Below are 72089 nucleotides of genomic sequence, written 5' to 3'. Positions count from 1 at the left end.
AACTACCCGCAATGTCTGCTCAGGCTTCTCATGGTGGCATTGGAGAATGGCCACTGTGATTGTTTTGCAGTGATTTCTGACAGTGATAAAGGCACATACTTCTCTGTAGGCATTGAGAGGCTGCCTGTTTTGGGAAAGGTAAAAAAATGGAGAGCGGGAGAGTAAATGTAGTATTTTTTTCTGTCTGTCTTGCTCTGCCTTTTCCTCCATAGGACTCCAATTACACGTTAGCTGGCATTCCTAATTTTTTAGCCTTTTCACTGTTTCATTTAAATACTTTTATTACTATTTTTTCAAGGTCGTCGATCTTTCTTTTATATGTTTAACTTGCTGTTATTCTCCTCAAGTAAATTCTTCATTTAAGAATTTCTTCATTTTTCATCTCTAAAAATTTGATTGGTAGTTTTATCTTCCCTGTCAGCATGTTTATTCTTTCCTTTATCTGCATGGAGATATGGAGTATATTTATAACAGCTGTTTCTACATCTGTGTGTGCTGCCATCTAAGTCTTTTTTTTTTTTGCAGTTTTGGCTGGGGCTGGGTTCGAACCTGCCACCTCCGGCATATGGGGCTGGCGCCCTACTCCTTTGAGCCACAGGCGCCGCCCATCTATGTCTTTTTTTAGCTCTAATTATATTGTTTATTTTTCCTCCTAGTTATAGGTCATATTGCCTATTTTTTTGCGTTCTTCGTAATTTTTAATTGGCTGCTGAATAGTTTATGCTTGGTTGCTGGATTCTATTGTATCTCTTCATATATTGTTGGATGTTTTTCCTGAGGAGTAATTTAATCCTTCCAATGTTTGCTTTTAACTTTACTTAGTTAATAGAGATCTAGAGGTAGTTTGGTCCAACTACTGAGACAACAGCCTCTGAAATGGCCACTTAATACCACATGTACTATGAGGTCTTTCCATTTTAATGGGTGGGAACACAAATTATTCCCAGCCTCATATGATCTACAGGGATTGTTTTGCTTAGTCTTCCCAGATCATGCTTTTCCCAGCCCCAGGTAGTTTCCTTCTATACAGGCACACATCAGCTGTCATCCAGTGGGGACCCCACTGCAGGTCTCTGGAGCACTCTCTGTGAAGCTCCCTCCTCTCTGATATTTTGCCCTGGATGTTCTAGCTATTTGACTACCTTCCCAAACTCTTGTCTCTGACTCTTTAATTCATTCAAACTGCCAAACTCTGTTTGAACACCCTGTCCTTGAACTTCAGCCTGAAAACTCTCCATGCAATAAGCAGAAGCAACTGTAGGGCTCACTTCATTCATTTCCTCCTCTCAGAGATCAGCATCCCTGCACTGCCTGTAGTCCTATGAATGAAAACTCTTCTGCCTATAATTCTGCCTATTTTGTAGTTGTTTAAAACTAGAAGAAATCCTGGAACTCCACCATGGTCAGATGATGTGGTCGTCTCCACGTCCTTGTTCAGATGAGGCTTCCAAGGACTGTAAACCATGACATTTGAAGGGATGAGGAGAGAGAAAAATCAGATAATTACATAACAGCCCGGAAACAAATACAAACCTGTGATGCCTTCATTTCCTTGTTGAGGTCCTCCTGGTTTATGACCAGGTACAGGTTGCTGTGATAACAGAGCGGGCAGATTAACAAAGAGCCAGCATGATGTCGACTGTGCACGGGTATACAGTGCATTTGTAGGCTCAGAACTGTGAGCCAGGCTGGGGACAGCACATCATATGTGTTTCCCAGATATGTCAGGAAGTCCATGTGGCCTCTGGGAGTCTCCCAGATAACTGGGTATGTATCTCTAAGAGGATTTTCCTGTGATTCTGAAAAAGCCCCTGCTACTTGTATATTCATCATTTTTAGGGTGGCGAACAGGAGGGAATCTTGGAGAGTATGATGACAAAATGGTGAGACTTACATAAATGGCTTGAGTGTCAAGGCGGAGAATTCCAACTTCTATCCCACAGGTACTGGGAGCCACCAAAGGAGGACAAGCACTGAGAGAAATGAGAGCTCTTGTGACAAACGCGCCTTCAGAATCATTGATGCAGGCCTTCTAGGCACAGCTGCAGATAGCATCCAATTAACATGCCAGCCTATAAAATCAAATATTCAGCATTTCATTGATCTGAACGTTGAGTAAACTGTTTTGTACATACTTGAAAAATGGGCTGAGAACAAAGGAGAAAGAGTCCGAGGAAGGAAGCAAAGGAGAACAAAGGATAAAGAGATGACTTTTGAAATGTGCTGCTCTTAAAAGGAGTTAAGTTTGGCCCTCAATCAAAAATGAAGCAAAACCCTACGGATTCATGAATTCACATGCAGGATTGACATGAGCAGAAAATGAGCCAGGACGCACTTTCTGGGTGATAAGTACAACTGCCCCTGGAGCTATAACTCTAAGTGGGTTATCTGGGCAGCCAGGCTCAAAGGGGCTACACGAAATGTGATGAGATAGATGAACTTCATTTTCCAGAACCTCCCAAGTTAAACATAGGATAGATAAAATTGAAGGGAGTATTTTGGTAAATTACTTTAGGAGATTGAGACCCCAGAAAGCTGTACCTTAATGTCCTAGGATGTTTTAGAGGCCTCTTCTTAAGGAAGCAGTCTGGCCATCTGGGGAACTGCCTTGTCACAGTCTTCAGCAAAGGGCTCCTAACTCTGGGGGCTTCTGAAAATACAAGACTAGAGACCAGGGGAGCTACTAGCACATGATGGGCAGTAGCCAGGGATACCAGACACCTGCACTATGAGGGAAGATGGCTCTATAAAGAATTGTTGCACTCAAAGGCCAATGTCTTGGTCATTCTCCCAAATAGATGTAGACCATGTACTTAAACAAGGTTGGCTGAAGGGGATGATAAATGACCCAACCTAAGTAAGCTAAATTATTGCCTTACATGGGGCATCCACAGTCTTGTTCTTGCTCTAATTATTGCAGAAAGGATTACCAAGGGAGTTTTTCTAGGCTCCTTGCAGCCGGTATCATGAGAGTTCTGCTGTCGCTCAGAGCCAAAGGAGAAAAAATATTCCTTCAGCATGTGGATTTTGACCCAACTGTGGGGTAAAAAAAGGGATTGCAATGACAGAATAAATATAATACCCTGGTTTTTTACTCCACCTCCAGTCACTATTTTTCTCTTCTCACAGGGGGAGTCCTTGCCACCAAAGCCTCTAATATCAAACATGTGCCCCCATAAAGTCACCAGAAAACCACATCCCAGCACAGCCCAAACCACTGCTGCCTGCTCTTGCCCACGTCCACTGTGTCAGCTCTGGTCTGCCCACCGAGGTCTCCACTGTAAGCCCAAAGCCTCTGATATTGCTGGTGCTGCTTAGGGAATATTCTGGAGTCCTCAAGGCATCAAATCAGACAGGCCAATTTGGGACCAATCCTCACTGTATAGGTACCAAATTCACCTTTATTTGGGGGAAGTCTGCTCTTCCTGGCTATGTTCACACCACTCCCAGGGCTGAGAGAGGACCAAGTTCACAGAGCCAAGCAGGAGGACATGGTGAGGCTAAGGGCCCTGCTATGCCCAGCCTTCCCACCCACCAGCTAGCATCATCCTTGAGCACAAAGGTCCTTCTCTTGGGCATGGTTTGGCCCAGGAGACCCCTTGTTCTGTCACATAAATAGGCACCTGGCAGCCTGCTCTATAAATGGCCACACAAGCCCAGACTTGCCTGAAACTCCTGACAAACACAGGCTGCTATTGGTCAAAACCCTCCACCCCAGCCTGGGAGGGGATTAGATGGCATTTAACGCTGGATCTAAATTGCTCTCTCATTTGTTCTTAGATAGAAAATGAGACTTTTAGGAAGAGGCCATACCATTCAGGCTACAAAGGACATTTCTATGTGCACTGTAGTGGGGATATATTAGTTTCTCCCAGGCTGGAGGAGCTGTTAATGTGAAAGTTCCAGGAGCTTTATTTAGGGTGCCATGAGAACATCATAGGCTGGACCATGAGTCAGAGATTCAGAGTCCAGTTGAAGGAAAATGCTTCTGACTATAAGAGTCTTAAGATTCTCTTCAGGGGTGGGGAAACAACTATAATATACACTTAATTTATAATAAATTCTTTATATAATCGTGCTAATAATCTATACCTGTCTTTGGTGCATCAGTTAAATTTCAGACTAGTGAATCTCACCAGGCCAAAACCTCAACTATGTATTCTCACAGGGCCCCTGCAGCCCCAGCCCCAACTCTTTCTGAGGCCTCACTGACCAAGACAGCAGAGGATGCTGTGAGGCCGTGGAGCCACCATTCTCAGAAGGTTTACATCATATCTAAATTTGCTCCAGACTGAAGGTGAGTTGGGTAACCTCTGTCTGCTTCCATGTTGAACCAAAGCAGGACCTAACTCCTAAGTTGCTGTGAGAATAAGGGATTTTTCACATGGATTGCGCTTGTGATACTGTAAATGCCCAATACATTTCCAGTTTCTTTTCTCTGATATTTAGCCTGTGACTAAAGAAATAGAAGTGAGCTAGTCTCGATTGCTTATGTTATGTCTCTAGACCTTCCCATGCTGAGATAACTGCTTCTGGATTCTGTGCTGTGATTAGCCACTGCTCACATCTGCTTATAGTCAAATTTGAAAGTAGCAAGTCTGTCTTGATTTCCAAGGAAGGCTTTGTTTAGCCTGGATGTGAGCTTCCAAAAGCCCCTGTGTCTCAGGGTCTCTTATCTGCGTGTCCTGTCTCTGGATATATGCTCTTTCCACCAAGATCAGCAGTTTCTGTTCTGAGGACTGCTGTTGCCTTCCAGATTGGAACTTTTGGTTACAGTGAGATGGAGGATAAATTATCCTTCTTCTGATTGGGTCCAGAATCTATACACCAAAGTTCCTCTTTCTGCAAGAGCACTGAATATCTACCAAGAAAACTGAGCTCCCCGGTCGTACAGTTTAATCGTGTCAAGCCCAAGGCCATGTAGGTTACATTTGCCATTTCTTGAAAACGTACAGAACTTGGAAATAGGGACAGGGACCCTGGGATGAATGTTCCCTCATATTCTCCCCTCTGTGAGAACATGCACTCACTCTTCTCTCTCATAAGATGAGGGACCCACAGGATGCAACATCACTGCATTCCTGAGTCACCACCTGGAAGGGAGCTTGATGGAAAGTGACTAGTCTCCCAGAAGACTTTGTATGCATAAGAAATTTTATATACTAAGTATAAGTGTGAAGTATCCCAACTCTTCAAACTAACAAATAGTGATAGCACTGTTCAAAGCGTTTTGTATCTGTTAACTAATGTAATCCTCTCAAATACCCTGTACTAGGGACTATCAACGCCCCCATTTTACAGATGAAAAAACTGACACAACAGAGAATAAATAACTTGCCAAGTGCCAAACAAATGCAGCTGGTTGTAGGCGTCCCATAGGAGAGAAAGCCACAACATCACTAGAGACCAAAGTATGGGAGAAGCTGCCTCAAATCAAATCTGCCTTCAATCATGGGCTTTTAAAGGAGGGGCCCGTGCTATGGGGGCAGGTGCAAGGGGGTCAGGGAGCACTGCGGGAAGGTTGTGGGGATGGTGAGTCTTAGCATTAGGAAGTTAGCTCAGCGGCCTTCTAGTCTCAGCTCCTTCGTTCTGAGGAAAATCCACCATTTCTGGGAAACAACTCAAAGGGTCCAGATGTTAGTTAGGTAGAGGACTATAAAAATATGTAAGGGTCATTGAAATTTGTTTATAGAGCCAGTTACAATGCAGTTTAAAACCTGCAGACTGTATCATTCCCAAGGGTCATCAGAGGAGATCAACAAATACATATTCCTGGCCCTTCTTCAAAAAGAAAGTCACAGCCACTTGCCCATTTTCCTTTTCCATCTTACTTTATTCTGCTGGTATTAGAGAAACCCATATTCCATAAATAGGTGATAACAATCCTCTCACACCCCTTTGAATACCCATCAATGTGTTTTATGGCAAGCACAGTCCTGGGGGCTGCAGGCCTCTCTGTCAAGGGTAAAAACATTTTTCCAGGGAGAAGCACCAGCGAATATTCACCACCAAACACTCAGCAGTTTATCAAACATAGTTATCAGTATTACATCTTCTCTTTTCTCTTCTCTTCCCCCATATTAATAAACAAAGCCAGGGACAGAGAACACTACCAGCTATGTGTCGAGTAGCTAGACAGCCTGGGAGAGTGTGTGTGTGTGTGTGTGTGTGTGTGTGTGTGTGTGTGTGTGTGTGTGGAGAGGTGTGGTTTTCAACAAGATCATTTGAAAAATAGATGCAGATAAAAGATTCTATAGACAAATCCTATAGAATCAACCTTATCAAGCATGAAGGAACAAATATTTTTAACATTACTAGAATCTGAGCTATTTGCTCCAGGCAAATAGCAAAATACCTCTTAGGGAGAGAGCTGCTGTTTAGTTTGGGAAAAAAACATGCACGATGGAATTTTGATGATGCAAAGAACACTGATATATAAACTAGTCTGAATGAGAGAAGCTTTAACAAAGGGGCAGGAACATTTCCCTGTATAGTAAATGTGCTGGCTGTTACTAGTGCCCCTTCACTTGCTCTGTGCCCAGGGATGCTGACTTTGGGGAGGACACTACCAGCTCCCCTGGCCTGTGCCTTCCAGTTGGGCCTAGTCAGTGGGAGGCACCTGCAGAAGAAAAGAAGCAAGGAGAGAGGTGCATAGTTATCATATGCCACCCCACCCCAGGCCCCCATCCATTTCAGCCCCCTAGGGCCCTGTGCTGGCCCTTCCTCTAGCACCCAGCCTCTTCTCCAAGGCCACAGCCCTCACAAGTCTCTGAGCAACGGCCAGGCCCAGGAGTGGGACATCCTTCTGTCACTGCTAATCCCAGGGGCATCACCATCCCTGCTGCCTCCCTTTGTCCTGTAAAGAGCCTTTCAAGGGCTGTGCTCTGTCACACCCTTTCCTTCTCCACCTGTTCCCTTCCAGCTGCTGGCTGAGATCAAAGCAGGTGGAGGGTCTGATGCTGTGAGAAGATTAGGGGAAAGGTCAATGAGGTTAAAAAAGAACAAAACTCTGTCAGGTCAGGTCGTGTGGAAGAGTGCCTTGCCTAAAACAGCTGCTCCTGACAGAGAGGCTGAGGTTTCAAGCAGTTTCCTGCTTAGGCTTTCCCCCCTTCGTTTTGTTTGCCTGTCAGACTAATTTATTTATTATAATTCTCCCTCATCTCCAAATTCTCAAAACCTTTCAGAGAAGTTTGCCATACAAACGAACCATATGTTAATGGCACATTGTTAGAAGCAGGGGTCCAAGCAATTTTAACATTCTAGGCCAATGAGGCTTCAGAGAATGATGAAATGGGTCAGAGGTGACACCCTGCACTCCTCTGGAAATTCCTCTTGCCCAGGAAAGCCTCACAACTCTGAGACAGGCTATAACTTCCCTGCAGCCCATGGGGAGGGTGGCAAGTAGAGAATCCTCTAGCATTAAAGCAACAGATATTCCTCAAGTCACAGGGCTCAGTATGACTTGAAAAGGGCCATCACTATCATTCTGGCCTTTTCTTTTTTTTTTTTTTTAATTTTTTTATTAAATCATAACTGTATACAATGATATGATTATGGGGCATCATACACTCACTTCATAAACCATTTGACACATTTTTTTTTTTTTCATTCTTTTTTTTTTTTTGTAGAGACAGAGTCTCACTTTATGCCCCTTGGTAGAGTGCCATGGCCTCACACAGCTCACAGCAACCTCCAGCTCCTGGAGCTTAAGCGATTCTCTTGCCTCAGCCTCCCGAGTAGCTGGGACTACAGGTGCCCACCACAGCACCCGGCTATTTTTTTGTTGCAGTTTGGCCGGGGCTGGGTTTGAACCCGCCACCCTCAGCATATGGGGCCGGCGCCCTACTCACTGAGCCACAGGCGCCGCCCCATTTGACACATTTTTATCACAGTGGTTAACATAGCCTTTCCGGCGTTATCTCAGTTACTGTGCCAAAACATTTATATTCTACATTTAACAAGTTTCGCAAATACCCCTGTAATATGCACCACAGGTGTGATCCCACCGATTCCCCTCCCTCTACCCACCCCCCCCTTTCCCACTTCCCCCTGTTGTTAAGTTGTAGCTGGGTTATAGCTTTCATGTGAGAGTCCCAAATTAGTTTCATAGTAGGGCTGTGTACATTGGGTATTTTTTCTTCCATTCTTGGGATACTTTACTAAGAAGAATATGTTCCAGCTCCATCCATGTAAACATGAAAGAGGTAAAGTCTCCATCTTTCTTTAAGGCTGCATAGTATTCCATGGTATACATATACCACAATTTATTAATCCATTCGTGGATCGATGGGCACTTCGGCTTTTTCCATGACTTAGCTATTATGAATTGGGCTGCAATAAACATTCTGGTACAAATATCTTTGTTATGTTGTGATTTTTGGTCTTCTGGGTATATGCCAAGCAGAGGAATTACAGGATTGAATGGCAGATCTATTTTTAGATCTCTGAGTGTTCTCCATATATCTTTCCAAAAGGAATGTATTAATTTGCATTCCCACCAGCAGTGCAGAAGTGTTCCCTTTTCTCCGCATCCACGCCAACATCTCTGGTCTAGAGATTTTGTGATATAGGCTAGTCTCATTGGAGTTAGATGATATCTCAAAGTAGTTTTGATTTGCATTTCTCTGATGATTAAAGATGATGAGCATTTTTTCATATGTCTGAAGGCCGTGCGCCTGTCTTCTTCAGAGAAGTTTCTCTTCAAATCCCTTGCCCAGCCTGCGATGGGATCCCTTGTTTTTTTCTTGCTGATGCGTTTGAGTTCTCTGTGGATTCTGGTTATTAAACCTTTGTCAGAGTTATACCCTGCAAATATCTTCTCCCATTCTGAGGGCTGTCTGCTTGCTCTGCTTACTGTGTTCTTAGCTGTGCAGAAGCTTTTTAGTTTGATCAAGTCCCAGTAGTGTATTTTTGAAGCTGCTTCAATTGCCCGGGGGGTCCTCCTCATAAAATACTCACCCAGACCGATTTCTTCAAGGGTTTTCCCTGCACTCTCCTCTAGTATTTTTATAGTTTCATGCCTTAAGTTTAAATCTTTAATCCAGTGAGAGTCTATCTTAGTTAATGGTGAAAGGTGTGGGTCCAGTTTCAAGTCTTCTACAGGTTTCCAGCCAGTTCACCCGGCACCATTTGTTAAATAGGGAATCTTTTCTCCACTGAAAGTTTTTAATTGGCTTGTCAAAGATTAAATAACGGTAAGTAGCTGGATTCATCTCTTGGTTCTCTATTCTGTTCCAGACATCTACTTCTCTGTCTTTGTGCCAATACCATGCTGTTTTGATCACTATCGATTTATAGTATAGTCTGAGGTCTGGTAGCGTAATTCCTCCTGCTTTGTTTTTATTTCTGAGTAATGTCTTGGCTATTCGAGGTTTTTTATGATTCCATATAAAACAAAGTATTGTTTTTTCAAGCTCTTTAAAGTATGACAGTTGAGCTTTAATAGGGATTGCATTGAAATTATATATTGCTTTGGGTAGTATGGACATTTTAACAATGTTGATTCTTCCCAGCCATGAGCATGGTATGTTTTTCCATTTGTTAACATTTTCGGCTATTTCTTTTCTTAGAGTTTCATAGTTCTCTTCATAGAGATCTTTCACATCCTTTGTTAGATAAATTCCCAAATATTTCATCTTCTTTGGCACTACTGTGAATGGGATAGAGTCCTTAACTGTTTTTTTCAACTTGACTATTGTTGGTATATATAAAGGCTACTGATTTATGAATGCTGATTTTGTAACCTGAGACACTGCTGTATTCCTTGATCACTTCTAAGAGTTTTGTAGTAGAATCCCTAGTATTTTCCAGATATACAATCATATCATCTGCGAAGAGCGAAAGTTTGATCTCTTCTGACCCTATGTGGATACCCTTGATCACCTTTTCTTCCCTAATTGCGGTGGCTAAAACTTCCATTACGATGTTAAAAAGCAACGGAGACAATGGGCAGCCTTGTCTCGTTCCTGATCTGAGTGGAAATGATTCCAATTTAACTCCATTCAATATGATATTGGCTGTGGGTTTGCTGTAGATGGTCTCTATCAGTTTAAGAAATGTCCCTTCTATACCAATTTTCTTAAGTGTTCTGATCATGAAGGGATGCTGGATATTATCAAAAGCTTTCTGCATCGATTGAGAGAATCATATGGTCTTTGTTTTTTAATTTGTTTATGTGCTGGATTACATTTATAGATTTATGTATATTGAACCAGTCTTGAGACCCTGGGATAAAACCGACTTGGTCATGATGTATAATTTGTTTGATTTGTTGCTGGATTCTATTTGTTAGGCTCTTGTTGAATATTTTTGCATCTATATTCATTAGTGATATTGGTCTATAATTTTCTTTTCTTGTTGGGTCTTTTCCTGGTTTGGGGATCAGGGTGATGTTTGCTTCATAGAATGTGTTTGCTAGTCTTCCTTCTTTTTCTACCTTTTGGAACAGGTTGAGTAATATAGGTACTAATTCCTCTTTGGTAGAATTCTGATGTGAAACCATCTGGTCCCAGGCTTTTCTTTTTAGGGAGGTTTTGTATGGTTGATGCTATTTCCAAACTTGTTATGGGCCTGTTCAACATTTCCACTTGATTCTGGCTAAGTCTTGGAAGGTGACGTGCTTCCAAGTATTGGTCAATTTCCTTCAGATTTTCCCCTAGTAGGGGAAGTAGGTCGAGTTTTTAGAGGGTCTCTCCCATGCGATAAAATGGGAGGACTTTTGAACTCTGCTCACTTGTTTGTATGTAGTACTGTGAGTCATTCTCATGGGGGAGGGGACTCCCATCTGCTTGGTGATGGATTTTCTACCTTTTGTTTGTATCCTTGGGGTTGCAGCTCACCTCAGCAGTGTTGATGTGCATTCTTCAACCTTCTCTCTTGGCTCAGCTCTAATCCACCAGGTTACTTGCTAAACTTCTGTCCTTTAACTCTCCTTGTGGACGGGGGCCTCCGTGGAAAGCTGGCTCCATTCAGCCATCTTGCCTCTGCCCCCCTCCTTCTAGGTTCTTTAGCTGGTCTGTAAATTGAATTGACATGAGACATTTACAAGAGAAAAACCATTTTAATTACATATGGGAATTTCACACACATCTGAGACTCAAAGACTGCAGCTTACATAGCATCCTGAGCTATGGAAAGGAAAGGACTTTGTAGAGGGGGAAGGGGGATGGCGGTACATTATGGGAGCATGAGGGGAAGATATGTATGGTCACTAAAGTTTGCCTTATTATGTTAAAAGGAGTCTCTTGGGTGATAACAGTTCTCTCTTTTTGGTACAGGTACCTTACTACTGAAAATTTCCTTTATAGATATACATTTCCCTTGCAAAAGGGGAAATGTGTACTGTAGGGAAATGTATACTATATTTAGACAGTTGAGGGGAAGATAACCACCTGTGTTGGCTGGTTCTCAATTTCTTTTAGCTCAAAATAATCCACATGCCAGAATGGCACATTTGGGGTTGGTGTGCTTCAAGCACTAACCACAGCCACCAAACATTCTTACCCCTTCAGATCCTCATGCATTCTTCCCCTGGCTAGGACAGACTCCTTCTGTCTCCCTGCTTCACTAGGTAGAGGCCTGCATCTGTCTTCTGTCGCTGAGGTTCCAGCCCTCCAGGTCACCATTCCAACTCTCCACTTAATTTCATTTATTCAAAAACGGTCATTGAGTGCAAATTGCTCCTTCTGCACTTATCATGTGTAATGCCTACCACGCTTGCTTGAACCATTTTTCATCTCTGCCTCCTTCCAGGAGACCACAGGCACCTAACACATGCCTGGCCTCTGTCAAGTATTCAGTGAATGTGGATGACTCAAGGAATGAAGGAAGGAACTCTCCCCTCCCACCCCTGCCACCCATCCTTTGGACAAAAGAATATTCAACTTTCTTTAACACACGCTCAAGTTACTAATCCTGAATGGCATTTTGTCCGAAATCTGTAAGGCTAGTTTTAGGGCTGATATCCACATTATGATCTTACATTTGAACCCTATAAGAGATGGTTTATTATATCTTTTATATCCATCTTTTTTTTTTTTTTTTTGTAGAGATAGAGTCTCACTTTATGGCCCTCAGTAGAGTGCCGTGGCCTCACACAGCTCACAGCAACCTCCAACTCCTGGGCTTAAGCGATTCTCTTGCCTCAGCCTCCCGAGTAGCTGGGACTACAGGCGCCCGCCACAACGCCCGGCTATTTTTTGGTTGCAGTTTGGCCGGGGCAGGGTTCAAACCTGCCACCCTCGGTATATGGGGCCGGCGCCCTACCGACTGAGCCACAGGCGCCGCCCTATATCCATCTTTTTTAAAACAGCAATAAACTAAAGAGAGTCTAGAAATAATGATCAGCTGTGTGGTAAGAAGGCCTGGGATGGTCTTCAAGAGCATCAGCTTCTAGTCCCAACTTTGAGACAGACTAGCAGTGTGAACCTAGTAAAGACACCACCCATCCTTGCACTGCTGACTGTGCATGTCCACGTATCCATGGGCTCCATGTCTATGGGTTTCACATCTTCAGTTTCAACCAACCACAGATCAAAAATATTTGGGGGAAAAATAAAAAATATCAATACTACAATAAAAAATAATACGAATAAAAATATAGTATAACACTATTCACTTAGCATTTACATCATACTAGGTATTAGGAGTAAGTTAGAGATGATTTAAAGTATACGGAAGGATGTGTGTCAGTTATGTGCAAATACTACACCATTTTACATCAGAGACTGTCATGTCCTTGGATTTTGGTATCCACAGGAGTCCTGGGACCAATCTCTTGTAGATACCAAGGGATGACTCTACTTCATTTTCTCATTTGAGCTGAAAAGGATTAGACTAGATGATGTCATAGGGGAGAAAATGTAATTAATATCTTTTCCCCACCCATTGCAAAGCTTACAGCTTAGGCAACTAAAAACCAAAAAAGATTAACAATGAGAAAAAAATTCAAATTTATTTAGTGTAAATTTTATGTGACAAGGGAGCCAATGAAGACCCAAATATACAGGGCAACCTGCATATTTTATGTCTCAGTCTAGGGAAGAGTGGGCAGTTGTGGAGGAGTGTGATGGGACATAGGGTGCAACCTAATGGCAGTACAAGGCCTGCTTGCTCAGATTCCTCTCTGTGCCCTCTGTCTTCAGAAACAAGGGTTCTCCTTTTCTCTGGGTACAGGGAGGACACCTCTTGGATGAGAGTCTTAGAAGCTACCTCAAAGTACAGTCAGAGAAACCCCTTATAGCCTGATCCAGGGTAGAAGGGTAGAGGGCGACCTTCCTGCTTCTGCTGCGTCCTCAAAGGCCATGGTCCCATATTTTGGAGGTTCCATTATTCCTCACATCTGAAGTTAGGTAGTTGTGGGCAGAGACAAGGGAGAACATGCAAGGGGAAGGGAGGGTCGGGGTGGGGGAAGGCTCTGAGACGGAGCTGTGGGTGCTGAGGACTGCAGGGAGCTGCCCTCACACTAGCTTCCTGATACCAGTGCCTCCTCCTCTTCCCATTGGTGTTTTGCATGCCGCAATCCCTCTTCATTTCTCTGCATTATTCATGCATGTGTAATTCCCTGAGAACAGGGATGGTGTTTCCAGATTTGGGGAACTCTGCAATTTCCCAGTCCTCACACACAGAGTCCAGCACTCAGTACCTGCCCTCTGATAAGCAATGAGGTTAATCACCTGCAGCCCAAACATTGGCTGGAAATTACATGAAACTCATAAGAAACAAGGACTCCTTTCTGGTAGTGTATAAACCAGGACATTCTCTAGGCTAGAAGAGCAATTTTTTTTTTTTTGAGACAGAGTCTTACTTTGTTGCCCTCAGTAGAGTGCTGTGGTGTCATAGCTCACAGCAACCTCTAACTCTTGGGTTCAAGCGGTTCTTTTGCCTCAGCCACCCCAGTAGCTGTGACTACAGGCACCCATCACAAACATCTGGCTTTTTTTTTTTAGAGATGGGATCTCCCTCTAGCTTAGGCTGGTCTTGAACTCATGAGCTTAGGCTACCCACCCACTTCAGTAGAAGAGCAAGCTTTGAATCTCTCTCTCCCAGAAACTACATTTGTTAGGGTAAAAACCCCATCCTAACCCCCTTCAGAGGTAAAATGAATAGAATTGCCTGGGAGAGGAAATCTTAAGAGTAGCACTGCCTCACTGAAGTATTGCTAGTCTTCTTTGTCAGCCTGGGAGCAACACACTCCCTTATTTCAAACATGACAGTTCATGTTTTTACAAATACACAACATGGGATCTAAGTGAAGAAAAAACAAATCCCTAGTTACCGTGAATCAATAGGTGAGGACATTGTTATAAGCAATACAGTGTCCTGAAAATCAAAAGGAGCAGTCTTGCCTTGTTCCACTAGCAGTCTATTTACTGAATTAATCTTTTTTTTTTTTATTAAATCATAGCTGTGTACATGAATGCGATCATGGGGCACCATACACTGGTTTTATAGACCGTTTGACACATTTTCATCACACTGGTTAACATAGCCTTCCTGGCATTTTCTTAGTTATTGCTGAATTAATCTTGAGTTGCAGCATCCTCCTGAAAGGTGTCTAATACATGAAGAACAGACATTTCTTTCCCTTTAAATTTCTGAAAATGATCTTATCTTGCCTCTAGGCAATTTATTTGAATTGCAAAATATTATCTGATGGTGGTAAGTCAAAAAGATGATGTAATCTACTGCTAATAAGTTTTGCTTGAACATTAAATGTGCATGCAGTGTGCTTTTGAAAAACACATGCTTTTCCATAAATTATCTCTAGAAAGATGATTAAATTAAATGGCAACTGTGGATGATTCTCTTTCTCAGAGCAAATTTAGTTATCCTCAACAGAAATGCTACCTTAATACCTGATAATATTAATCAAATTGATAGGACATTTTATAGCTAAATGGTTTCTGTCTTTTCACTATTAACTTTATTTGTTATTTTTATAATGATTAATAAGAATAAGCATTTAGATACTCATCAAGGTATATGACAAAATAAAAAAAAATCTTCCAATGAAGTAATAAACAAAAAGCTCACTTTCAACCTCACTGATTGTATGCACATGGAGGGAGAGCTCTAGGCTAGCTCTCTACCCCAGGTTAGCCCAAACCCCTGGCCCAAGGGAATAGCCCTGTTCTTTCCTTTCTCTTGCACCTCCGGGAAACTTAGTCACAGACACAGTAAACTGAGAGGCTCCTGGACTCTTCATCTGGTAGCCAGCAAATATTAAGTCCTGACTGTTCCAGGCAAGATATTAGGCCCTGGAAACCTGACAGCTTGCCCTTGCTCAGCTTCAGGTGTAATGGGAGACAGAAATGAGGGAATTCAGTGTGCTAAACTGCTCCAGCAAACCTGAAGGTGATAAGAACTGGGAGGAGCAGTGCCTCGCCCAGACTTGGAGGGCCTACAGAGGCTTCCAGAGGAAGTGCCGTCTAAGCCAAGAATTTAAGGATGAGCTGAGTTTAGTGAGGCAAGAAGGACAGAGAAAGGGTGTTCCTGGAAGAACAAGCACCTTGAGCAAAGGCACGGAGATACAGTTCATTTCAGCCCTGGAAAGTCAGCACAGGAGCCCTGGCCACCGCCAAATGTCACACTGTGTGTGTTTGTGGATTCAGACCCCTTTCTTGGCATCAGTTGAATAATCTCTATTGAAACTCTTTTAAAGAACCATCTGAGAAGTAGTGACAGACATATTTCTGAAGAAAATGGATCAAACTGAGTTGAGCTCAATGCTCAGGTTAAATAAGTACATTTTTATATAAACGGAGCTGGTGGCTTCCAAAACTATGTGTTTCTATCCTGAAGTGGAAGCTGCATCTATCACGCAAGGCAGGACGGGAGCAGAGATGAGGGAAGGACCAGTGACTAGAGCCAGGAGACGCAGACCAGGCAGGCAGCACAAACTCACACTCCCTGCTGAACAGGGACAGGCGGAGCGAGGGCATGCAACCTTCCTGACCTTGTTATTACAAACCCTTCCAGGCCATCACTTCCAGTTACATGAAACAGACTGGTAGGTTAATACAAGTGGAAGGATTGCTGAGCAGTTAATAAGATCACAGTAAAAGAATTTCATAGCCACAATCAATAATTAACATAAAGTCTGATTTAATAATGGAGAAAAATATCATTATGTCCATAGCTTTCAAAATGATGTATTGCTTTTTCTATTCAAGAAGCATTTATTGAGTACCTACTGTTTGCTGCACGTGATTCTGAACATTGGGATATAAAGACAAATAAGACACCACCCCAGAACAAGGCCAACAGGTGTAAGCAGAAGTCACTACACTACGGTGAGAAGCAATGAGCACGGCAGAAGCTACTACAAACAGCTTGGGGGAAACAAATGTCTTTAAGCCATGTTTTCTGTTTTCTTTCTTTCTGTTGACCTATTTGCAATTTGTTCCTTTCCATTCATCATTTGCCTAAAAATTATCCCTTATTGTCAGAGAATTATACCATTTTATGGCCAAACAGGCCCTTAAAGATTATACAGACTTTATGCTTTTGAACTATTTGGATCCTAAGGTTTCTTGGCAGTGCCTTATTGGGCATCTGTTGGTAAATGCCTGATGGTTCCGAGCTGGTTTATTCACTCATCTGACAAAGGTATGGAGGACCTACTTATCCCAGCCACAGTCAGAGGCATTAAAGACAGGTCAGCAAGCCTAAAAATGCAGGTGCAAATGCTCACAGAGGCCCTGCCCATTTGGCATTCAGAGTTCGTGGGGGAAGGGCATTCGTAAAATCACATCACACATGTGAGTTCACAACTGTGACTCCAGCCTGAAGGAGAGCTTCACTGCACATGAGCGTGTCCAATAAATATGGGATCTGACCCATCAGAAGATTCTGGAAAGGCTTCCCTGGGGACTGGGGGCTGACCGGAGGCCCAAAAGACAGATGTGTGTTAAATGAGAGGGGAAACCATTCCAGGGAAGGGATAGTGCATGCAAATCTCAAGGTGGAAGAGATGTGGGTGTCCTCAGAGAAAGGGAGAAGGCAGTGGATGAAGCTCAGAGAGATAGATGGATGTGCAGCACCCTGGGACCCATGCTCTGGGCTTGGGTCTTCATGCTCAGAGCAGTAGCAGCCGAAGACAACGGTCTAAACTGGAGGTAGGAATGCAGGGCTGGTGAGAGGATTACAGTTGGCCTTGAGATGTTCTCCCTGGCTGCAGAGTGGAGAATGTGCTGGGGGTGCTGTGCGAATGTCAGGCCCCAGGTGGGAGGGTGGGAAGCTATGGGAAGGGGCTCAGGCAAGATCCAAAGCAACCTGGACTCAGGAGCTGGTGGCAGAGGAGCAGCTGTAACAGGCACGAATTGCCGCGTGACTCCCAATGTGCCGGAAACGCTCCATTTCTTTTTTCAAAATTAGACCAGATTTGTCTCCAAGTGACCACTCACCGTTGGGAGCAAGTGACAACTTGGAGCCAGATTTTATTTGATTGTCATGGCTCCCCAGCCCTCCCCCATCCCTTAGGTCACTCCAGTGCTCACCCAGTCGGGAATAATTGTGGAGAGATGTCAGAGAATTTTTTCTCTGCTTTCAGGCTATTTTCATCCAGAGAAGACTAACTCTGAACTGTGTCAACTGCCTGATTCCAAAACGAATTTGGATCTGCATAACCCAAAATACCAGCCATCTGTTCTCGTCTAAAAGTCAAAATCGTAACATCAGGCACAAACACCTGGAAACATTCATTTGAACTCTTTTTTGACTACAAAAATTAGATTTTTGAGGTTCAGTCTTTTCAGTTTCTATAAAAGTTGACAATTGCCACTAAAAGAGGGCATTCTCTTATCTGTTTAAAATGACCCCAAGCAACCCACCACAAGTAATTGAAATCTCTCTTCCACAGGAGGGGCAGCTGGTGACCAGTTCACTGAGGGCTAAGCTTTTTGTTTTGCCCTTTATAGATTTCAAAGCAGAAATCTCTGCTAGGGGTATCAACTTCCCCCACTCCTGGGATTCAAGGGCTGACAATGCTAGCCAAAGGCCTGGCTGTCCACCCCACCAGGGGAGAGAGAAGCCTGCCCACGGCTCAGGCACTTCCTCCTGTGGTTGAGGCGCCCACAGCCCAAATGGGGACCCTCAGGTGCCTGCCAGTCGCGGCCTTCTGACGTTTACACCACCTGACCCCACTTCCGTGAGTTAGCTGATGGGACCAAGTGTGTGTCCACGGCCTGTGCACGTTGTGTCTTGAACAGGACACTTGGCCCAAAGGGTAACAGGTATCAAAAATCCAGGTTACTTGTTCCCTGTCAAAATGTGTGCACTGGCTGGGGGTATGACAGCCTGGGAAAGAGTTTCGTTGTGAATCCGTCCACCTGGAGATGGGTGAATCATCTTCTCTAAAGGGGACTCTTTTTTCCAATTTGCATACCCCTGGAGACCTAACCCAGAGGACTGAATAGTTGCTTTGAGGCTCTGCTCAAAACAGACCCTCTCTACAGGATGAGAATGAACCAAATGGGCAGAGGGTCACAGAGTTATACCATAAGATGCGGGGACACCGAGGTCGCATGGGGACAGGGCACAGAGAAGGCTACAGTGAGAGAGTGTGGTAACAGCAGAGTGGCCTGTGTCACTGCAGAGATGGAGCCTGGCTGGAGTGATGGGGCCCCACTGCTGCAGGCAAGGGGTGGGGAACCTGGACAGCCCCGAGCTCTGGGAGCCACCAGGCCTGATTTCCTTTCTGTTCTCTTGTATCTTAATAATAAGAGCTGTTACCTGGGCCAGTCTTAGGATTTACTTGGTCCTGACAACCTAAGAGCACAGCAGGCAGCACCACTCTTGGGAGATAAGCAGGAATGTGCTGGGAACGCCCACCAAACACCCCAGGACCGCTCCATGACTAGGCGACTAGGCGTGAACTGGGCTTTGTCACCCTTCTGTCTGAGTCCCTGGGCTTTGTCACCCTCCTGTCTGAGTCCCTGGCTTCCAGAGCACAGCTTCTCCACTGTGGGGGGTCTCTGCTCCACTGCATTCCCAAGCCCCTCCTCCGGATCACCACCCCTCAGTCTAACAGGCAGAGGAGACATGACTACCCAGTCATCAAGCGCCTCTTCAGTGAGATCGCCCTCCTAACAAAAACCTCCTTTGCTGCTCTTATTGCTACTGTGTGTCTGTCAATTTGATCTTTTCCCATCTCCTCCACGAGCTTTAAAGGACAGGGGACTCTTCATCAAGCACCATCGTTGTCCTTGTGTCCAGAGTGCTTAGCATTTACTTAGCGAGTCAAACTAAACATGCTGTAATATAGATCAAAAGGAGTATTAGTATCTCTCTCCACAAAATAACCACCTTGGTAGGCACTTTTCCCTAAACACTTTGGAACAAAGCTTTTAGAATTGTTTTCAGAAAATTAATTTAAAGGGTTCATATAGAAAAGAAGATGATGCTTTATGCAACCAACAGTAAATGAAGAACAGAACGACACTAACGTACCCAAATTCAGTGAAAATTCATCCATTTAAGAAATGCCTTTCAGCGGCTGACTCTTCCGCTTTTCATTACCAACTCTGCTACTGTTCTGGCCTCTGTATGTCTGCATTTGTAAAGGCAGAGAGCCGATCCCCTGTCCCAAGAGCTGAAGTTTTCAGTCACTCTTCAGATGGTCACGCACGTTTGTCACGATATAAGAAAACTGTATTTCCAAATATGCTCACATATTTTCTTTCTGATGAAAAAAAATCACTGACAAAAGCAATACCTAAAATCCACAAGGATGCCTATACTTAGTGTGTACCTGATTGGAGTGGCAAAGGGAATCCATCAGGACCTCGAGTCACACGTGTAACTGTCTAACGAAGGCTTCTGCCCTGGTTTTATGGAAGTGCAACTTCCACAGTGGCTTTGGATCACATTCAGTCGAAGACCATCCAGACTGCCCCTCAGCTCAGCTCTGCCCAGGCTTTGTTCTCATGCTCTCTCCACTCAGGACACAGCTCCAGGAATCCCAACACGCAAGATGATCAACAGCTTTCCACAGAGAATTAACTAAATGGGTTCCAAGTCAGAATAAAACACGTTGACATTGAAATGGAGGCGCTGAAGTGCTCTGGGGCAATCTGAGACTCGTTTCCTAGCTCAGGTTTTGCTGGGTATCGGGGAAGCTGGATCTGACCAGAGGAAGGAAAGGGAAAAGCGGGAAAACAGAATTCCAGAAGGAAAGAATCAAGAAAATAAAGGAGAGACAATACATAAAAATACAATTTTCCAGGATGGATAAAAAATGAACATCCACAAATCTAGATAGCACAATGTCTTCCAGTGGGAAAGAGTATCAGATGGACAGCCGACTGCCCAACAACAGCCAGGGACTAGTCAGCGACCTCTCTCCCTCCAGTCCAGGCCCAGCCATAACTCAGCCGACCAGGAGCTAGGAAAATGAAGAGGAGGCCTGGCTTGATTTTAACTTTACCTCTTCCACCTTCACCCCCTTCCCATGTCTTCTGCCTCCTCCACTTTCAAGATGGGAAGGGGAACAGGAAATGGAGGGGAAGGGGCTGTTTTTGTTCCCCCTTTCTGTCATGCCTCCTGTACCAGTAGACCTCCTAGGCCTTGCTTTCCTTTTGGGGGCACTTTCTTGAGCTGCACCCTCAGGCTTCCCCCATTGTGCATTCCCTTAGCTCCTGACTTAGCGAGACACTCATGGCCCCTTTTGGCTAAAGTCCCATGTCCTGGCAGGAGCTCTCTTGGGCAGAGTCCTTCAGGAAGATGAGGGCCTGATTTCTCTCCATGGGAAACCTAACTGTGAGGGCAGCCTGGCCCACTGATGCCTTCTCATCCGTCTGCCATCACTGGACCCTGCTGCACCCCCTTTAAGAAAGATAGATCCCAGTCTCTATCCTCATGTGCACCCCCAAACTCTCAGGGACACATACCACGCTTCGTAGAATTGTTCCCACAGTCCAGCAAAGTGAGGAACTTACTGCAACCGCCATCACTGTGGAGCAACCTCCCTCGGCCTGGCCCATGGTGGGAGGGAAGAAACATGCTCTCTGCTGTCCCAAGCACTGCACTCTGTGCCCTTGAGTTCCTTTCAAAGACTTCTCAGCAAAACTCTAGCCTCCTCACCAAGCCTGTGGCAATAGTTGTTACCAGACCGACTATGCTCTATTTTAATAGTTGCTGCATGGAGGAGTCCAGAAACTTCCTTCAGAATAAAGAGTTCCTGTCACTCATTTTCCTCAGCTTTGAGACTTCAGCCAAGGTTCTGTGAGAACAGATGCCTCAGCTTTGTTGTTGGAGACTGATGTAGATGGTGAAAGAGCTGGTCTTAAAATTACTCAGAGTGTGAAGCATATATAGGACAACTTGCAAGTTTTACACAGGATGCTGGCTCTGTGCTTGCAGACTGAGAATAAACAGCAGCCCCAACGCATGCACACATCGCACACACATACACACACAGTCTCACTCTGACCTCACACTTACCTCTTATGTATTGGTCTTTGGTCCCACCAAAGACTGACACAAGTCCTCTGCCTGCCCTGCACCCCCACCCTCCAATGCTCCACCCCCACTTCTCCTCTGCATCCCTAAAGGAAAGGACCTGCCTGGTCTTGAGTCATCACCAAGATGTGCGTGCACATACACCTGTGGTGTGTGTGGTGAAGCGGTGGGAGGGAGAGTTCACACTGAGTCCCCGCTGGCCACGCTTAGAAGAACTGGGCCAGCTCAGCTTGTTTATCATTCACTTCACCCAACACTTAAGCTCAGAATTCAGTGCTGCAGGAAGCCTTTTCATCTAGAAAACAAGCACAGAAGCATACCAAATTGTCTCAAGGTTATTTCATTTCCCAAAGAGAGCTCCATACAGATAAGACATCATACTGTAAGAAAGCAGATTTCATCCTGTCCCAGTCATTTTTGGTGGCTGTTTTTCTCTGCCTCCTAGGTGTGATGAACAGATCCACAGTCGTTATACAAAACCTTTGAGGCCAGATGTGTTTCAGATTTCAGAAATTTTCAGATTCCAGGAAGGGAATATAGTACAAATGTCATATTTTATGTAACCTCCCATTGGGGACAGTCTGAGACAGAACTCCATAATTAAACTCATTACCATTTCTGAAGCAAGGGCAGTGAATAGTCACTGTAAGTATGGTGAATTAAGATCCTAATTTGCTTCTCATGATTTCAGGTCAAGTTTTGGGAAATACTTGTAAATTATTCCAATTAATTTTGAATATTTGTAATTGTAAATAATGGATATGCATTTCAATTTCTTTAGCTCAAAAAATACAAGTCAGTTATATACATATGTGTGTGTGTGTGTATGTGTATCTTTGCTTATGTCAGTGGTTCTGACATTGGAGACTTATCTTTGTGCTTTCCCAATCTTACCATTCTTAAATATCTTAGGTATAACTGTCAAAACATTTAAGGGTTTTACTCTCAAATCCTGTAGCTGCAACCATTTTCCTGCACAGAGAATATTCAGGTGCAGAGAAAGTTGATGCAGACTTGCATTTTAGGTTTCTTAACAGGTTTATGTCTCTTTTGCGGATTCCACCTGTGTAGCATATAAAAAATACAGAGCCTCCAGCGTTTGATGAAGGAACACTAGAAAGGACGTTTCAGGCAGTGAGTGGCTCTCTCATCCTTCACTCATTGGTTAGATCAGTGAGGATTATCAAATGGTTTCTAAGCAACCAATCTCAGAAGACACCATCAGAAATGCTTTCTGGTTGCAGGCGACTTTCTGAAGTAGCCTGGAGTTACTTATGACTGTTTATGCCAGGAAATGAAATATTCAAAACAGAGTTTAGCAGAATGTCATCAGATGTTTCAAACAGGGATATGAAGTCATTTAACTCACCAGCCTACACTGCTGTGATATCTCTCAGTTGGCCTCAGTTGCTCCATGTTTCGTGCAATTCACCGGAGAATTACCAATCTCCTCTGCTCACCTATGACATTACTCAGAGTAGTTGAAAGGTGAAAGCAACCAGTGTCCATTGACAGATGAATGGCAAAACTAAAGGGGGTACATGCGTACAATGGAATATTGATCAGCTTTGGAAATGAAAGAAATTCAAATACATGTTACAACGTGGATGAACCTTGAGGACATTATGTTACATGAAATAAACCAATTACAGAAAGACAAATAATACAGCATGATTCCACTTACAGAAGGTTCCTAGAGTAATGAGATCCATAGAGACAGACAGTAGAATGGTGTTTTCCAGGGCCTGGGGGCAGGGGGAGGGAAATAGAGAGCTATTGTTATCTGAGTATAGTTTAATTTTTCCAAGATGAAAAGCCTTCTGGAAATGATGGAGTGACAGCAACATAACAAGGTGAGTGTACCACACACACACTTAAAAAATGGTTAAGATGACAAATGTCCTATTATATGGACTTTACCACAACTAAAAATAAAAACTAAAAAAAAGTTATGACAACAACAAAAAAGATAATAGAAAAAAGAAGGAAACCCTGACATATTCTACAACATAGACAGACCTTGAGGGTGTTATACTAAGTGAAATAAGGCAGACACAAAAAGACAAACACTCTAAGATTCCACTTCTATGAAGTACACAGAGTAGTCAAATTCATAGGGACAGAAATCACAATGGTGGTTTCTAAGAGATAGGGGCAAAGGGAATGGGGAGTTGTTTAATGAACATAGAGTCTCTGTTTTGCAAGATGAAAAGATGGATGGTGGTGATGGTTGTACAATGTAAATGTGCTTAATGCTACTGAGCTACACCCTTAAAAGGTATTAAAACAGAAAATTTCATGTTATGTATATTTTACAAGAATATAAGAAAAGAATTCTTGATGCTAACAAGGAAAATTCTTGTTTCACAAAAATGCTTTCTCCATCAAGCACTAACATAAGCCAAAAAAATGATAGAATAAGGCATTAAGACATACCTGAGACTAAAAAGCAAGAGGAGAAAAATAAAATCAATTACCCCAGCTAAGAAAATCTTCAATACTGCACTGTGCAATTAGTTTTTGTGTGTTAAACATTTTGAATTTACAGGAGTAATGACTTTAAAAAAAAGGGGGGGGGTTGAGTGAGTCTCAGCTTAGAGAAAACTAGGACACAGCATCATTTATAGAAACAGGTGCAACTGGTTTTATTTGGACTTTTCCCTCAACTATCTTGTTGATAAATAAAAGCAGACACCATGTCAAATGAACCAGGGAACTTTGCTCACAGCTGTTGGCAAATTTCTAAATTCCATGAAGCTCAAATCCACCGCGACAGCGTGCGCACTCTGAAGCCTTGGCCCTCTTGGAACTGCGGGCAATTCTGTGCGCATCCGCTATGCTGGCAGACTTAGGAGTCGTGCTTCACATGGCACAAAATTCTTTTCCAGCTGCATCTCTGTGGAGTTAAATTCAATTGCCCTATGCTTCTCACCTTTCATAGCAATCGTTCTCAATCTTAGCTATACCTAGAATAGGGCATCTAAAAAGTCCCAATACCCACCTTGAACCCCAGCCCAACAAAACCAGAATCTATGGGGCTGAGATCCACGGTTGAGAATTCCTGTTTTAAGATAACTCTGTAATCTTGTATATGATATTTGTGTGAGTAATAAGAAATACACAAATGTTGCCCTTAAAAATATATCCTCTATTTTCCATTCTCTTTTGTACTCTTTCCTCTAAAACTTGCACGAAAGATCCTATGAGAATTTCATATCCTACGCCTCTCTTATTTCACTTCTCAAAATAATTGGTTGAATCATAATCTAATAATTGGCTTCCAGTGAACAAATATTTATTAAGCACCTACTATCTAGATGCTGGGACAGATGGGTGAACAAGAAAATGTGCCAGCCTTCCTGGAACTTCACCTTCCAGAGAAGGCAGGGACATGCCCTTTGGGGCAACACATACTCAGCTGCCAGGACTGTGGCTGCCAAGCCCAGTAGCTGAGCCCCTCCCTGGAGCTGCCTCCGTGGGGGCAGCCCACACCCCGTGACTGGTGGTGGGGACAGAGGTGCAAAGGCCTGGTCTCCTCACCCTGATTTAGGGCAATATAGAGCTGTGCAGACCTCCCTATGGGATTGGCAGAGGCTTCTTATTCAAGGAACCCTCCCTGTGGCCTGTCTGGCTCCCTTGATCCCTCACACATTCTAACCCCAATAAACATCTGGAACATTAACTCCCCATCTTAGACAGTTTCCCAGGAACATGTTCTAAGACTGTGATGTACAAGAGGGTGGTTTAGCAAAGATGGAAGCCGGTGGAGAGACTCAAAGATGTGTTGGAGGCGGAGCTGATACATTAAATGTGAGCTATAAAGAAAAGAGAGGAACCAGGAACCAGAGATGTCTCTGAGGTGTGGGTCCTGGGAAACGGGTGGCTGCTGACAAAGCTGTTTTCTGAGATTCTGTGGGAAAACTGTAGACCACAGAAATTTGGTCTGATTCTAAATAAGGCCTTCTAACTACAGCTTGTAAATTATTAAATATTCTCCTAATAACAGTGATTAGCTTTTTTGTGTGTTTTAAGCACTTTAGGCACATTAGATGCTTTCTTAATTTTCACAACAAACCTGCAAGCTTGGGAAAAGGAATTCCTGAGATTCCCTCATCTCTCACCAATGTCTTCCTCTCACCCTTCTTTGCAAACACCGTGACCCCAGGCCCTGTACTCATGCTGTCCTCTGCCTGGAAGGCTCTTCCTCGGCCCTACCTGACCTCCAGTCTTCTTCAGGTGTCACCTCCAAAATCCCTTCATCAAAGTGGCCTCTCTTGCTCTCCCATGCTTAATCAGCTCTTACAACACCCTCAAATATTCCTTTATTGAAGAACCTTGTGATATTTAATATATATTTCTTTTTTATTAACCCTATCTTGTGGCTCCTCTTCCTTTATATATTTTAAGCTTCATGAGAGCAGCATTGCCTTGCTCTGCTTCAGCCCCTAACGCGGTACCTGGCACATAATAGACTCTCAAGAAATATTTGTTGAATGAATGATTTAAATACTGAAGTCAGTGTATCGTAAGGGCAGGGTTGTAAACTTAGCTCTGTTTGACTCAGAGGTCAAAACACATCAAAGGTTTGAGGTCAACACAAACGTAAAGGTCAAAACACATAATTTGCCAGTTATAATTGGCTGGGCTGCCCCAAGTAGGTGGTCAATACACCTCAAGAAAGCATCCTCCAAACTGGATTAAAATGCCACAGGGCCCCAGTAACACTTTTTTCATTGGAATCGCTTAGTGCCTGAGGGGAAGGAGACTCTCAGGAATGATACTATGAATAACATCTCACTACTGCGCACTTTGTGGGCATCTATTATGTGCCACAATGGGCTCCAAAGGCTTCATATGCATTAATTATTTCAGTTTCAAAAAGCAAAACCTAAGAAAGTGGCAACGTTTTTATCTTAGGTGGGAAGTAGACTTAGGGTGGGAAGGAGGGAGTTTTCACTTCTTCCAGGCCTGGAGTTACTTTTAAGAATGTGTCTTACTGAATAAAACCAAGAGGGCCTTTCGCCAGACTCCTCTGAGTAATGAATAAATACATTAGAGAAGGATATGAATTCAGTTGGGCTAATTCAAATTTCATGCCATTTAATTTTAATAGGAAGGATATTGGCCCATAAATAACCCTTTTAAATAGTCAGAATGTGAATGTGCGCACTTCAGTGTTGAACGGAAGATATTATTTCAACATCATTTAATCTGATGGGTCTCAGGGGAAATGAAGGAGACATTTTTAGTGGCCAACAAGGTGGTTGACTGAAATGCTACCAAATCTGAAAACAGCAAAATAAAACATCATCCTATGACCCAACTTAAGCATCTCTACAGCACCCAGAGACTCAGCCCACAGCAGACACGAGACCCTTCTCTGTTCTGTCAATTAATGTCCTGGAAGCTGAAAGCAGATCATGTGTGATGCTGACAAAACACCTTCCTCTGGAATTGTTTCCCTTCATTTTGCCCTCTGGCTAGTCTGAGAGCCCTGTGAGGGCAGGCATTGTGTCCTTTAGGCTTTGTTAATAGCATCTAGCCCAGTGTGTTTGGATGAATGACAGAGACTGGTGTCCAGGATTGCAAATTGCAGATCTTGACAGCCCTGCAGTCTGTTGTCACGCTTCTTCCTTCTCCTTAAGAATTCAGCAGCTTCCAGGCTCCCTGACCTCAACCTGATCACCCAGCAGTAATAATAAAACAAACCAACTATAGACATTGCTGACTTTCCCCAACCCTGATAGCAGCATTTCCAAATAAATTCTGGGAGACGTTAAAAAACATTTCAAGGGCAGGGTAAGAAAGGGCTCGTGGCTAAGAAAGTTGTGACGCTCTGGGTTAAACTCAATGAAATGCTTCTTCCTGGAAGACTCCTCAGAGGCTTTAATATACTAGAACATGCTATTGTTTTTCTAGAAGGACATGCAGTACTAGACTGGCTTCTTTCTTTTAGAAACATGCATTTTAATGTTCCTCCATGTCTTCTCATGGTTGGATAGTTCATCTCTCATTAATGCTGAATGATATTCCACTGTCTGGATGTATCACAGTCCTTTTATCCACTCATCTACTGAAGGACATCTTAGTTGCTTCCCAGTGTTGGCAAATTTGGATTCTGGATGTATTTTGAAGGTAGAGTCAATAGGATTTCCTGACCCTTAGCATGTTTTGTGAGCTATAACTCCAAGCAGGATGCCAAGTATGTGGCCAGTGCAACTGAAATAAAGGGACTTTCTCCACTTGCACAGGGAGAAGGGAGATAATGCACTAAAGACAGCAACAGTCATCACAATTATGCCCCTGGCCTCGGCTTGGTGCTGGGCTGGGATGAGTAGACTGTGCGCTTCATCCCATGTGATGCACACGCTAGCCCTAGGCAGTAGATGCTGTTAATATTCTCATTTTTACAAATAGGGAGCTGAAGTGAGTTGTTTACTTACTCAAGGCCACATAGGTCTGCTCATATCTGGCTCCTGAGACAGTAAATATTTATTATATAATAATTGGGTTAATGTGAATCTTTCCCTTGAATGCGAGCCACTCTTTATATGCTGACAGAAAGGACATCTTTGAGCGTATGATGCTGAAGGTGAGAGCCTGAACTACAGTGAATTCACAGGGCAATTAATGTCACCCTGTGAGGCTTCTTGGCAGGTGGTTGGCTCACATTTCTCCCGGTGGTAACATCCCAACGTGCTGTCAGTGGTACGGATATTTTCCAATTTTGATAAAGTGTTGTGCATACAGCACAGGGCCCAGCACGTATTAGGTGCTCCATAAACATTGGCTATCAGTTCAGAGAGGTGAGGAATGCTCTTGAGTTCCTTGGAAAACACTGCTTATAATCTGAGATTTTGCCTGTGCATTTTCCCTGTTGATTTGACAAAAAGTATTAAGTCTTTTCTATGATCCCTTTGAGTGGATATAAAAGCTGCATTATCACAATCAACAGTGGTTCTCAAGAGCCATTCCCTGGACTAGTTTTAGCCATGGTTGTTTCCCCCCATTTAGGAGAAAATGAGAAAAATTAGAAAAATGCCGTGACTTTTCATAAAACCAACTGCATTTGATTTAAAGCATTTTCCTTCTGCATGAGATGTGTGTATGTGTGCATGCACAGTAAAAATTCCCTCTTTACTATGAGATTATGAAACTAGCTAGAAGTGTGCTTGCCTAAATGAACTTATTTAGCAAAATAAAAGTTCAGTAGCTCCTTTTTGCTGTTTTTGCTGCCTGTGGTAAAATAGTGCCTGAAATCCAAATTTCTGGGTACCACCAGTCTTACATAATGTAAACTCAGTTGTGTGTAAGCCTCCAATGCAGAATGTAGAACCAAGTGTAGAATGATCAAGAGTTGGGATAGGTCATTTGTTATCAAGCACAGTATGTGCTATTCACCCACTGATGTGTTACCCTGGGCTAGGCACGCTCCACACAGGGACAAGAGCAGAGAACTAAAAATTCTCCTTCACAGTTAAGAAGACTATGGTTGGAGCCCTTAGTCATACCTTATCATATCCTATGTACGTAACTTGCAGAATTTGAGGTGCAAATTTGATGTCCCCAAACTTGGTGTGTTGTTGTAGCAGTTGACTAGAAGTGAAGATGGTCTCGTTCTACACAAGCTGGGCAGGGCCTTGAGCCAGCACCAGGGGACCTTGTTACCCCTTCTTCTCCTCCTCCTTATTCTCCCATCTCATTCACCAACCTTTTAAGCCAGTATTTCAAGAGCCCCAAAAGAGGGGCTTGCTGAGCAATCATGCATGGTTAAAATTTCTAGGTTGCAATTGGCTGCCTAAGCCTCCTAATAGAGTAAAAAAAAAATTTAGAAGCAAATTAGCATATCAGCAAAATACTCCATTTTCCTACTTCTAGCCACACTTGGATTATCCTATTTTCTCTTTTAGAAAAAGCATGTCCAGCAGGAGGGCACCAGAATTTAAAAATCTAATCAGAAGAAAAGGCCATAGCTTTGCTCACAGCACACATTTCCCCCAAAACACACAGAGTGGTCCGTCAGGTGCAATTAAATGTAGGTCACAAGGAAAGAGAGAGATTGCAAACACATGATTCACAGCGCATTATGTGATAGATCCCCCAGGACTGCTCTTTTGCAGAGAAATTGCATTGTCAATCTGGCTTGCAAAGATGTTTAACTCTTCATCTCAAGTACAAAGCATTTTGGTTGTACAAACAGTGCTCCTAAATTGTTAGTGATTCACAAAATCAATACCACATTTGATCACTGGCTTCTTTTCTTCAGTTCTTGCCCAAATGCAGGAAGAGTGTCAAGGCCTGAGAATATAACCTTCTAGAATCTCTGACCAATGGCGAATGGCAGCCCTGAGCTGGCAGGCGGCTACAGTTCTGAGCAACACTGCCCAAATCTGGGTAAATAGTCTATGTTATAAGGCCAGATGAGAACAATCTCTTCTACTTAAAACTTGAATGAAACTTTGAGAGAATGCTTACTTTTTGCTCCCAAACAGTAGTGACTTGGGCTTCCACTAGCTTAATTGCTAAAACTTAAATGCCTGTAAGCTGTTCTCCAGTGATTTGAGGAAGTCCCCAAAGAGATCCCTCCAAATTCCCAGGAACTGGTCTGTGAGTCTCAGCCTTCCCAGTCACTGAGCTTTTGAAAAGGTGGAGTGACCCCTCCCTGCTGGCTGTGCCCTTCAGGATGCTGTTGCCCATCTCCCAGTGCTTAGATGCTTCTGGTGTTCACACTGAGAGAGGGTCTCAGGATCCTACCAAAAGGCACAGACAAAAGCTTCTTCCCCACACTGTAGCAAGCACCTATGCCTCGACTCACACAATCATCCCTGAGTGGTACAGCTGGTTTCACTGTCCTTCCTTGCCCATGACCTCCACAAGTCTGCCATGACAGGCATCAGTCAAAGCCAGGGTGAGTCACCAAGGATCAGCCACCCTGCACTGTCCTCTCTTTGGGGTGTAGGGTCTGGGCCCAGCACAGCCAGCAAAAGGTCTTTGATAATATTTGCAATGACATCAACAGGAAAGAAATCCAAAAATAAAATTTCTCAAGTTTGACTGGGGCTTTATTACATTATAAACAGATTTCAAAACTAAAATTATAATGGGGTTCTAGGGTAGAATGGTGTGGTACAAGCTCCTATCTTTCTGAAAAAGATGCAAATGTGGGTTTTCAACCACTTCTCTGAGACAGACAGACATTGGATGGGCACACGATTTCTGTATGTCTATATCAGAGGTTCATATAAGTGACATGTGCTCTGTGGGTGGGGTAGTGCAATTGCCCAGGAAGCATATCCTGGCACGTGACTGCCTGGCTTTGGGGGCAGGTAGAACCTCACTGTGTGTCACCTCCCTCCCCTGCAAATGGCAGGCTAGATGCCCTCTGCATCGTGGAGCTGTTGTGAGGATTACGTTAGAAAGTATTTCAGGAGTGCATAGAACAGTGCCTGGCCCACGGTAAGTACATAATAAATATTAGATCTTGCTGCTAGAAGCAAATATTTTAGCACTGCTTGGCATTGGTAAGACTGTAATAACCGACTCAGCAAAAAGACCCCTAAAGGCTCCTAACTGTCTCAGCCTGAGTCCCTGCACGTCCCAAACCTTCCCCCCATCCCTCTGGAAAAATCCGGGAACAGGTTTCAGAATAGAATAAGGAAGTTCCCTGAGTTCTCAAAAACTCCTAGCCACAGGTAAAACAATAGTGAAAACTTACTCAAGCAGAGTTTCCCAAGCTACTGAGTCTCCTAAGTTTGTCCTCATGCCAACCACCACAATGTAACGCCCTGAGTCAACCACCACACTGTAACCCTGCCCTGAGCTAAGGTCACGTTCTGCTTCTTCTGCTTCTGTGCTCGCTTGTGTGTTGCCTGCCAACACAGCACAAAAATAGTATAAAAATCAACCTGCTCCTCATTTGGGGGCCACCTGCCCTTTTGGGCAGCAGCCCCCTGCACAGGTGTAATAAATCACATCTGATTTATACCTGAAGTGGGGTCCGAGATTGTCTTATAGACGGCAACGAGTACAACAAGACAGCTAAAATTTGTAGGCAGTCATGGGCAGCTCAGGTGTTCTGGGCTCAGAATGGAAGCCCACAGTACCTCCCCGTGGCTGCCGCCACACATTACCACAAACTCTGTAGCTTGAAACACAAATTCACTAGCAATTGTGCTCCTTGGTATTTACCTAAATGACTTGAAAGCTACGTCCACAAAAACCTGCGCGCAGATGTGCATAGCAGCTGGGTATAATAATTGTCGAAACTTGAAAGCAACCAAGCTGCCCTTCAGTAGGTGAGTGGATAAACAAGCTGTGCCACATCAAGACAATGAAATATTATTCAGTGATAAACATAAATGAACTAACAATCCATGAAAAGACATGAATGAAACTTAAAGGCACATCACGCTAAGTGAACGAAGCTAGTCTGAAAGGGCTACATCCTGTGTGGTTCCAACTGTAGGATATTCTAGAAAAGCCAACTGTGCAGACAGTAAGATTGGGGTTGGCCAGAGGAGGAGAGGCAGGGAAGAAGGGGAAGAGCACGGGGGTGGGGGTGGGGGGTTGAGGCTGGGCTGGGAAACTGTTCTGTATGATACTGCAGTCATGGACACATGGCATTATAGATTTGTCAAAATCCATATAATATACAGCACTGAAAGTGAACCCTAATGAAAATTATGGGCTTTGGTTAAATATCTATCAGTTTTTAAAACCCTCGGATTTATTCTGGAGGTCAGAAGCCTAAAGTAGGCCCACAGACCTGCATTTCTTCTAGAAGCTTTAGGGAAGAAATCTGCCTTCTTGTTCTTTCCAGCTTCCAGAGGCTGCCACATCCCTTTGCTCCCGCTCCTCCTGTGTCCTCAGAGCCAGGAGTGCAGCCCGTTCATGTTACTTCATCTTAGTTCCTTTTCATCTGTCCTCACATCTCTTACTACTGATTCTCATCCTTCTTCCTCTATCTTATAAAGACTTTTATAATTCTATTTAGGGCCCACCTGGATAAGCCAAAATAATCTCCCCTCTTGAGACTCTGAAGCACTTCTTCACATCAGTTTTAACAAAGGTAATAGTCACAGTTTCCTGGATTTAGGACCTGGGTCTCCTTAAGGGCTCATTCTGCCGGCCCTAAGAACAAGAGGTGGCTGGAGGAATCAAGGAAGGAGTGGAGTGGGAGATTCAGGGAGGAGAGGAAAGGGCAGGTGGACTTTCAAGGGGGATAGAAAACTCCCTGCCTGCTGTCTACACCGACTACCACAGAAATAAGAGATTGATCAGCAGCTCAAAATATGAAGGAAAAGAAAAGCTATTACTGCATGCAACCATGTGAATAAAAGATTTATGAAAGTAACACTTTAGTTACTCTGCTGTCTACCCCCAAAAATCTCAAATAAATTCATTAAATATATATATCAATAGGAAGTTCACGGTAACTCTCTTTGTGACAGTACAGGTAATATCACATTTTAATTTTATTTATAGTAGGCCCCCAAATAAATATGTATATATGTAATAAATATGTATTAACCTTGTAGTCAGGAAAAGATATTTTTAAGTAATATATTATAATTAAAAACACAAAAATATATTTAGAAATGAAGTGATGTTAGCATGAATAGAGCTCTTCGTTCTCACACAGAACCACAGACTGAATATTGTCTTTAGGTGATGTGTGTTTTCTTTCTGTCTCTTTGATATTTCCATGAAATACCTTCTTCTTCTATTAACATGGAAGTTTAGAGGGAATTTAGGAAGGAGAAAGGAGGGATGTGTTGTTGAGTTTTCATAGACGCTCCTCCAAAATCCCCTTAAATAGCAACCAGGTTTTGTTTAAGTGAAGGGCTATTAAAATGTACTTTTGATCCAACTGTTCCTCCACTTTTACCAATATTCCTAATAAAAATGCACGCAGGTGTGTTTCACATTGCACACACATGTACAAGGGTCACAATGGCCAAAACCAGAGAACAACCCCAATGTTGATCAACAAGAGATGGATGAAGAAACCGTGGCCTATTGGTTGTGGTCTGAATGTTGATGTCCCTAAAACTCATATATTGAAACTTAACCCCCAATGTCATACTATTAACATGTGGGGCCTTCGGGAGGTGATTAGGTCACAAGGGCTCTGCTGTCACGAATACAGCACTGAAAGTGAGCCCTAATGAAAACTCTGAGCTTTGGTTAATCATATATCAATTTTTAAAACCCTCAAATTTATTATTGCCCTTGTAGAAGAGGCCCGAGGGAGCTTGTTCGCTCCTTCTGCCAAGTGAAGACACAGATAGAAGGTGTCATCTATGAGGTACAGATCTCACCAGACATAGAATCTATTGGTACCTTGACCTTGAACTTCCCAGCCTCCAAAGCTGCAAGCAATAAATTTCTGTTGTTAATATATTACCCAGTCTGATGTATTTTGGTATAGCAGCCCTAACAAACAAAGACAATATTCATACAATAAAATACTGCACAGCAATGAAAAAGAATGAACTGTTGCTCCCTGCAACAAATGAATGCATCTCACAGACATAGTGTTGTCTGAAAGAAATAAAAGCATGCATTTATATAAATTCAAAACGAGGAAAACCTAATCTGTGATGTTATTTCAGAATAGCGATCCCCTTTCAGGGGATAGGAACTGGGAGAGGGCAAGAGGAAGGTTTTGGGGTGCTAGTAGGGTTTTATTTCTCAAGATGGATAGTGATACATGAATATATTAATTTGGTGTATCTTCATCCTACTGTACATTTATGAAATATGCACTTGTCTATATATAAGTAAGATAAAATTAACTGTTAATATAAATAAATAAAATTAAACCTCATGCTCACTTCAGCAGCACATATACTAAAATTAGAACGATACAGAGATTAATGTAGCCCCTGAGCAAGGATGACATGCAAATTCAGGATCATGTTTTATTCTCAGGTATGATTTAGACCCTTGCCTGAGCAGACTAAAACACAGTCAATCTGGTTTAGATTAGTGCACCAACTAATCAGCTCTATGGAAATTAACTAGTAATCATTAATAGAAGCAAGAGAAAAGCTGACTAGTAAAATTTCAATATAGACACCACACACTGTACAATACAGGCTCAGTTAACACCTTACTCCAGCCAGTTATCTAGGACAATCTCATGATTTACAAATTCATTTACAAGGAGGAACTCATAAGTATGCTCACAGGGTTTTAGTTGGCAAAGATTCTGTCAATGGTTGAGACAGGCACAGAGGCTTTCTCACACAAAACAGTAACTGTTAGCATAGGCTGTGAATATGCCAGACCATGCTTAAAGGTTTACAACTTCTTGCTGTAGTCATTAAAAAAAGAAAGATAAGTGATGAAAAGGCAACAAATGTCAGGAATTGAAGGCATCTGCTGCAGTGTCCTGTACTGGGTAGTGAATAAATAGAGAAGACAGCCTTGCAGACAGCTACCTTATGGCCCTCGTTACTGAAGGCCATGCAAAACCTCTGCCTACCTCATTTGAAGCTGCAGCAGACACTGGGCTGTGTGAGACACTTTTCCCCTGGGAAGATGCCCCTTCCGTGAAGTTCAGACGGACATCCATTGCAGGGCTATACCCAAGATTTGGACATGGCCAACTGACTCATTCCATCTTATTAGCATCAGGGGTTGGTTGGGTATGGAGGATACCTCCCTAGGCTGGCAGGGCCAGAATTCTCCATGGGAATCTGCTGAAAAGCTAGGAAGACGGTCTTGGGATGCAAGCTTGGGACTACCTGGGGTCACTGTCCATGGCTATGTAGAAGACACTTGTCTGAGGTAGGAATGTTTGAGGCCAGCAAACATAGAGAAGCAAAGACAAGCAGAAATAAATCAGGGAAGGGCTGTTTGCCCAGCTACGGACACCTGCTTGCTGTAGCTTTTCCTTCATGAACTAGTCCAGATTTTTCCTGGCTATGCCAGACAATAAAATGCCTTTTTACTTAAGCTAGTTTGAATTGAATTTCTGTTCCTTGGCAACAAAAGTTCTAACAAACACACCAATAAATGTAGAATCAGGAGCACAGGAAAGTTACAAGTAATTGTATGGGGGGCAGAAAGGGAGAAAGGGACAGAGCGGTGAGGACACAGAAGATCCTGGCCATCTGGGGGAGCTGAGTGTCCACATGGCCATCAACAAATGGTTCCAGGGTTCTTCCAGGTGACAGTACTCATGTCCCATGTGTAAATTACTTCAGTTTCTTCCTTTGATTCTTCCCAGGTTTCACTACAAAAATACGTATACCTCTGCCATCCACCTCAATACTTTTTCCTTTTTCCAAACCCTCAGTTCTTCCTGAGGTTACCAGCCTTATGCATGCTAGCTCTGCGCATTGGCTTTCCCTAGACTGCATTGTGGATGTAAGATACCTAAAATTTTGGCTCATATGTCGAACTGCAATATGCCAAACTACTATGTGTATATCACATTCAGATTGAGAAGAAAATGTACATTCCTTCCTTGTGGCATTTGCTGCCTGTTATTGTTAATCTTTGTGTGTGTCACCATCAGACCATGCAGGCCTGTGAGCAGAGACCATGTCTTACAGAATTTATATACCAAGCCCTCCAACTGGTTCTTGGGACCTGCAGGTATCTGATGGCTGCCCACTATGCACAAGCAACTCTTAAACACCATAGAACCCTGTGCTTCTCAGAGTGTGATCCCTGAACCAGCATCACCAGCATCACTGGGGAAGAGGGTTGCAAATGCAGGATCTGAGCCCCACCCCAGAACTACTGATTTGTAAGCTGGGGCATTTGTATGCACAGTAAAGTTTCAGAAGCACTGTCTTAGGGAACAAAAGACCCAGAAAGGGTCTTCATGCCTGGTGGGGGATGTGACTAGACACCACACACACACACACACACACACACACACACACACACAAATACAAAAGAAAATTAAAGAAAAGAAAAAAAAAACAAAAACAAGCAAACAAACCCCCAAACCTATGGAATCCACAGCAGAATCTGTCAAGGTAATAAGTTCAAACTATTCTGGAGGCAACCAGAGGCCTCAGATGTTGGGGAATCAACTGGCCTAATCAAAGAGAGTGCGGCATAGTTGGGAAAGAGAGAGGCAGGTGGGTACCAGAAGTGCAGATGAGAAGTGAGAAAGGTCTCAGACAGGATGGGGAGGACGGTAACTGCCATGCAGGGAGAGCTGGGGCCACCTTGGGGAGGTAGGAGCTGACTGACAGGAGAAGGGGAGGAGAGGAGAGAAGAGTGAAGGGTGACTGAGGCTCTGAACCTATGGAGCTGGAATGCCAGTGAGCACCAGAGAGAGGCAGGCCCTGGTAGGAAGGAGTTCTGAGGTCTTCACGCCATCTCTATTCATGCAGGACTCCCTGGCCTAGTGGGAGGAAAGGCAGTTGGGAAAACCTTCACTTCAGACAGGGCAAAACATGAATATCATGGCTTTTTCTTCTTTCATCTTGAAACTGAGGGAGATCTTTAAGTCCAACACCTACTAGGTGCTTTGGGTTTTTTATGCAGAGGAGACGTGGGCTCATAAAAACAAACCACTATCAAGTTTTGGGGGGGGTTTCTTTTTTTGTTTTTGTGAGTCTCACTCTGTGGCCCTGGGCAGTGTGCCAAAGCGTCATCATAGCTCACAGCATCCTAGCTCACAGCATCCTAGCATCCTCAAATTCTTGGACTCAAGCAATCTTCTTGCCTCAGCCTCCCCAGTAGCTGGGACTACATGTGCCAGCCACAACGTCTGGCTAATTTTTCTGTGTCAGTAAAGATGGGGTCTCTTGCTCAGGCTACTCTCGAACTCCTGAGCTCAAGCAATGGACTGGTCTAGGCCTCCCAGAGTAATAGGATTACAGGCATGAGCCATCACACCCCTCAAATCAGGTTATTAACCTTAAACTCTATTGATGCAGTAAAATGAAACATAAATTAATGGTGCCATTTCAGCACCTAAATGAATTGGGTTTTGACCACTACTGCAGGAAACTTCTGCAAGAACTCAGTAAATGATTTTCAATTTAAGACACACCTCGAAGAGCACTTAATAAGTGCAATTTGGTGGTGGTGATGATGCGCATAGCAGCGACATCTATCCAGTTAAGCAAATGTTTCCGGGGAACAGTAATAACGAACCAGGTCCAGAACACTGCTAAGGAAGAGGGCCCCTCTGCCATTTGGGCAACGACAATTCTAAAGGCGCCGTCTGGGCATTTTGCTGTTTTATTTATTTTATTTTATTTTTTATTAAATCATAACTGTATACATTGATATGATTATGGGGCATCATACACTCGCTTCATAGACCATTTGACACATTTTTATCATAATGGTTAACATAGCCTTTCCGGCGTTATCTCAGTTACTGTGCCAAAACATTTACATTCTACATTTACCAAGTTTTTAAAGATCTGCCTCCCTAACCTGCCTATCCCGCGCCCAGCTGGCGATCCTTAATATCGCCCTAAGCAATTATTTCGGCTATGAAGGTGGCAGTTCGGGATTAGGCATGGAGAAACCTTTAAACTGGGCACCCGAGACCAGGACGCCTCAAGGAAATCACAGGAATGAAACAGGTCACGGAGCTCCCAGGCAGCGCTCCCCTGCCCTGCCCGGTGTGAGCTCTGGGCAGCCAGCCTGGGTGGAGAGGACCGGCCTGACAGCCAGCGCAGGGTGACCGCTCAGACCTCTGCCAGCGCTCGCGCCTGCTCGCGCCCTCGCGCAGCCTCGACCCGTGGGGGCGCGCGCGGCCTCCCCGGATTCCCGCGGGCGGGCACGCGCGGGGCGGGGGCGGGGGCGCGCGCGCGGGGAACGTGTGGGCCTGGCCGGCGCGGCGGGGAGAGCCCGGGCGCAAGTCGAGCCCGCTGCTCACCTGCCGCTGCGCGGCTCACCTGCTGCGGAGCGCGCGCCCCGCGCCCTCCCTGCAGGCTCCGGAGCCCGATCGCCGCCCTTTGCAGCTGCGGGCACCGGCGGCGACATGCGACAAGAGTAGCCCGCAAGATTTGGGAGCACCAGAGGAGCCCCCTCCGCCTGAGAGCGCCAAGGTGACCACCACGATGATCCCCCGGCCCCGCGGGCCGCCTGACCCCGTGCCCTGTCTGTCCCCCTCGGGTCCTCCACCTGTCCCCGCCGCAGGGGGAGTGGCGGCAGTGCATGGGCATCTGTCTGTCTGTCTTGGCACCTCCACTGCACACACCTGCCTTTTGTAGCCCTCCTCGACTGCCCAGAGCACACGGGGGGAATCTGGGACCCCCTCTTTGTTCCGGTCGGGGGTATGCTGGAGGGTGTGCACGCGCGACAGGGATGTTTCTGCAGGGTGGGAGTTCGATGGGAAGGGGAGATTTAAATATTCCAGCGAGGATGGCGGCCCCGCTTGCGGCTGGTCGCGGCCTCGTGGTTTTCTCGGCAGCAGCCCAAATGTCAAACAGTTGCTGGTTTTCAGCGTGCGAGCTGAGATTTCCAAATGTGCATTCCCAGCGCTTTAGCAGACAGCGCACCGTGAGTCCCTGGGTGCCTGCCTCCCTTGCGCTCGCGTTTTGAAGTCCTGCCCTGTGCTTCCCCCACTGCCAAACGGCGTTTTTGTTGTGGGGTTTAAACCACGGAGACTTTGGCTTTTGTTTTTATTTCGCAGCAGTTTGTAATTCCCAAAGCCTGTGGCGTTTGATACTGGTATCTGAACAGGGGCTGGCTCTCTGTTTGTGTGTGTCGTGTTTTTGTTTTGTTGCATGATCTTGAATTGTCCCCCTGCTGTATCTAAACATTAAAAAGCCTGTCTTTTCGTTGAAGAGGACAGGGGTTAAAATGAATGAAGACCTGAAGGTCAATTTAAGCGGGCTGCCTCGGGACTATTTAGATGCCGCTGCCGCGGAGAACGTCTCGGCTGCTGTCTCCAACCAGGTTCCCGTGGTAGAGCCAGAGCCTGAGCTGGTAGTCAACCCCTGGGACATTGTCTTGTGTACCTCGGGGACCCTCATCTCCTGTGAAAATGCCATTGTGGTCCTCATCATCTTCCACAACCCCAGCCTGCGAGCACCCATGTTCCTGCTGATAGGCAGCCTGGCTCTTGCAGACCTGCTGGCCGGCATCGGCCTCATCATCAATTTTGTTTTTGCCTACCTGCTTCAGTCGGAAGCCACCAAGCTGGTCACGATCGGCCTCATTGTAGCCTCTTTCTCTGCCTCTGTCTGCAGCTTGCTGGCCATCACTGTTGACCGCTACCTCTCGCTGTATTACGCCCTGACGTACCATTCGGAGAGGACGGTCACGTTTACCTATGTCATGCTGGTCTTGCTCTGGGGGACCTCCATCTGCCTGGGGCTGCTGCCCGTGCTGGGCTGGAACTGCCTCCGGGACGAGTCCACCTGCAGCGTGGTCAGACCGCTCACCAAGAACAACACCGCCATCCTCTCGGTCTCCTTCCTCTTCATGTTCGCGCTCATGCTTCAGCTCTACATCCAGATCTGTAAGATCGTGATGCGTCACGCCCATCAGATAGAGCTGCAGCACCACTTCCTGGCCACGTCGCACTACGTGACCACCCGCAAAGGGGTCTCCACCCTCGCCATCATCCTGGGGACCTTTGCTGCCTGCTGGATGCCTTTCACCCTCTATTCCTTGATAGCAGATTACACCTACCCTTCCATCTACACCTACGCCACCCTGCTGCCCGCCACCTACAACTCCATCATCAACCCTATCATATATGCTTTCAGAAACCAAGAGATCCAGAAAGCCCTCTGCCTCATTTGCTGCGGCTGCATTCCGTCCAGCCTCACCCAGAGAGCACGGTCACCCAGCGACGTGTAGCCGTGCCCGGCCCAGAGGACCCTGCATTTACCCAGCACTCCCACTGCCGGCCGAGGACTGAGATGCTTCCCTTGAATTCTTTGCACTGGATTCTGTGTCAAGCCACAGGAGCACTTAGCATTCATGACGCAATGACACCATTTAGACAAGTTAAGTGATTGAAGTGAAAATAATGTGACCAGTGTTTTCATCATTTAAAAAAATTGAGTTTTTTTTGCTTACTATTATTTTGTTGTGTTTGGGGTAGAGGGTTTTGCTTTATATTTGTTTGGAGGTTGTTGGTGGGTGGGAAAAGAAGGGATGTGAGATGACCACAATGTTATTAAAAGTAAATGAGTCCCAGAGTTTTTACCTGGACTTTAAAATAAATCTGAGTTATGGAGGAAAATTGAGAAAGAATTACTTTTTCCAGACGTCTTTTTTTTTTTTTTAGTGAAGATAGAACTTCAATGCTGCATGTATATAACAGAACATGATCCCTTTCAAGCCAACAATAATAGTTTACATAATTATGTTTGGAAGGGACCTGATTTTGTTAACATGAACTCAGTCATAAGGCACCAATCCTGAAATCATGAACCCATCCTTATTCATTCTTTCTTTCCTTTCAGCAATTACTGTTCATAAGGATTATTTTGATACTTCTGTAAATGGTACAATTCCTTCTGCATGGTTGCCTGTGTTAGCTTGACCACTAGTTTCAAATGTTGCCGGGTAAATCCAGAATCAAAAGAGTCATTTTTCAATATAGTTCTTCAATATGTCCTTTCTAAAATGAATCATGAAATATGTTTTGAATTTCATATGAACTAGGATTGATTAGATCCACCATTATAGTTTCTTAAGCTACAGCCTGATTGTTTTCAGGAAGTAAAAGGAAAAAAAAATGTTAATAATAGCTATTAAAATTGGTTAAATTTATTTTAGTATATTCTGAAAAATAAATGTGAAGCTATCATGAAATATGAAAGCATTACCTTTACTATCTCTATCTGAGAATGTATTAATAGGCATTCCTGATTGAGACAATTAGAATTAAATATTATAGACCAGCGGTTCTCAACCTGTGGGTCACAACCTACAGGAACTGTATTAAAGGGCCGCGGCATTAGGAAGGTTGAGAACCACCATTATAGACCAAGTTTTTCTGGTTCATATTGTCTGTGGTGCAAAATGCATTTGAAACAGGTGGTCCTCTATTTTAATGAGATGTGTAAGTGCATAACATACCTACATGACTGTGATTTATGTCAGCTGTACCCTGTAAGGCGACAAGCAGAATGACTGTGTGGCTATTCATGAAAAGTTAAGTTTGGAAACCTTTTCCTACTTTTCACCAAAAAAAAAAAAAAAATTAAACGCAATAAAAACTGTATTGCTTGTTTTTCAGAGAACAAGAACTTAGTCAGGAAACAACAAAGAATTCATTTTAAACTTACTGTAACACCAGTGTGTCTGAGTGTCACTTCTGTTAGTATAGACAGATGTAAACACAGATTTCTTCCCTCCACCTGCAATGGATTTATAGTTGTATCTATATAACCAGTGGAAGAATTTCTTGGCCAGTACATCAACTTAGCCTATTCAGATGGCAGCAAGATCAGTATTTCTGGGTCCTTGGAGAATCATTTGTAATAAATTAACCTCATTGGCTTGTCTCAGATGTTATGCCCACAATGGTCTCAGACCATTCTGATAGCCTGCACACTGAAGCCATCTCTCCAAAGCCTCTTCTAATGTAGCACAAGTGTGAATAAATCCTCTACTTGAATCTCTGTCTCCTCTCTGAGGTTACTTATGGAAGCAAGAGAGGGACTGAAATATTTAAGAAGTAGGAAAGAATGTTCAATATGTTTCACTGTATGAGCAAATGAGTCAAGTTGATGCCTTTAAAACATTTCTTTTGAACATTTTGTGGAGTTGGAAGATTGAGTTTGATGAGTCTATTCTAAATCACTTAGAATTTAATAACATTTCTATGGGACAATTTACAAAGGTAAGTTGGTTTGGGCATGGGCTGCAAAATATCCATAATGAGGTTGTAAAGCAATAAATGATGTTTTTGTGAAAAAATGGTGATTCTTATTTGCATATCTCTGCTAGTAAGAATTCAGATGACAAAATATGTACTATTATTGATCACAGTGTATGCTAGGCCTCGTGCTGGGTGCTTTACCTGGTATTTTACTATCGTCACAAAAACATATTTTTTTCAAGCAAAAAAACTAAGGCAGAGAAGCTAAGGAATTCATCCAAGGCCACAGAACCACAAGTGTAGAATCAGAATTTGAAGCCACGTTTTCTAAAGTCTATGTCTTACCCCTTCCCTGTACTGCGTGATCTTTCACCCTCATAGGTAAAACTGATATTTTACATGTTCTTATCACAAAGTTTTGATTCTACAATTAAGACACAGAAGTTTCTGTTTAAAATGACATGTGGAATGACTATAACATGCCCCTCCCCACTGGTAGCAGGTCTGTTCTTACCATGCTCTTTACATGGGTATGGAATGGTCTTGTAAATGCTAGCTAAAACACTTGTTGTAACACTAATTAAAACATTAGTTATAACACTAGCTATAACACTTGGGTTGCTTTTGGCCGGTGTTCTTAAAACATCTGATTTTAGCTAAGAGATTTTTCAATGCAGCTATATCGTTTAATTTTTGAAGATTGTTAAATGGTTTGTGGTTTTCGACAAGGCTTCTTTTTTTATGCAGTTAACTTACTTTACAATGTGCACCTATCTCAAAATATAGGTAAATATGTGTGTATACATATATTCAATAACATTAATTTTGCAACAGAATCAAATATATTATGGAAAACAATGCTTCCAACAGTCCTGAGTAGCAGGTAACCTTTATACTCCCTGTAATGAAAATTTCTAACTACTAAAGAATTTATATTAGTTCCAGTAAAAACAGTTATCCTTGTAACTAAGACAGTTCAGTTATCTTACCAGAATCCACAAGTTAGGTAAGACTACTTACCTAGGTTATGACTATTGGGGTTTTGTTTCCTTTTATCCCTTTACCTCTGTCTTTGTATGGCACGTAGAGGGAGAGAAGGGTGCAGTTAGAGCCCCTCCTTCCCTGGAGGCCTAAATTAAAGAGCCAAGTTGCACAGTGGAGGATTTCTTAGTTGACTTGTCATGCAGAAACAGTCTTAGATTGCCCCCAGATTTAAAGCAGGTTTGAAACAAGATGTTTAAAGGAGCAGATGATGTATACAGATATTCAGTGCCAATAAAAGTATCTTGGAGACTTCTTAAACTTTTTTTAAAAAAATATGCTTAATCCATTATCAAAATAATGATTGCCTTTCTTTCATGGTAATATATGCATCATATAAAGTTAGGATGACTTGCCATTTCAGATTTAAAATATATACAGAGGGTGCCAAAAAATGTATACACATTTTGAGAGATGTTATCTATGTATTAGTTTCTGAAAATGAATTGAAAGTACCATTACTGGTCCAGAATTGAAAGTACCAATACTGCTATGCACATCCATTTTACTTGCAATTCGTACACTTTTGGGAAATGATAGATTTTGCTTCCAACAAGATCTCTTTAAATGTGTATACTTCTGGCACCCCCTGAATTACTAAGTGACTTCAATGACATTGTTTTGAAGAACATTTAAATTTCTACCTTGATTGTATGCCTGGTGTAATAAACAGAGTTGCCTTCTTGTCTCTATTAAAAATTTTAATGGTTATTGGTTGGCTTTGGTATCTGGTTAGAACCTTTAAATCTGTTTAGAATTTTAAGAATCATCAAACTAATAGTTTTGTATATCATGATTTGAGTTAGCAGACAACTCTGTCTTGTGGCAAACAATGCAGAAAAAAATATTGGTAATTTTTATCAGGGTTCCTCTAATTTTAAACATTTAATGGGTATACAAATCATAAGACAATCATGTTGAAATGCAAATTGTGCTTCAGTAAGTCTGGGACGTGGCTCTAACAAGCTCCTGGGTGATGCTGATGCTGGTGGTCAGTGGGTGACACTTTGAGTAACAAAGATGCGTCACATTTTTAGCATTCTTAAAATACAAATATAACATACAGATATTGTGTAAATAAATACATATCTTTAAAGTGTTTATTCTTGATAGAGGTTAATAAATAATTAGTCTGTGTTTGATATGAACTTTGAACTTTTCTCAGAACAACTTAGTATCTAGTAAAGATCTATAAATGTATTCCATGGTAATGATCTCACATTGTAAAATCCTAATTATCATTGTCTTGTTACAGTTCTTTCAGAAGTGTTATATATTAATACAGCATGTTTTGATAGGTATGTGTGAGTGTACCTAGCAACCTCTCCACATCCATTTTTCAAGGAGGGCAATTTTCTTTGTGAAATGAATGGTTTGCTACAGGCTGTGTACGTCTTACATGAGTTCATCTTGAGATAATTGAGATGGAAACCTTTGTTCTCTGGGTTCTAAAACTCAGTTGAACTCATCCCACAGCAAAATTTTTATAGACAAATGAATCAGAGAATTTTTTAAATAGCTTACCTTCGTTTGACATTTATCTGTAACCTTTTATTTTTCAGCATCAAAGAAGATACCGTTAATGTTAACAGTGACTGGTCCCTGTTACTATGCTTCCTTTCTGCCCAAGGAGGTGAGAATTGTTTTTTTATCCAAAAGAAGTATGTTAAAGTACATAGATGAGATAGATTTTAATAAATAACTTATCTTTTTTTTCTTTTTTTTGAGACAGAGTCTCACTCTGTGCTCCAGGATAGAGTGCTGTAGCGTCATAGCTCATAGCAACCTCAAACTCCTGGGCTTGAGCAATTCTCTTGCTTCAGCCTCCCCAACAACTTGGACTACAGACACCCACCACATCACCTAGCTAGCTTTTCTATTTTGCTTTTTATTAATAGCTTGTCTAGTTTTAATAGAGAGGAGGTCTCACTCTTGCTTAGGCTAGTCTCAAACTCCTGAGCTTGGCCTCCCAGAGGGCTAGGATTACAGGCCATTTTGCCTGGCCTGGATTTTACTATTTAATTTAATTATGTCCATTGTATAAAATATTTACAGAAAAGACCTAGAAATTTTTAATCATAAAAATTCAAATATTAGCATCAAACACCAGGGAACAAACTTTCGATTGAAAATAAGTTTGAAGCAGAAATGGAAACAATTACTAGGGCATAGACTTCCTTGGTAGTTGACTATTCAAATGAACAGTGACTAGCAGAATACTTTTAGAAGATAAAAGAGCATCTTATGGAATTCTCTGTGAGACTTTAGATTTGCATTCCTCACCAAACAACATACTTTGAACCCATGGTATTCTTATTTGGGTTGGTGAAAATACAGACCTTCCATATAAAGAGAGGCAATGGACCCTCTTTTACAAACATCCTGTGGCATGGGGCTAAAATCTAAGGGAAAATTGATTCTGACCCGATTATATCATTACTCCTTCCAGCATCCTTCTGAATCAAGAGTAAGTTTATTCTGGGGGGTTATAGTATCTAATAATTGAAAGAAAATTGAAGGAGTAGAAATTTCTATATCACATCTAATTCACTCAAGTCAATATATCTTTGAAAAGTTTTCCTAATGCCTAGCAGTGTTTTAATGTTACAAATCTCGGTCTTTCTACATTGCAATTCCATTTTTGTCTTGGCCTAGCCTTTAGAAATACAGAGAACCCCCTAGTCCCAGATAACACTGATATATTGACAATATCCATTAAACAACACTTTTCTCTTCTTCTTCAAATACAATTATCCCAACGGAATCATTTATTTCTAATTTTATTTTATCTTCTTTTGACATTTTCCTGATTCTCTTTTTCCATATCACCTACCATTTCTCTGCATATGTCTGCAAATCGAGTGACGGAAGTGTGGATATAATATTCATCCACTAAATGGAGTGCTACATAGGACAGAATGATGGATTATTTTCTGCTTACTATATAGCAGTGTTTCTCTGAGGAAGGGCTCCAACCAGCAGCAGCATCTCTTGAGGACATGTTAAAAATGCAGTCTCAAAAAAAAAAAAAAATGCAGGCTCAGGTCTCACCTCAGACTTGCTGCTCAGAAACTTAGAGTTGTCTGAGGCCCAGCAATCTGAGTTTTAATAAGTCTTCCAGGTGATTCTGATGCACAGTAGTATTTCAGAGTCATGTCACACAGCTTTGCGAATCCTAACATCTTGCTGACATTACTAAAGCCATCAATTTCTCAGCATTACAGCACCTCCTAGCTTTTTCTGCTATGGCTATACCAGGCAGTCCTCACAGAGGATTTTGGTATGGAGAGGTACCATCTTGCACTGATTTATGCGGAATTATTTTCTAATTCACTTAAACTTCTGCCCCCTTCCATTAGGATGGTATTGCTGTCATCCATCATGGGTCATGCACCTCAGATAGAAAGACAATTCTGTAAGAGGAAGAAAATTCAAAGAGACCTTTTTCTTGGCATAGACATGAGTCTTTTCCTTTTCCTGTGCATGACCTATCTATGAATTTTCCAGAATGTTCCACAGTCAGGGCCTCAGCCATCCAGCTGTGCGTCATCTGTCCATCCACACCCTGCCTTGTTACTGTGCACACACACCTGTGCATATGTACAGCCACACACTTTCCTTCCTCCCTCACACTTCCACCTCCTTCTACCTTCATTCTCTAATCCCAGACCATGAATCTTCAGTGAGAAAGTCCAGAGAACTAGTCTGACCTTGAGGCTAGTTCTATGATGTCCAGCAGGCACAGCCCCGTCAAGCCTGAGTCAGGATAAAAACACTTCTGTGATTCTGGACTGAGGACAGTTGCTAGGATACAGATTGGTTGATCTCTTATCCCAACCTGCCACTAACATCATGACCCTAAGGTTCTCAGTCCAGAAAGATCAATAAATAAGAGCAATAAACAGATTTTAAGCAGAACTTTTCTCAACTCCAGGGACCAACTTGATGCTAGCTAAACCAAGTTGCCTCTGTTGACACTTAGCACAGAAGGATGCCATTTTCATGGGTGCTTTTTATCCTATTAAATCCTAAACTGCTCTGCTTAGGAATGCTCAAAGCTAAGGGAACATAGTTTAAGTACTCAAAAATGTTTATTATTAAAGATGCTTTCTTTTTGTACTTTTAAGATCCAGGTTAAGAAGCAGGAAACCCAACATGGTACAGAGTGACTCTTCCTCTCTGAACAGGCTCTGGGAAAGAGGTCACTACTCTCCCAGCACAATGACCAGATGTTTTTCAATGTGGGTGCATTTTTCACAAGAGACTTTTGGGAAGTCTTCAAGTGAGAATGCAGCTTTTTCTATAACACTCGAATCCAGAGGTGAAAGCTAAAGTAACCCAGAGCCCTAAGCTAGGAGCCCTGGCTGAAAGTGAGACATGCCCCTGGACCTTGATCCTTCTCCTGTTTGTATCCCTGTGAAGTTTGTCAAGGGAACGGGCTAGCTCTCTAACCCTCCACACCATCAACTTAACACTAACATCGCAACAGGGTTGAAAAAGCAGGGCTGGCCCAGGACTGTGGGGAAGCTGCTTCAGCCTGTTTTCATTGAAAAATCTTCACTCTGCAATTGTTTTAGTCTGGAAACTCTGGACAAATCCTGGGAGTGTTTTCTAGATAGTATGCATCAAAGCTTGTTCACTCTACCCCTGTGAGCATGCAGACAGTTTTTTCCACTTTTCAGACTTTGTTTTTCCTCTCGTTACTAGGGGGCTCTTACGGACTCATTCCAGGAGGCTGGTGAGGGTGGAGAGGTTTGGAAAAGAATACCTGATGAGTTCAGAGTGCCCGCCTCAACCTGCAGACTTCGATGGAGTGCTGTGCCTTGAACCAGCAACGCTGATGGCAGATGCCATCAAGATGTGAACCAATAGTTCTGTGGTCTTCATTCATAAAGTGACTAAGAACATGAGGTCTAGACTCAGGATGCCTGGGTTCTTGTCCCACCTCTGTCAGTCCCTGTTTGTCCTCGAGAAAGTTACTTAACCTTTCTGAGCGTCCAGGTCCTCATTTGCTGAAATGAGCAGCCTACAAGAACCTGCCTGGTGCTGTTGGGTGAGATAAGACATGTGGGAGTTTTAATACAGTACTTGGCACATACTTTCCTGGATCTGACTTTCCAGTAGCATTATTTCTACGGTTGTTGTGTTGTTATTATTATTGCTACTTGCTCCAAACCTATTACTAATATTGCTTCTACTAGGTAGTGAGCTAGGAACCCAGATAAAACCTCATGTTTGGAGAGAATCTTCCAAACGTGGAAGATCTTTAGCTTTCACCTCTGGATTCAAGTGTTATAAAAGATCTCATGTAATCTTTTCAGCAATGCTATGAGGTATGTGTTGGTATTCTCCATTGCAAATAAAGAAACTGATGCCCAGAGAGGTTAAGTGACTTGCCTAAAATCACACAGCTTTTGTGTATGTCACTGTGAGCACTTAGAAACAGGCAGAGCCCACTAAGAAATGCCTAGTCAAATCAGCCAAGTGTGATCTGTGCATGACAAAGTAAGAAGATTCTCCAAAGACAACCCAGGCTTAGGGCCAGAGAAGTGGTACAGAAACACCCAACCAATCAGGGACCAAGCTAGTAGGCACTGGAGGACAAGCAGGCTCCATGGAAACAGCAGATGGATCTCAAAGGGGCTGATCTTAAAAGGCTGGGCCTGATAAGTGCAAAGAAGACCCAGGGGTTTTCCAGGAAGGGTAATCATAGTGAGATTCAAAGAAGTGAAGTGTAAATCACTGGAGCTCATTAGGAGTGGGGATGACCCGTAGAAGTATTTGGGATGTTTTAAAATGACATTTTAATTTGAACCAATTCTCTAAAAAAAAAACCCTGAAAATTGCATTTAAATAAATTTTGGTGCAATCACTTAAAGCCCACATTTAAGTGCTTTGTGAACTTTATAAATGTAAGATTTAAAACATTTTGTTTGTTGAAATCCATCAGAGTGAGTGTTCCAAAAAAGAGTTTAGCGATCAAAAGTTTACATTGGTATTGACCTGGATTTGCATGAATTCAAAAAATACATAGTTATTTTAAAAAAATTATTATTGTATGTGCAGACTTTTCAAACATAAAACATAGCTCAGAGTTTTTCATTTTAAATAAATTCATTAGATGTCTTGGTGGTTGCAGAGTCTGCAGTCTGAGGCTGGAAAGGACTCTCCAAGCACTTGACTTGACCCCCCAGGAAGCCCTGGCCCAGGCAGGTTGACTTTACATGGTCACTGTCTGGAAAAGGACCCCCCCAGAACATGAATCTGGAATACTGATTACTTGTATAGAACTTCATTCTGGGGAAGATTTTTATTAACAAGGAAAAGCTTAAAATGTGAAAAGCTCTGTGTAGTGTGCCTCCTGTGGGCTTAAATAATTTGTAGTTACTACTGGCTATTAGACATTGTAGTTACAGTTGAATAATAATTATTGCCATGAGGGATAACACTTCCTGTTCCCCGTTTCAGGTACCCTGCTAAGGGTTTTATGTGCATTGACTTATTAATTCTTCATCCACAAAGTTGGTATTTGAAAGTATCAATCTTACTATTTATGAGGGTGGTGTCATACATGCAAATTGAGAGCAATTCCCACGACCCTTCTTCTGTGTCTACTGGTTTTGTGTACTACATATCCCTGGAGCTTAACGTGCTTTCACACTATCTGGGCCAAAATTCTCCAATAATTTATTGGCCTAATATTCAACATTGCATTTCAATACACATTGGATGACATTTGTGTACCTAATGTATCAGTACAAATGACAAGCACATTAATCATTGAGATTCTTTGTCACATCAGGGCTGGTAAGCTTTAAAGAGGGGTTTACAAGGGTCCAGAACCTGTTTCTGTCCTGCCAGAAGGTGTGGAGGCCATGCCACCAATGCCAAACTTACAAGAGTGTTTGTCTAGCCTTTTTGAAAAGGGGCGGGAAATCACACACATGGCAGGGTGATAGGCTTGTGAAAATAATGACACAACTATTCTTAACGATCACAACAGATAGTGAAATGTATCAGGCGTTTGGTGTTCCAGGTACTATAGTGAGCACTTTACATAAGTTAAGTCTTTCGGTCTTTATAATGACCTAAAGACATTTCGGAACTTTTATTATCTACCTTTCACAGGTGAGGAAATTAAGGATTGAGAGACTAAGTAACATGCCCAAGATCTCCCATCAGTTAAGTGGCAGGTCTGTCCAACCCCACAACCACCTTCTCTTCGCTAGCTATGTTTGCTTCCACCTGTCCTGGAGTATTAACCTGGGAGTCTGTCTCCAATGGGCCTAATACATGATACCAGCTTCAGTTGCTAGAAGACGGGGATTCTCAGACTTTTTGTTGTAATACCTCTCAATAGAAAACTGTCTTCCACCAATGCCGGTGTTTCTGTTCAAACACCTGACCACAACTTTAAGTCATTTGCATTGAAGATGTGGCCAGAAGATGGCCATAACTGCTCTGCTAGGGCCGTGGGGGCCCTGATCGTCTTCATACAAGGTAATCTCATGAGTCTCAAACAAGAATTCTTTCAAGGAAAGCATAGAGGACATCTAACCTTATGGAATGACAGGTAAGCTAAAGAAATTCTCAAAAAAGGCTAGTCAACAAAAATAGGATTTTTTTTTTTTTTTTAAATCAGTACAGTTGCTTTCTTAGCTCTATTGAGTGAGAAAAGGCATAGACTGGCTATTTTCCAGTCTGCCAAGTTTGCAAGCTTTTTAAGAAGATGGTCCATACTTTATAATTGACGAAAGATTTCACTGAAAGTGATGCATTTGGACAGTTCAGTAGTGCAATCAGCTGACTCATAGACCTGAGGCCCATGAAAAATCTTATGTAGGCAACATTCAGTGAAACTGTACTTGAGTAATTTGTACTGATGTGCATATGTGTGGACACGCATCACTCTCATTTAGAATTTGGCAGTAAGAAACTTTTGAGGATATGGAAAATCAAATTTGCTTTTTTCTGCAACAGATAAAAAATAAAATAATGAGAATAGGACCAAACTAAGGAGCCCAAGAACACATACTCAATTATTTCAAACTCCTGTTTTTATATATTTTTGAAATATATAATTTAATTAATTAGTGATTTTTTTTAAATGTTAGTGTTACTATACATACTTTGGGTTGGCAAATATTTCATATAGAGCTATCAAATTTAAATAATAATTTATTTTAAAAGCTCTGTCAGCATTATTATTATTTATTATTATTTGATCACCTAGAAAAACTCTAGAGCAAGGTTGTGTTATAGAACTCTCTCTGAGAGAACTTTCCTATGCAAAGACCAGGCACAGTGGCTTTTGCCTATAATCCTAACACTCTGGGAGGCCAAAGCAGGTGGATTGCCTGAGCTCACAGTTTTGAGACCAGCCTGAGCAAGGGTGAGACCCCGTCTCTAAAAATAGCTGAGCATTTTCCCCATGCTTTCTTTGAGGATTTTTATCATTTCATGCCTTAAATTTAGGTCTTTTATCCATCTTGAATCAATTTTTGTGAGTGGAGAAAAGTGCGGGTCCAGTTTCAGTCTTTTACATGTGGATATCTGATTCTCCCCGCACAATTTATTGAATAGGGATTTTTTCCCCCACTGTATGTTCTTTTTTGGTTTATCGAAGATAAAATAATTGAAGATATCAGCCTGGGGAAAGACTTTATGAAGAAGACTTCTGTGGCAATTACAACAACAAAAATAAACAAATGGGACTTAACTAAACTGAAAAGCTTCTGTACAGCTAAGAGGACAACAACCAAAGCAAACAGACAACCTACACAATGGGAAAGGATATTTGCATATTTTGAATTGAACAAATGCTTGATAACTAGTATCTACAGAGAACTCAAGCAACATGAAAAAAGCCAACAATCCTTTATATCAATCGGCAAGAGAGATGAATGATACCCTTTCTAAAGAAGATAGACGAATGGCTAACGAACATATGAAAAAATGCTCAGCATCCCTAATTATTAGAGAAATGCAAATGAAAACCACCCTGAGATACTATCTAACCCCAGAGAGAATAGCTCACATCACAAAATCTCAAAACTGCAGATGCTGGCATGGATGTGGAGAGAAGGGAACACTCTTACACTGCTGGTGTGACTGCAAACTAGTACAACCTTTTTGGAAGGAAGTATGGAGAAACCTCAGAGTTCTCAAACTAGATATCCCATTTGATCCTGCAATCCCATTACTGGGCATCTACCCAGAAGAAAAAAATTCCTTTTACCATAAGGACACTTGCATTAGACTGTTTATCGCAGCTCAATTTACAATCCCCACAATGTGGAAACAGCCCAAATGCCCACCAACCCAGGAATGGATTAACAAGCTGTGGTATATGTACATCATGGAATACTATTCAGCTATTAAAAATGATGGGGACTTTACATCTTTTGTATTAACTTGGATGGAAGTGGAACACATTATTCTCAGTAAAGCATCACAAGAATAAAAGGGAAGCAAGAATCCTATGTTCTCAATTCTGATTGAGGACAATTAATGACCTAGTATACAGTGGGGGGTGGGGGAAAGGGAGAGAGGGAACGAGGGAGGGATGGTGGGGGTCATGGTGTGTGATACACCTTTTGGGGGTGGGACACAATTATAAAAGGGACTTTATCTAACAAATGCAATCAATGTAAACTGTTTCTTTGTACCCTCAATGAATCCCCAACAATACAATTAAATAAATGGGGCGGTGCCTGTGGCTCAAAGGGGTAGGGCTCTGGCCCCATATGCCAGAGGTGGCAGGTTCAAACCCAGCCCCAGCCAAAAAAAAAAAATAAAATACCAAAAAAATAATAAATAAATAAAATTAAATAAATAAATATAGCTGAGCATTGTGGCAGGCACCTGTAGTCCCACCTACTTGGGAGGATGAGGCAAGAGAATCACTTGGGCCGAAGAGTCTGAGGTCGATGTGAGCTGTGATGCCACAGCACTCTACCAAGGGCGACAAAGTGAGACTCTTGTCTAAAAAAAATAAGAACTTTCCTACACAGTAACTACTCGCTTCATGGTGATTGATCATTTAAACTGTGACTACTACAACTGAAGAACTAAATTTTTAATTTCATTTAATTTTATTCAACTTAAATTTAAAAAGCCACATGCAGCTAGTAGCTACCATATAGGGCATCACAGATCTAGATATAAACTATTTTTTCATGGAGACAATTATAATTTCAGGTATCTTTAGAAATCAAGTTTCTTCCTCTTGATCCTACTTACTATTCTACCAGCTTGAAATTAGACATAATGCCATATTTTAAGAAAATCTAATGCATAGATTTCAAATCAATAAAACTAAAAAAATCAGGACTGATTCTTACTTTGGACAAGAGTTATTACTTCAAAAGATTCACCATGGGCTTTTTAAAATAATATTTTTTTGTTTATTTTAAAATAAAATTCATTTATAGAAAGTAAAGCAAAATATAACAATTCACAGAACCAAAAAGAAAGTTCCAGTGACAAAACCAATGCAGTGCTGAGCTCCAGGGCCCTTGTGTGCCTGTTTTGGCTGAGTCATTCATATCTGGCCAGGTCCCCCCGTCTTTGCTGCTGTTTATCACTGTGGGGGAAGCCAAAGAAAGGATCATCAGAGTATGTAGGATGGGAGTAGGGACAGGGCATATCCTGGTCCTTCAGACACACACCAAAAAGACTTCCAATGTTGATGTCTCTTCAAAAGACAGTTTTAGTTTGTTTGTTTTTTCTTTTTTGAGATAGAGTCTCAAGCTGTCACCCTGGGTGAAGTGTTGTGGCATCACAGCAACAGCAACCTCAAACTCTCGGGCTCAAACAATTCTCTTGCCTCTGCCTCCCAAGTAGCTGGGACTACAGGCACCCACCACAATGCCTGGCTATGTTTTTGTTGCGGTTTCCATTGTTGTTTGGTAGGCCCGGCCCAGGTTTAAATCCGCCAGCCTCGGTGTATGTGGCCGGCACCCTACCCACTGAGCTATGGGCACCACCTGGACTATTTATTGTCATTCTTCTTTTCCTAAAATTTCAAAAGGCTCCTGCCAATCTCAAGGCCAAAATAACCTCATTTTTGGCCTTGTCCAACTTCTTCTTTTTTTTTTTTTTAATTTAATTTTTTTTTTATTGTTGGGGATTCATTGAGGGTACAATAAGCCAGGTTACACTGATTGCAATTGTTAGGTAAAGTCCCTCTTGCAATCATGTCTTGCCCCCATAAAGTGTGACACACACCAAGGCCCCACCCGCCTCCCTCCGTCCCTCTTTCTGCTTCCCCCCCATAACCTTAATTGTCATTAATTGTCATATAAAAATCGAGTATATAGGATTCATGCTTCTCCATTCTTGTGATGCTTTACTAAGAATAATGTCGTCCACTTCCATCCAGGTTAATACGAAGGATGTGAAGTCTCCATTAGGGATTAAGGCCCTGTCACCTGGAGCAGGTATGGTAAGCAGACTTGCTTCTCACCCACCAAGCCAGTTCTTGGGGACAGCAGTGGCAGAGGACTCAGATCAGATGGCAGGTGGCAGCTCACTAGCAGGGCTGGAGAGGAATCAGGGAGGTTAGAATTAGAAAAAGGGCTCTCAGCCCCACAACGTCTGTGTCCAGGACTGGTGGGTGAGCTGGCATCAGACCAGGAGGACCTAAATAAAAGTGGGACTAGTCAGTTTCTGCCTGCCTGGGGGAGGTGAACACTCCAGCAGGTGAAAGAGTGTCCGTCACCTTTCCGCTGGCTTGCCAGATCACCCGCGACGATGAAAACAGTTTCTTGATTCTAATAAAACGCTTTTATCTCTGCAACCGTGCGTGCCCTGCACTTCTCTCTCCCACCCCCCAGATTTTTTGAGAGAAGAGGGAAAATGCAGGGTAATTTACAGCAATCTTCCTTCTACAGAATTTTTTAAAAATTGCTTTCCCCTGGGGGATTTAATTTGCTTTCATCTCAGTGGCAATTTCTGCAGGAGATGGACACAGCGGAAGCCCCACCACCTCTAATGAAAGCGAACAGTGACAGGGCGGTGTGACGCTGCGGTGAGCTCCAAGAGGCTGCTTGTTCACAGTGAGGCTGACAACCGGCTGATGATGTGAAGAGTCAGCATTAATTTTGTACAGCCTCTTACCATATTATTGTGACACTTTGAAACCTGATCTTTAAAATGTTGAATACTGAAAACATATGAAATTCTTTCCCGAATGTCCTCAGTTTCCACCACAGATTAAAATCAGATTGATGTACTCCACTTGCTAGTTAATGTACTATATTTTAATTTTTTAAACAGCACAAGTAATTTTTCATCAAATACCACAATGGCACTGTGTTGTAACTCTGTTGCTGAATTGAAAATGTACGGTTTTGTAGCTCATGCTGTGTAATAGCTTAGTTAGAAAATAAAACAGTTCTCTCTTAGGCTTGTGACATTTTATATGTGGTATGGATGACAAGTAAATTTTGCTTTGTAAAAAGATTGTGCATTTCTTGATGTTGAATAGATACAGTGGTTGATTGTTTTCCATTTACCTACAAATGCCATTTAGAAAATGTTTACATTCTACCTATCTCTTGAATGCAAAAATAAAACCTTGAAAAAGTAACAAAATGTAATTCAATGACATTTCTGCAAGATCTTGATTAGATCGTTTTTTGCATAAACTAAACAATTTTAGAATGTATAAAAATGCAAAGATGACATGGGTCTAGCCATAGATTAAGCAGCAAATAAATATTTATATTTACCTCTCAAAAGGAATTCTGATTTTGCCTTTGAGGATTTACCTTGTTTTGAGAATACAGTAGGACCTCCAGAGCTGACCACCTCCCTACAAGTGACCACTATTTATTTATTTATTTATTTATTGCAGTTTTGGCCAGGGCTGGGCTTGAACCCACCACCCCTGATATATGGGGGCCGCATCCTACTTCTCAAGCCACAGGCACCACTCCCAGTGACCACCTTTTAAGTTGATCTAGTTTTCATGGGCCAGACACATACTACGTATACTCAATGGGCATTCCTTATGGTGACCACCCCTGTATGTTGATGAGTTTGTTACAGTCCCTTGTGTGGTCAACTTAAAGTGGTTCTACTGTATTTTCTAAGGCAGATTCCAATGGCACTCTGTTCTTCTGGGCTTAGGAGAGCCAGTGGCCTGCCCCTGGGCTCTTTGGGGGGTCACCAGCCACCTCCCCCATCAGTCTGCCTGGCCACCACCACTGCAGCCTGTTCTAGGGATGTCTGACTTCAGCAGGACCATGGCCCACCCAGCAGACACACTACTCTTGCAGGTCAGAATTTGCCACCCCTCGTCCCTCCCTGGTGTCTGTGCACAGAGTAGTTCTATGCCAGGAGCCCTCCTGGTTGCCTGCCAGCTCACCTGGGTGGTGAGTAAGTAGGCACCATGTGGAGGAAGGCAGCCGGTGGTTTCTAACGGGGGCCAGCAATGGTGTTGGGTGCAGCACACCGCCTCAGCAAATATCACTGAGTTTTTTCTGGACCTGAAAGCTTTACGAGCCAGGTTTTGGTGGGAGCCGGTTCCGTGAGGTATTCCACTTCACCAGCAAGCTCAGACAACTCTTGAAAGTGAGCTGAAAAGTACAAAAAGTATACTTTCTCTGGATCACGTAATTTTAGTCCACAGAAGCAAAGGTATGCATTAAATGCAAATAGAGTAAGATATGAAAGAGAGGACAATTATGGGGAGGCTATCAAAACAGATTCCCCGAGAAGGTGGATGCATAGTCAAAAGCACTCAGAAAGCGTAGTTAAAAACATTTACCTTAAAATTTACTCAACATATTTAATCAGATAGCTGAATTTGAGAAAGAAAAAGGAAGTAAGCCAGAAAATTAATACACCAAGGAAATCAGCACCATTACACCAAATGCTATTAATTAAAATTTCGGGATGTTTTGTTCCTAACAAACAGGGTTCAAGCCCGGTCCTGGCCAAAACCGCAAAAAATAAGTATAAAAATCTCTGCTCTTAATATTATTTATAGCAATCACAGAAAGCAATTTTTTTTTAGTTTTTTCCTCAAGTTCCATTCATTTCAGTTGTAGGTCCCTTTGTCACAGCTTGGTTTTAAGGCTTTCATATGTATGTTTATATACAGTATATTTCTTACTCTCACAATCTGAGTTTCTTCACTGGAAATAATTCTCTGAAAGTTTTGTTTCTTCATCATATTGTGGTGTACATACAAGCATTCCTGGGTTCACCACAGCCTACTGTTTCAGAGAGAATTAAATATATGTGTTGAACCCTTAAATCATTTTCATCAAAACTTACTTTATTCTTCTTTTTGTTAAATTAAAAGCCCTCAGGGATTTTATGTTTGAATGTTTCTTGATTATATGTCATTTGTTTACATGTTAAAATTTTTTTGCAAACACACAAAAAAAGAATCAGATTTTAAAGCAGTTGGTCTACACCTCTTTCTTATAGACAAGTAAAGATTACAAGGGGTTGACAAAGGCCAGTGGGATTAGGATCCTCCTCTCCTGAGTCTGGTGTCAGTAATCACCAAGTAATGACATGGACTTTTGTCTCTGTTGATCTGGGGGAGATGCACAGGCACGGTCTGAGAAAAGGCTCTCTCCCAGGGTCAGGACTTACTCGCCAGTGGTGCCCCCATTTCTGTACAAAGCTGGGGGCAGGCATTTCTAGGGTGGCCACTGGGGCTGGTGAGGGGCCCCCAGGCCCACCTCAAAGAGGCTATCTGCTATCTCCCACCAGAAAATGGGGCATGTGGGAAGGAAATAGTGAAGAAATATATTTATTTCTGTTTTGAAAACTTTGCCACAGGCTTAGGATTGTGAAACTAAGTAAAACCAAGATTGCCGTGGCTGACCACAGGCTGTCTCTTGTACTTCTCTGTCACCAGGGACAAAAGAGCAAGGCCTTTCCCCACAGACATTGCTCCCGAGCCTGTGCTCCCCATATCAGGGCGTGGGCCTCCTGTGCATGACAATTCGATATTTAGCTAGTTCAGATGACACCCTGGATTCCGGTTGAATTTAGAGACTGGTGACCCAGGCAACCTCTTAGGGCAATGACTTTGGGGGTCATAGATCAGCTTTACGAAGGACGTTTCTGCATTGAGCCTGTCTCCTGGAGTTGGTAGCAACTCCCAGAGCCCCTGGAAAGATAGCAGACATATACCACACCATCCCTAAACAGCTGACTGGGTCCTCTCACCTTCCCACCCCTTAGAATGTAACTGCCTCACGTGAGAATGTTTCCTCACAATAGGTTGGCAATGAAGACCCTCACTGCAGGGAGGAAATCCTGCTCCGCTCCTCCACACTGCTATAGATGCTGCAGATTGGGCCAGGCTGAGGACACCAGACTCACTTGGGGCCTCATCATCTTAGGCTCCCTTCTTGCACATAGGCCACACCCCCAACCTCCCACCCCACCCCATCCCACTCTTCTCATTTTAGCCCATGGTGGACAAAATTTGCATCTTTGAGCTGGTTGCAAGATAAATCCCCTGGGCCAGGTGTCCTGTGCTAAGGTAGTTGGCTGCAGTTGGGCAGACTGGTCCAAATCCTGGGGTCCTCACTTTCAGTCTGTGTCACCTTGAGTAAGTCATGTCATTTCTCTAAGCCTCAAGATGCTGCTGAGGGAGATGATGGATATACAATGGCATCTACGGGGAGTTCATGAAGTGGAGCTATGTATATTGCTGCAAATGAAAATTCTCCTGGGCGTCAGCATAAGTATGTCTTTCCTAACCTTTAAAAGTCAGATTTTATTCCCCAAAAAGTAAACAAAGCCCAGAGAGGTAAAGGGAAATTTCTCAAATCACAGCACAGGAACTAGGCAGGGGTGGGGTGACGTCCTGGGCTTCCCAGCTCAGGGGCTAAACACCTTGACGGTTAGTAGCTTCCAGCAAATTATTTTGTAAGCATGTAGTTGTTCATCACAGACGACTTGGAAAATTCAAACAGCACAAAGAAGAACCCATAAATCCATGATTCTCCTACTCATTGATAACCACTTGAAGTTGTAATGTCTTCTATTCTTTCATTATTTATAAATGCTTCTCTAAAACCTGAGATCATGCTTTTTAAAATGAGGACAGCTAACACTTACAGAGCCAGGCAGAGTGCTAAGTGCTTTACTGGCATTTGTTTTATAATATGATTTTTTAAACATCCTATTTTTTCACTGAACGAGCAGTGAACATACTTCTATTAGCATGGCACAGCCTTCAATCACATAACTTTTAACAACTCCATAGAACTCTATCAAATGGAAATACCATTGTTTATTTAACCAATTCTCTTTATACTGACTATACAGACCATTCCTAATTTTATTATTGAAAACATGTTTCTCAAGTACACATTTGCCCAGGCCTATGATTTTTTTTCTTAAAAAAAAATCCTATAGAGGAATAATTGCATCAGTTTCAAATTACCCTCCACATAACTCTGCAGAATCCCACAAGTAGTGCATGTAAATGTCATCAGCAGGCTTGTGATTCTAGACATATTTTCACAGGCAAGGGAAGGCCTGATCATTCTTCTGGGTGAGGGGATTGGCTTGCAGGTAATGCCCCAGTGGCTGTGTCTCATCCTAAAGGCAAAAGGAGGAAAGAAAGGTAAGGAGCCTCCACGCACACCCGGTAGGAGGGCTAAGAACCACCCTTCCTCTCAATTTCACTTGTCAAATTTTTCTTTGTCCATTGTGTCTGTTTGGGAACACTATATTGGAAAATGGTTATAGAAAAAGTGAAATAAATTTGGCTAATAGATTATTAAAGTGATAGAAAATATAATCAACAAGGAATTGGGGGTTGTTTGTCTTGATGAGATTGAAGCTAGTTAGTGACCTAATTACTATCTAAAGTTACAAAGAATTTTAAAGAGAGCATTTGTTCTCAGTATTAGTAGAGTACTGAATAAGGATAGATCATATTAAAAAAGGACTTTTCTAGTTGGATACAATTAAAATGCTTTGTCTCACTTAATCCTGATGACAACCTCCTTTTGATGTAAAATTACTTAATTTGCTGAAGTGCCCACAAGTGGTACATTCATCACTGCTGTGTTCCTGAGCACTAGCACTAGGTTTTCACAAAAACCACCAGCTTGTGTTCAGGAAGCATTTATTTATTGTGTGGACTAAAGATGGTAGAACTAGGACTTGGCCCCAGATATGACAGACTCTGAAGTTCATGATCTAACTACCGAGATACCCTCTCCCCAAGACACACTAACCCTAGCCTAGAGGACAATCAGACTTGAGGCATTTTAAAGCATCAGTATAATGCATATATGGCACCTGTCCCCTTGCAAACCAAATGTAGCTCTTGGTCCTATCGTCAGCTTTTAACCCAGGTGTACCATGGCACACTTTGGCCAACCCAGCATCTGTGAAGTGAAGGGAAGAATCCATGATACAACATGTCACTCCACTCCCAAATCCTCCTGGGGCATACTTCTCCAGAACTCATCTCTTCCCACCCTTGCCCCAGCAAAGGGGACTTCCTATGCCCTCCTCTGCGGGTGACAACCCTCAACACCTCTCTCAGAAGTAAATTCCTTTCTTTGCTCACATCAGCTCTGCCATCCTTTCTCTGTTTTGAGCCTACAGACCCTGGGCCCAACTCCAGCCTTATTCGTGAGGAGCTTATGGAAACATTCACCCTCCAAAAGCAGGTTCCATCCAGAGGGGGAGTCTCATAGCAGCTGCTGAGAAATGACTGACTCCTATTCATCCCACTTAATAATACGTTTTACCTGCTGTGAAGGCATACAAGAAATCCCCTTAGCATGAGTCCACACAAGGCTTCTCTCACAACCCAGAGTTGCCCTGGGCCTTCACCTCCCCATCCATGCCCACCTCTAATCACCAGCCCAGCATGGGGCTGGCAAGTCTACTGACAGCCCCTGGGTGGGTTTCCTGGGCCAAGCCTCTGACATGTTGAAGGTCAGCCTGCCCATTCACCTAGGAAGAATGCCTGGAGCTCAAAAAACCACCAAAGTCAAGCTCTAGAATCTCTCTCCCGAGTTAGGATTGTCCAGTGAGGTCCACACAGTTTCAGGAGGAAATTAAGTCTGTGGATGATTAGAATGTCACTGAAACTGGTCTCCTCATCAAAGAGGATAAAGCGGTTCTGTTTTTTTAAGTGCCCTCTTTGTCTAATATTCAGTTATTAATTTGGGCTTAGAATTGTTGTTGGCCAAAGTGCATGAGTGTAGCTGAGTGTGGTGGCTCATACTTGCAATCCTAGCACTTTGGGAGGCTGAGGCAGGTGGATAGCTTAAGCTCAGGAGTTCAAAACTAGCTTGAGCAACAGTGAGACCAAATCACTACTAAAAATAGAAAAACGAATCAGGCATTGTGGCCACAGCCTGTAGTCCCAGCTATTGGGGAGGCTGAAGCAAGAGGATTGCTTGAGCCCAAGAGTTTGAGGTTGCTGTGAGATATGATGCCACAGCCCTCTACCCAGGTGACAGAGTGAGACTCTGTCTCAAAAAAAAAAGTGCATGAGTGTAATTTGGCATATAGTGTAACTCATAAAATTTCAAAGTTGAGCTGCCACTATTAACACCTGCCACTAGAGATTCTACTGAGGACAGCATGCAGAGCTTTTCTGCCACCAAATCACTTAAGATACAGGGTACATGGAATCTTAGTGTTACTTGTTTATCTGCTGCTATTGTTTTTTAACTCTTCTGACAATGTCAAGCTTGCCTGTGGACGTTTGGTGGAGGGACAGTATTTTCTATGAAGAGCGCCTCAGCTGAGACAATGCCTTGAGGTCAAAGAAAAATAGGACCCCATCTCAGCAGGCACAGGGGGTGGAGAGGGGGTGGGAAGGATGGGGCGTGGTCCTCCTACGTGCACACTCCCGAGACCCGCATCAGTGCTGAGGCGGTGACTCCTCCCGTTTCAGTTTCACTCAAAAAAGCAGGTGAGGATGACAGTCACTCTGGGGACAGCCTTCAATCTGTTTTATGAGGATTTGAATAGCTCAAGCCTTAGCACTTTATTGTCAGTAACACTTTTCTCAGGACACACGGGTGGTCCATTACAGTGAAATATGAGTTACTTCTGAAACTTCTTAAGCAGCAGGTAGGACAGAATACACACCTTAGTGATAACAAGTGACGCTGTACTCTTCGCGCTATCCCAAACCCGGCGCCTGAAAGATGGGCTCGCGGCTGCGCATGTGTGAGAGGCAAAGGTTCGTCTCGCACTCCTGCCTCACGTCCTGCCCCCACCAAAGGTAATTTAATTCTGTTCCCTCAAGTCCTCCTCCCCCATCCCCAGCTCAGGAGTGTATCTTTTCTGGGACAAGATTATAGAAGTAGGGAAGCTGGTGGGTAGGGGAGAAAGAGACGGAGAAGCCCAGTGGGCTGGGGGGTGAGGGTCACAGCTGGGGTGGAGCCTGGGGACAGACAGCGAGTCTTTTCCAGAGTCTTGTTGCAGGTTTATAAATTGGATCTGCTTTCATGGTCTCCAAAAGATGCGAGCAAAGTTTGGAATTTCTTAGATTAGGGCAGGATGGGGGCTTTGCATATGTTCTGCCTTTCTGAGATTTAGTGGTTTAGCAGCCGGGTGTGGCACTTGTAAGTCCTGGCAATCTTTCTCTTGCTCGATCCAGAGGACATCTTTGAGGCCATGTGTTGTCTAAACTTGCTCTTGACAAATTAACTAGAGTCTACATCCATCGGACTGCTTACTTGCTTAAAACAGGGGTGTTCAACCTTTTTTTTTTTTTGTCTGTGCATTTTGGAAGAATAACAGTTGTCATAAGCCACACATTAAATACACATTAGTGAAAACTAATTAGGAAGAAAAAAAAGTCCTTGCATAATTTTGTAATATCCAACACCACAGATAAACAAAAAAAGTGCTCCCCAAATCAGCATGTGGCCTGTGAGCCACAGGTTGTATCAGAAACTCCTGGTGAAACCTCCTTCCCATATATATGTAGCTGTGGCACAGTTTCCACCTGTGGGAGGCAATACCTTCCAAGCCCATTTTGGCTGAGCAGGCCTTTCAGAATTGACCCATGGATAGCTCTCCAGCAAACCACAGCTGTGAAGTGGAAATGATAAGTGTACTACCCCATAGGATTTATCCATCAACTATTTTCTGGAACCTATTATGTGCCTGGCATTGTTCCAGGTACCAGGGATATTGTCACCCACAACGTAGGGACAACTTATCTCCCTCTCCCAGGACAGAACTTGATGCTGCCACTGAAGCTTAGTGATTCCTCCCCAAAGGGTCGCTGGAAAGAGACTGGTGGCACCAGACAGCCTGAATCCTGCCCTGTAGTGAAGGAAGCTATTACCACACATTATCCCAATGCCATGTTTGAGGCCTCCCCATCACAGCCCTGATGACACTTGATCGTCTCTAATTGGTGACATGTCTGTCTCCCCAGAGGACCACAAGTTCTTCAAGGCCAGGGAGCAGACTGTGTTGAGTCCTCAGTGTGACCCATGGTAGGTGTCCTGTTATGCCCAGATGCTCGTTGAGGACGGCAGCTCTTGTCACCACCAGATGATGGCTCCCAGCTGCATTCCTCCCTGGGAACTGGTAGCCCCATCCAATGACTGGTGAGGAAGGGTGGGAATGGGCCACTCCCTGGCCTCAAGGCACGACAGCTCTGAAAGCTACCCCCCTTCTTCCACCAGGATGCTATGGCTGTTGGTGCCACCACCAACAGCTCTCAGTCAGGCACATCTGAAGCTGTCTCTTTCAGGAAGTCCTCTGTGGCAACATCCTGCATGCAGACTTTCATGGCTAAGTCTGTTTCCTGAGAACCTGGCCTAACTAATATCAGGGAATGTTTTTTGAATAAATAAGATCATTTCCACTACCCAGCAAGTCCCTCTCTCTATTTTATGGACAGAGTCACACATGTGTGAAGTTGTACAGTGAGATTTGTTGCAGAATTGTTTCCAATTACAAAAAAAAAAAAAAAAAAGAGTGAAGTGGAAACAGATTACTAGTCTACTAGTATAATTAGGGATGAATATGTTTTTTCCATACAATGGGCTAAAAGGCAGTCATCAGAGTTTAAAAGGCAGCATTTACAGGAAGAGATGAAGCACAGTATTAGGACACAGTATTATTATTAGGTAATGTGGAAATAAATGAAAACCAAAAAATGAGAACAGGCAAAGGCCATTTATTCAAAAGTTGCTCTAGCAGGGAGTTGGCCACTGTGATTTACTTGACAGAGACTCAAAATCAGGTAGAGGAGTGGGAAAGGTTCAGAGTGGGGGAAAGAGACAGCTTCAGATATGCCTGACTGAGAGCTGTTGGTTTGGGGAAGCCAAAGGCAGGTAACCAGAAGAGGTGTCCTATGGAACTGGACAGAAGGCATATTTGGATTTCTCTGGTTGGTCCTACATTGGAAGCAGGGACAAAAAGTAGGGAAGCTGCCAGTTATTAATCAAGCCCTTGCCATTTGAGGCCATTGGTTACAGGAGTTACTGTTTGGCTTCCTGGATTGTTGCTGGAGATAGTGGCCTGACATATTAAAAGTCAGACTTGTAGACAGTAGGGTGGCTTCCTGGATTGATTTCCTGGGCTGGTTGCTGCAAAGCATGGGTCAGAATTCCATTTTATATATGTTCTGTCTGTTGCCTGTGTAGTCAGTGTCTCAGTTTTTAAAAAATCCAGGTGTGTATATGAAGGTGCTCATGCTCTTTATCAAGAAAATATCATTCATTCAATAGCAAGACAGAAAACAGTGAACTAGTGTAGCTGGAAAAGTTCCTCAGAGAAGGTGATAATAAAAGTAGTTGGGCAAAAGAAGGCGTTTCCTCCACTCCCATTATGGAACTCCAGCCAGGCCAAGGCCAACTGCATTTTCTTTCTGGAGCCTTCTGGCTGGTCTTATATGTTTTATCAAGAGGAATCCATGGGGATCTCAAATATTCAGCACCTTTGGTTGCTACAGTGTCTGAAACTCTCTCTGTCTATTCTTCATACCTTTGGTTTTCCCTACAATTGCTTTTAAATGCCCACAATGCTTGGAAACACTATGTCAGAGACTCTCAACTATAGATGATGACTGCTAGAAATTATAGAAGAAGGTAAAGTGATTTATTTTTATTTTGAAATAAACAAAATGATGGGAGAAAACTGAACATTTTCAAATGATAGGAGTGAGCCAGTAAGAGAGAGGGCTGAAAATACAGGAGAAGGGATAATTAAAGAAAGAAAGTTCTGGAGAAATCAGAGGGTAAGTGAAAACAGAACTGAGACTTCTGGTAAGGAGGCAGAGGCAGAAAGTCCTTTTGTAAAATCTTGTAATGATAATCACTGTCATCATTTTTCTCAGACTGGATTTTGACATCTGCAATAATATGAAAGAAATATTTTTCTTGCTGGCAGAGTGTTCTTTAGGAACTGCTTTGGTGAGTGACTACCTGCTCAAAAGCCTGGGGGTGCCTAGGCAAGCAGAGACCAGTTGCTGTGCCTCAGGGGAGGGTCGCCTAAAGGTTAAGTGGAAGAAAGAGTCAATGAAGAGAGAACCCCAATAAGTTGCTGTTACCAAGAAACAAAATCCCTAATAGGAATTTGATGAGACTGGTTGCTGTGATGTGTGCAACATACTTCTCATCTGTATTCCAGTGAATTCTTAAGTAAAATTGACATTGCTCAATCATGCTGTGTAGTGCGGGTTTGCCTTGGGGAGGGATTTATGATGTTTTGCTGAGTTTACAGGGTTGGTGTAGAAATATACTAAATGCCACCATTACAGAATAAACAGATGAAGTGTGCCCACATAGAGTTTTTGTCACAAAGTGAGGCATTTTATAGCACCATGTTACTGTATTTTTCAAAGTGTGCCTTAGTTGTAGTTTGGTTTCCAGGGAATTTTCAGTTCAGTAAAATAGTTCAGTAAAATTGGCCATGTAAACTCTTTAGAGGTAACATGGGTTTAGAAAACAAAGTAATTTAAAATTGGCCAGACGCTATTTCTAGTGATGATGTTTTCTAGAAATTCAGTTCTTAGGCATCAGGCTTTCAAAGATGAGCAGTGGCATAAAGTGTCCAAAATGATGAATAACCCCCAAACTTCTCCCATTCACCAGAGTTTTGAATAAGATGCAACTTTGTTTAACCTTATTGGTACTTTGAGTCAGCTTCATTGTGAGCCTTGATGAGCTAGGTTTCCTGAGGTCCTTCACATTTTATTTTTAATAATAGAATAAAAATTACTCTGGATCCTCTAACAAGATTGTGTCCCCAACGTGAGTTCTCCCCTTCTTCCACTGATATTAAACTCCCAATTTTAACTGGGTACCTAACCACCCAGAATAAAAAGTACACTTGTCCATATTCCTTGCACCTGGTATGGCCAATGGCATATAAGCATGGATGGTTTCTTTAACAACTTAGACAAGTAGTTTACTTAGAAACACACCCTATTCCCCCTTATTTAATTCTACCTGGCTGGAATACATATGCATTGACACCTGGACCTACAGCACCTATTTTAGCCACCGTATGAAATCCACATGCTAAGAATTGTTGAAAGCCCTAGATCCTTTTTCTTTGAGTTGGAGACACATACAGCAATACTCCCTTTTATGGAGAAGTCAAACATTTGAAGTGTTGCTGAGGATAGGCATACCAAAGCAAGTGAGAAATCATAGGCAAACACCTCCCCAAGGGGCAGGTCTCATTGTCCCCCCCTCCCTTAGGCCAACCTATATTGAGGGACAGGAAACACAGTAACCTCACTAAGTCAAGCCAAACCCACCCCAGTTCTGAAATTTGCCCTTAATTTCTTATAATCATAGCCAAACTTGAACTGGGATCCTCATTCATTCTCAAAGACAAGTATGGACCTAGACTAAGGTATAACACCAAAACGGGAGGTTAGAATTCTGAACAAAGACGTATCCAGATTCCACAACAGCAGGGGAGTTGGAGAAGGGAGATGCAATGGATAATACTGTTCCTTTTGGTGACCAGTTCCCGAATGTCTCCAGTATTGGGGTGAATTTTTCTTTCTTTTTTTTTTTATTGTTGGGGATTCAATGAGGGTACAATAAGCCAGGTTACACTGATTGCAATTGTTAGGTAAAGTCCCTCTTGCAATCATGTCTTGCCCCATAAAGTGTGACACACACCAAGGCCCCACCCCCCTCCCCCCGTCCCTCTTTCTGCTTTTCCTCCCCCCCCATAACCTTAATTGTCATTAATTGTCCTCATATCAAAATTGAGTACATAGGATTCATTCATGCTTCTCCATTCTTGTGATGCTTTACTAAGAATAATGTCTTCCACTTCCATCCAGGTTAATACGAAGGATGTAAAGTCTCCATTTTTTTTAATGGCTGAATAGTATTCCATGGTGTACATATACCACAGCTTGTTAATCCATTCCTGGGTTGGTGGGCATTTAGGCTGTTTCCACATTTTGGCGATTGTAAATTGAGCTGCAATAAACAGTCTGGTACAAGTGTCCTTATGATAAAAGGATTTTTTTCCTTCTGGGTAGATGCCCAGTAATGGGATTGCAGGATCAAATGGGAGATCTAGCTTGAGTGCTTTGAGGTTTCTCCATACTTCCTTCCAGAAAGGTTGTACTAGTTTGCAGTCACACCAGCAGTGTAAGAGTGTTCCCTTCTCTCCACATCCACGCCAGCATCTGCAGTTTTGAGATTTTGTGATGTGGGCCATTCTCACTGGGGTTAGATGATATCTCAGGGTTGTTTTGATTTGCATTTCTCTAATATATAGAGATGATGAACATTTTTTCATGTGTTTGTTAGCCATTCGTCTGTCGTCTTTAGAGAAGGTTCTATTCATGTCTCTTGCCCATTGATATATGGGATTGTTGTCTTTTTTCATGTGGATTAATTTGAGTTCTCTATAGATCGTAGTTATCAAGCTTTTGTCTGATTCAAAATATGCAAATATCCTTTCCCATTGTGTAGGTTGTCTCTTTGCTTTGGTTATTGTCTCCTTAGTTGTACAGAAGCTTTTCAGTTTAATGAAGTCCCATTTGTTTATTTTTGTTGTTACAATTTCTGTGGCAGTCTTCTTCATGAAGTCTTTCCCCAGGCCAATATCTCCCAGTGTTTTTCCTATGCTTTCTTTGAGGATTTTTATTGTTTCATGCCTTAAATTTAAGTCCTTTATCCATTTTGAATCACTTTTTGTGAGTGGGGAAAGGTGTGGGTCCAGTTTCAGTCTTTTACATGTGGATATCCAGTTCTCCCAACACCATTTATTGAATAGGGAGTCTTTCCCCCAAGGTATGTTCTTGTTTGGTTTATCAAAGATTAGGTGGTTGTAAGATGTTAGTTTCATTTCCTGGTTTTCAATTCGATTCGAAGTGTCTATGTCTCCATTTTTGTGCCAGTACCATGCTGTCTTGACCACTATGGCTTTGTAGTACAGACTAAAATCTGGTATGCTGATGCCCCCAGCTTTATTTTTATTACTAAGAACTGCCTTAGCTATACAGGGTTTTTTCCGGTTCCATACAAAACGCAGAATCATTTTCTCCAAATCTTGAAAGTACGATGTAGGTATTTTGATAGGAATGGCATTGAATAGGTAGATTGCTTTTGGAAGTATCGACATTTTAACAATGTTGATTCTTCCCATCCATGAGCATGGTGTGTTCTTCTATTTGTTAATATCCTCTGCTATTTCCTTTCTGAGGATTTCATAATTTTCTTTATAGAGGTCCTTCACCCCCTTCGTTAGGTATATTCCTAGGTATTTCATTTTCTTTGAAACTATGGTGAAGGGAGTTGTGTCCTTAATTAGCTTCTCATCTTGACTGCTATTGGTGTATACAAAGGCTACTGACTTGTGGACATTGATTTTATATCCTGAAACATTACTGTATTTTTTGATGACTTCTAGGAGTCTTGTGGTTGAGTCTTTGGGGTTCTCTAAGTATAAGATCATGTCATCAGCAAAGAGGGAGAGTTTGACCTCCTCTGCTCCCATTTGGATTCCCTTTATTTCCTTGTCTTGCCTAATTGTATTGGCTAGAACTTCCAGCACTATGTTGAATAGTAAAGGTGACAGAGGACAACCTTGTCTGGTTCCAGTTCTAAGAGGAAAAGCTTTCAGTTTTACTCCATTCAGTAAAATATTAGCTGTGGGTTTGTCATAGATAGCTTCAATCAGTTTTAGAAATGTGCCACCTATGCCTATACTCTTCAGTGTTCTAAAGAAAAGGATGCTGGATTTTATCAAATGCTTTTTCTGCATCTATTGAGAGGATCATGTGATCCTTATTTTTGCCTCTGTTAATATGGTGGATAACGTTTATGGACTTGTATATGTTAAACCAACCTTGCATCCCTGGGATGAAGCCTACTTGATCATGATGAATGACTTTTTTGATGATAAGTTGTAATCTATTGGCTAGGATTTCGTTGAGAATGTTTGCATCTATATTCATGAGTGAAATTGGTCTGAAATTCTCCTTTTTGTTTGGGTCTTTTCCTGGTTTTGGTATCAGGGTGATGTTTGCTTCATAGAATGTGTTTGGAAAGATTTCTTACTTCTCAATTTTTTGGAATAATTTCTGCAGTACAGAAATAATCTCTTCCTTGAAGGTTTGATAGAATTCTGGTGTGAAGCGATCTGGACCAGGGCATTTTTTGGTTGGAAGATTTTTTATTGTTTCTTTAATCTCAGTGCTTGAAATTGGTCCATGTGGGAGCTCTATTTCTTCCCGGTTAAGTCTAGGGAGAGGGTGTGATTCCAAATATTGATCCATTTCCTTCACATTGTCAAATTTCTGGGCATAGAGTTTCTGGTAGTATTCAGAGATGATCTATTGTATGTCTGTGGGATCAGTTGTTATTTCCCCTTTATCATTTTTGAGTGAGGTTACTAGAGATTTTACTTCTCTATTTCTAGTTAGTCTGGCCAAAGGTTGATCTATTTTTTTATTTTTTTCAAAAAACCAACTCCTTGTTTCATTAATTTTCTGAATGATTCTGTTGTTTTCAATTTCATTGATCTCTGATTTGATTTTGGATATTTCTTTTCTTCTGCTGAGTTTAGGCTTAGATTGTTCTTCTTTTTCCGTTTCGATAAAATGGCTTGTGAGATTGTTGATGCGCTCTCTTTCTGTTTTTCAAATGTGGGCATCTAAAGTGATGAATTTTCCTCTCAAAACTGCTTTTGCAGTATCCCACTGGTTTTGGTAGCTTGTGTCTTCATTGTTTTTTTTTCTGTTTATTTATTTATTTTTTTTATTAAATCATGGCTGTGTACATTAGTATGATCATGGGGCACCATACACTTGGTTCATAGACCGTTTGACCCATTTTCATCACACTAGTTAACATAGCTTTCGTGGCATTTTCTTAGTTATTTTGCTAAGACCTTTACATTCCACTTTTACTAGGATTCACATATTCCGTTGTAAGATGCACCGCAGGTGTAATCCAATTAATCCCCCTCCCTAATACAAATATCTTTGTTATGATGTGATTTTTGGTCTTCTGGGTATATGCCCAGTAGAGGGATTACAGGATTGAATGGCAGATCTATTTTTAGATCTCTAAGTGTTCTCCATATCTCTTTCCAAAAGGAATGTATTAATTTGCATTCCCACCAGCAGTGCAAAAGTGTTCCCTTTCTCCACATCCACACCAACATCTCTGGTCTTGGGATTTTGTGATGTAGGCTAGTCTCACTGGAATTAGATGATATCTCAAAGTAGTTTTGATTTGCATTTCTCTGATGATTAAAGATGATGAGCATTTCTTCATATGTCTGAAGGCTGTGCGCCTGTCTTCTTCAGAGAAGTTTCTCTTCAAGTCCTTTGCCCAGCCTGTGATGGGATCCCTTGTTCTTTTCTTGCTAAGGCATTTGAGTTCTCTGTGGATTCTGTTTATTAAACCTTTGTCGGAGACATAACCTGCAAATATCTTTTTCCATTCTGAGGGCTGTTTGCTTGCTTTACTTACTGTGTTCTTGGCTGTGCAGAAGCTTTTTAGTTTGATCAAGCCCCAATAGTGTATTTTTGAAGCAGCTTCAATTGCCCGGGGCCTCCTTCTCATGAAAAACTCGCCCAAGCCAATTTCTTCAAGGGTTCTCCCTGCACACTCTTCTAGTATTTTTATAGTTTCATGTCTTAGGTTTAAATCTTTAATCCAGTGAGAGTCTATCTTGGTTAATGGTGAGAGGTGTGGGTCCAGTTTCAATCTTCTACAGGTTGTCAGCCAGTTCACCCAGCACCATTTGTTAGATAGGGAATCTTTTCCCCATTGAATGTTTTTAATTGGCTTGTCAAAGATTAAATAACGGTAATAAGCTGTATTCATGTCTTGGTTCTCTGTTCTGTTCCAGATGTCTACCTCTCTGTTTTTGTGCCAGTACCATGCTGTTTTGATCACTATCAATTTGTAGTATAGTCTGAGGTCTGGTAGCATGATTCCTCCTGCTTTGTTTTTATTTTTGAGTAATGTCTTGGCTATTCGAGGTTTTTTCTGATTCCATATAAAACGAAGTATTGTTTTTTCAAGATCTTTAAAGTATGACAGTGGAGCTTTAATGGGGATTGCATTGAAATTATATATTGCTTTGGGTAGTATGGACATTTTAACAATGTTGATTCTTCCCAACCATGAGCATGGTATATTTTTCCATTTGTTAACATTCTCAGCTATCTCTTTTCTTAGAGTTTCATAGTTCTGTTTATATAGATCTTTCACGTCCTTTGTTAGATAAACTCCCAAGTATTTCATCTTCTTTGGCACTACTGTGAATGGGATAGAGTCTTTAATTGTTTTTTCAACTTGACTATTGTTGGTATATATGAAGGCTACCGATTTATGAATGTTGA

At 42.5% G+C, this 72089-nt stretch overlaps 1 protein-coding gene and 1 non-coding gene across 2 annotated transcripts; both read left to right on the top strand.

The window, feature by feature from the left end:
• Nucleotides 1-34287: 34287 nt before the first annotated feature.
• Nucleotides 34288-34391, top strand: LOC128567084 (U6 spliceosomal RNA). Its single transcript, XR_008374755.1, has one exon. It is a non-coding gene; the product is annotated as a U6 spliceosomal RNA (small nuclear RNA).
• A 3905-nt stretch (nt 34392-38296) lies between these two features.
• GPR12 (G protein-coupled receptor 12) lies at nt 38297-43947 on the top strand. The gene is made up of 2 exons (XM_053563557.1): nt 38297-38495; nt 39238-43947. Exon 2 carries the CDS (start codon nt 39253-39255, stop codon nt 40255-40257), a length of 1005 nt encoding a protein of 334 aa, XP_053419532.1. The 5' UTR covers nt 38297-38495; nt 39238-39252; the 3' UTR covers nt 40258-43947.
• The last annotated feature ends 28142 nt before the right edge of the window (nt 43948-72089 follow it).

This window comes from Nycticebus coucang, chromosome 15 (genome assembly GCF_027406575.1).
Source record: "Nycticebus coucang isolate mNycCou1 chromosome 15, mNycCou1.pri, whole genome shotgun sequence".
Classification (NCBI taxonomy): Eukaryota; Metazoa; Chordata; class Mammalia; order Primates; family Lorisidae; genus Nycticebus; species Nycticebus coucang.
Note: the sequence above shows the minus strand (reverse complement) of the source record. Positions and strands in the feature narration are given on the sequence as shown.

What these genes read in the sequence shown, in the direction of transcription:
- GPR12 (XM_053563557.1), top strand. Translation starts at nt 39,253, where the DNA reads ATGAATGAAGACCTGAAGGTCAATTTAAGCGGGCTGCCTCGGGACTAT.